A 72,089-nucleotide genomic window follows, 5' to 3' on the forward strand; every position below is an offset into this window, starting at 1 on the left:
CCCTTTTGGAAGCTTAATTTCATGTTTTGGCTGAATTGGGTGAGGGAAAAAGGACCTAATTGCCCTTGAATTTAATAAGAAAAATATGCCTAATAATGCGGTAGGCGCTGTATCAGATCGATGGTGTTGACGCGATGGTCGACGTGCCGTGTTGATGATGTCGATGCGAAAGTCAATGCAACACATCGACATCACATTGGCTTGGTATTTTGGTCATCCAAATGTGACTCAAACAATGTTCAAAAATTCTTAAACTCACCAAAGATGACCTATTGACATCCCTGATCATGAATCAACTTAAAAATTGACATTCTAAGGCCGAAAAGATTGTAAATAATGTCATTGAAATATCGAGGCCAAAAATGATACTAAGTGTCAACACTTAAAATTTTCTAAGTCTAGGACCTCTTTTAACATGTTATATAGGACTAAAATGACTAGGACTTTGTGAGGTCTTACAACGTCTCCCCTTTGGGAATATTTGTCCTCGAATGAGACTGAGTAAACTGAGGGAAACTGTACTTACACTGACATACAAAACTGAAGCATGACTGAATTCTGGAGACATGACACATGACTGAACTATTTCATGAATGCATGAATGATATGAGAATGTTATGCAGCTGTAACTTATTATAGAATGTAATAAATCTAAGGAAAGATGTTACTTTAGGCTGAGTCTGAGTTTACGGAGAAGAGATGAGGGTACTTGATTTGCATGTCTACTTTTGCTTCCTTAGTCTCCGAATCTGACGATCAATATTTTCGATTGGGACTTCCTCATAAGAGAGACTATTTTGAACATCTACACTCTCTATAGGGACTAAACGTACTGGGTCACCTATACATTTCTTTAGTAAGGAGATATGGAACACTGGATGTACTGATGTAAAGTCTGCTGGCAACTCAAGCTCATAAGCTACCTTAGCGAAATGACTCATAATCCTATAAGGACCAATATATCGGGGACTAAGCTTCCTCTTCTTACCAAATATCTTTACCCCATTCATGGGAGAGATTTTCAAATACACATAATCACCAATCTCAACTTTAAGATCTTTCCTTATCACATTTGTATAAAATTTTTGTCGGCTCTTGGGTTGTCTTAAGCCTCTCCCTAATCAACTATACTTTCTCTAAGGTATCAAATACTAAGTCAGGCTCCACTATCGTGGCCTTACCTACCTCAAACCAACCAATAAGAGATCTACGCTTCTCCCATAAAGAGCCTCAAATGAAGCCATCTGAATACTAGAATAATAGCTATTATTATATGCGAACTCAATCAAAGGTAAATGGTCATCCCAACTACCCTTATACTCAACAAAACACACTCTCAACATATCTTCTAAAGTCTAAATGGTCCCTTCTGCTTGACCATCTGTCTTAGGGTGAAAGGTTGTACTGAGGTGGACTTGGGTACCAAGACCCTTTTGGAAGGCTTCCCAAAAGTGAGAGGTAAACTGCATACCTCTACCAGAAATGATGGACAATGGGACACCGTGTAGCCTAACCATCTCTCTAATATAGATCCTAGCATAGTCCTCAGTTTAGTAAGAGGTATGAGCTGGCAAGAAATAGGCTGATTTGGTCATTCTCTCAATAATGACCCAAATTGAATCATGCTGACGATGAGTATAAGGTAAACCCATCACAAAATCTATGTTCACTTTCTCCAACTTCCAAGTGGGAATACTGAAGAATAGACCCATTAGGCTTTTAATTTTCAATGTTAACCTGCTAACACGTGGAGAACTTAGCTATAAACTCTGTAATCTCACTCTTCATCCCACTCCACCAATAGACTTTTCTCAAGTTGTGGTACATCTTAGTGGCCCCTAAATGAATAGAGTAATGCACACCATGTGCTTCTGTAAGAATTCGCTATCTTATGCCATTTACACATGGCATACATAACCTACCTTGGCAACGCAACACATCATCTCTCTCTTGGGAGAAAACCTCTACTTTCTGGTCTTTAACTAACTCTTTAAGCTTAACTAAACTAGGATCTCTATCCTTCTTTTCTTTCACCTCGGACACTAATGAAAACTCTGAACTATTCTGCTCCCATACACTACCCTTAGCCGAAATAACCAAATGGACAACTAGTCGGGCAAATTGGTGAACTTTCTAACCTAATTTCTTCTTACCATCCTCAAAGTGAGCAACACTACCCATGGACAACCTACTGAGTGCATCTGAAACTACATTGGCCTTGATCGGATAATACAAAACACTTATGTCATAGTCTTTCAGAAACTCTAACCACCTCCTCTAATACAAGTTCAAGTCTTTCTACAAAAACACTTACTGTAGGCTTTTGTGGTCTTTGAATACATACACATGCACCCCATGCAAATAGTGCCTCCAAATCTTTAAGGCAAATACAACAACTGCTAATTCAAGATAATGGGTGGGATAATTCTTTTCATGGGGCTTAAGCCATCTAGAGGCATAGGCCACAACCTACCTTTTTGCATCAAAACACACCCCAAACCAACTATAGAAGCATCACAATAAAGAATAAATCCATCTAAACCATTGGGCAAAGTCAAAACTAGGGCTGTAGTTAATCGAGTCTTTAACTCTTGAAAACTCTTCTCACAAAAATCTGACCACAGAAATCTAACTTTTTTCTGTGTCAATTAGGATATGGGGCATGTAATATGCGAAAAGCCTTTAACTAACTGTCAGTAAAAGCCAGCCAAACCCAAGAAACTCCTGATATCCAATGTACAGATAGGTCTGGGCTAATTTCTCATTGCTTTGCTCTTTTGAGGATCAACTCTAATGCCATCACCAGAAATAATATGACCAAGGAAAGCTACTGACCTTAACCAAAATTCACACTTACTTAATTTACCAAACAACTGATAGGCTCCAAGAGTCTGCAATACTATTTTGAGATGGTTTGCATGGCCATTTGCACTGTGGGAGTAGACAAGAATGTCATCAATGAATACTATGACAAACATGTCTAAGTACTGCTTAAACGAACAGTTCATCAAGTCCATGAAAGCCGTTGGGGCATTGAAAAGACCAAATGACATTACTAGAAACTTAAAGTGACCATACTGAGTTCTGAAAGCTATTATTGGAATGGTACGCTCTCTGAATCTGAGCAGATGATAGCTTGATCAAAGGTTTATCTTAGAAAAGTAGCTAGTACCCTGAAGTTGGTCAAATAAGTCATCAATTCTAGGAAGTGGGTACTCATTCTTGACTATGATTTTTTTCAATTGATGGTAGTCTATACACATTCTAAAAGAACTGTCTTTCTTTCGTACGAATAGAACTGGTGCACCCCACGGGGAGACGCTGGGCCTGATGAATCCCTTATCTAGGAGATCCTTCAATTGTTCTTTCAACTTTTAAAGTTTAGCTGAAGCCATTCTGTATGGATGAATAGAGTTGGGCTGAGTATTAGGAAGAAGGTCTATTCTGAAGTTAATTTCCCTTTCGGGAGGAACTCCGGGAGATCTTTGAGAAACACATTTGGAAATTCACTTGCAACTGGAATTAACTCAAGATTATGAGTCTCACAACTAGAGTCTTTTACTCATACTAAATGATAGACACACTTCTTGGATATCATTTTTCTCTCTCTAAGGTATGAAACAAGTTAACCCTTAAGCGCTGTAGTACTAACCCTCATTCAGGAATTGAAAATAGACAACTCTGTTTCTATAATTAACTGAGGCATACCATGAATGAAGCCAATCCATGCTGAGAATGACATCAAAACTTTTCATCTTTAACTCTACTAAATCTGCTGAAGTAACTTTCTGAGAAACCATAACCGACAATTCTTGTATACCCACCATGCTATGATAGACTTACCCACTAGGTTAGAGACTGAAAAAGGCTTTGTTAGGATTTTAGGACTGACTCCAAAGTTGACAAATATATATGGAGTTACAAAAGACAAAGAAGCTCCTAGATATTACAAAGCATAAAAATGTAAATAGTAAACTTGTAACGTAATAGTAACCACATTAGGAGAACTTTCCTGATCTTGTCTGGATTGGAGTGCATAGAGCCTGTTTGGGAATTGTCCACTAGTGGCACTAAAAGTGGCACCTTGCTAAGATGGGTGAATGGAATGAGCTGGGGGACAATTATTCTAACTCTATGAACACACCTAAGGACACTCTCTGATTCTATGACCTGGCTTACAACACCCATAACAAATGTCGCTGCCAGCCCTACAGACACCCTGATGATTTTCTGCCATATTTCTGCCAGAGAGGATTTATTTGAGCACTGCTAATACTACCCTGAGATTTAGAGCCTGGTGCCCTATCCTAATTACCATTTCTGAATTTAGGCACTGGATCACTGTTTGAGGACGGAGCTAAGACTGAAGATTTTGGGTGGAACTGAGGACGATTATAACCCTCTAACTTAGGCCAGGAAAAACTAAAGCTAAAAATTCTAGCCCTCGTGTTTTCCCTATATTTTTCCTTAGGTTTTGATCCTCAATCTGCAGAACATGGACCATCAACCTAGCCAAGTCCATCTCCTTAATTATTACTGGTCCTACACTCCTTGACCACACTGTTAGATAAACCAGACATGAATTTTCTCTTGTTAGACCTGCTATCAGCTACCACATGAGGGGCATACCTGGCGAACTAAGTAAACTTAAGGGAATACTCTTTTACACTCATATTGCCCTGCTTCAGATTAATGAACTCTAACACCTTAGCTTCCCTTAACTCCAATAGGAAGAACCTATCTAAAAAGGCAGTAGTGAACCCCTTCCATTCCATAGGCCCCACATCTATGCCCTTATCTACCTTTCACGGCTTAAACCATGTATGAGTTATATCCTACAATTGATAGGTAGCTAACTCAGCACTCTCACTAGTGGTTACCCCTATAATGTCCGTTACCTTCTGCACCATGTCAAGGAATTCCTATGGGTTCTCTTTAGGCTTAGACCCTGAAAATGATGGAGGGTTCATTCAGGTAAAGTCCTAAATTTTAGCTGAGGTAGTATTAGCCACTGGGTTGGCCTAAACAGTAGCTGGTCAATCATTCTGAGTTGCCACAGAATGGTCTAAAATAATGAATGCTTCTCTAAATTTTGCGTGGGAGACATGCTTATTAAGAGGATCTTCCTGAACTGGATGGTTCCTAGTTCTTCTTCCATTGGTCTTTTTGAGAGGCATATTCTATAAATAAAAGAAAAATTTGGATTAGACAGAGAGTTTAACTTGAGCTCATGCTCACTCATATAATATGAACACTAACAGAAGGGAACTTTATCCTAAAATTCCTCATAGCCTTTTGTCCATAAGTGTGGCGCGCTACACACCCATGCACAAGACTCTACTTAATGTGTCTTTAAGACTCCCTAGGACTCTTTAGAACCTTAAGCTCTGATACCAAGTTTGTAATGCCCCGACACTACACCTTGGGCATCACATAGTACTTACGAACCCGAAGAACCACAAGTTAACCCATGACTGGTACCTGCTGTGAGCACTGAATATAATTCTAAAATATATATGTAGAAGAAATTCAAAAATGCCATAAGGTTCTCAAAATGTTGAAATAATAATAATAACTGAGTATAATGGATAAAAACATCTAAAAACTGAATAACTAACTATACTAGGCTAAAAGTCTCTAACTATCTGAATACGGAGTTGATGGGACAAAACCCTAACTAAACTCTAACTGAACTAACTACTGAACTGCTAAAAAACTGACATAGGTAAACACTATCCTCGAAATATGAGGACTCACCACTATATCTTCTGCTGATAGCTTGTGATGCTAAGTATGGTCAGAAACCTGAGTGTTCGAACCTATGATATGAGACATCATAGCACAAAAGAGAGTATGCGTCACTACGTGAAATGTACTTATATGCTAAGTGAGGTAAGGCTGATATACATGGGTTTATATGCATGAGCTGATAACTGATTTAATGAACATCATGACGTAACCGAATGAGAGTACCTATAAAACTATAACTACTGAAAATATTGAACATGCTATACTGTACATATAGATATACATCATTTATCTGAGATTAAACTAAAACTGAGTGTTGAATTCTAATGGTTGAGTAACTGATAATTGATAGCCATAGTTCTGTAGATCTGTTTGAGTTCTTTACTGAATACTGAGACAGAAATTGTAACTGTAGGAGTGTTGATAAAACCGACATACCTCGATATAGTTTGATTTGGGGTCCAACCTGTGTCAACCCTAGTCTGGAAGGAGGACAACTTACACTATGTTGGCTATGTAGTTCTGTAATGCAGGGAATGCTACTATGAGTCAAAACCTCTGCTAGTAGGAGTTTCCCTATCCCTGGGTTCACTCAATGCTGAATCTTACTCCCAATTGAATCGACACTGAACTGAACATTAGACTATACAAGGTTTGGCTGAACTGACATTGATAATGTTGACTAGCTATATTGGACTGAGTTCACTGATTTTTATCAACTGACTAAGTACTACAGTTCTTAACCTTTACTAAGACTATTCTATAACTACTGCAACTAAGTAAACAGCTAGATTTCAGGAAATAAATACCCTCAGGACTCGATAACATCAATAATAAAACATAGCAAATCTTGAAAGCATAGCAATAGTCAATTGTTCATAATTCATTCATTGAGACATTTTTTCAAACACGAGGAGGTCATGAACTTATACATTAATAAGAACACATGCTAAAATCTCATGATTACACTATTTAATTCACATAGACATTCTATCAAACACTTAGGGAGCATAATTAATGCACATGATAATGAAAAACACATAAGCATCATAACTACAACTTAAACGTGCAATTTCAAGGGTTTTGACATGAGAATTACATCAGTCAACATACATTCTATCTTATGTTCATGAAACTTATAATTAAATCTTGAATTGAAATCCATACAACAACACAAACATGAATACAGCCCAATTTGCACATATAGATCATGAATGTGAAAACTTATAGTTTTAAAAGGGATTCTTAAACTCCAAGGGTGGAAGGAAACCTAAGGATGAACACCTAACATACCTGAGTGAAGGAATTTGTAAACATTGTTGGGGATTTCTTAGAACTTAATCTTGAGCATGATGAAGTAGGGTTTATTTCTTGAGAGGATTCTGTGAATAATGTATGTATTTAGCCTTTTTAGAAGCTTAATTTCGTGTTTTGGCTGAATTGGGTGAGGGAAAAAGAACCTAATTGCCCTTGGAAAGTTAGAATTTAATGAGCAATTTGTGCCCAACGATGCAGCAGGTGACACACCGCATTGATGGTGTCAACGCAATGGCCGACGCACTGCATCGATGCTATTGATGTGGTAGTCAATGTGACACATCGAGATCGCATGGGCTTGTATTTTTGTCTTCCAAAAGTGACTCAAACTATGTCCAAAAATTATCAAACTCACCTAAGATGACCTATTGAATTAACTTAAAAATCAACAATCTAAGGCTATAAAGATCGTAAATGATGCCATTGAAATATCGAGGCAAAAAATGGGACTAAGTGTCAATACTTCACTGTAATTTTCTAAGTTTGGGACCTCTTTAGGAATGCTATAGAGTATTGTAATGACTAGGACTTTTGGGGCCTTTCAATCCATGACTTGAACTCTGTAAAGTAGCCTTCACTATTCTATCATGGTATCTACGATAACCTCTAAAATCTCTATTTTGAGAGGTCTGACTCCAGAACTCTCAAAAATGTCTCACCTTCTTCGCGCCTCCTGAGATGCACTAAAAATTTCCTCCATCATCTTAAAATGATCCACAATACTCTAAAAAAAAACCAAACACAACCATCTGAGATGTAGCCAATCGAAGAGAAAACATTCAAACCCTTGACGAACTTCTAAACCTTCTCATAGTCAATATAAATGCTATCTTAGAAATATCTAGAAATGGTATGGAAACGTGCCTCTTACTCAACAACTGTAATGGTGCCCCGCTCCAAATGATCAAAATCATCCCGCATCCGATCCCTCAAACTATATGGCACGAATCTCTCTAGAAAGGAATTAACAAACTGGTCCCATGATAACTCAGGAGAATCAACAGGCCTACAAATGACAAACAATATCCAAAAATCTCTCATAGTATCTCTTAACTGATATGTAGTATAAGCCAGACCATCCACGCAAAAAGAGTGAAACACAACTCAAAAATAAGGTATGAAAGAACTTCGTATGATAAAGAATAAAATAAGGAAAGTTTCCTAATGACATACTATATCCTCTCAAAGATAGATATGGACGTGTACGTACCGATCCATGAGACACTATTAGACATCCCGTTCATACAAAAATGAGACCAATGAAACCTGGTTGCTCAGATACCTATTTGTCACAATCTAAAAATGAGAGTCATGATGGAACTTGTCGTAGCATACCTTTACAAGTAAGCCTATCACCCAGACTGATACAAAAGATGAAAAGACAAAAATATCCCAAGGTAAGGCTTCTAGAATAAAGCCGAACAATCTAAGAAATCATAACAATGCGAAAAGAACTTATCCAAAATCCCCATCACGCCCCAAATCAGGTGTCAATAGTGTACGAACTACTAATACAATTGAAGAGTCAAATACATCAAAAAAATAACCACAAAGGAATAATATCTGTGTCTGAATACTAATAAAGACATAACTACTGTAGAAAGACAGAGGTAAACTTCAAACGTATGAATATCCAATCGCTACATTGGAAGCTCAAAGAATCACCTGATTCAATCAAGCTAAAGTACACTAGAGATAGGACCTGCACCGAAAGGGCGTACTAGGCATGCGTATGGTCCACTTGTACTCAATAGGTATCATAGGCCGACGAAAAATAGTAGTAACTAAAGCATACAAAATATACAATAAGGGCACGTCACCTGCAATCAAAAAATATCCCACAGTGGTAGCCCACACCGCTTGCACTAACAATTATAATGTATATCACATATATTACAACCACAAATCAAGAGAGAACATGTAGAAACAAGATCATCAAATATAAGTAAAGGAAGGTAAGACAAATACATAGATGACAAATCAATATGGAAATACAACACAATATAAACAAAATAAAGTAAGTGAAATTTATATAATGATGATGATGCACGAGGTCATCACACAATCTCCGGGATCGCCGCATAATCCCCGTATATACCTACGGAGGCAAGCCTCCAAATGCAGGACCCATGGGGTGAGAGGTTCATCAACCCATGAACAATCCATATATCTCATATATCATTTCCAGGACATCCCTTGGAAAGGGTTTTATAAGGTGTTACAATATCTCCTCCCTGGCACATCCCTCAGGGAGGGATTTAAAAAGTGTTGCTAGTGTTTCTCAGATATTGCCACGGTAGTACCAATGTTTCATGAATGAGAATGATATGAGGATGTAATGCTCATAACCAATCACAATGAGTATATTCACAACCAACCACAATGATATATTTTCACAACCATGTAAGCCAATATCCACTTATTATTCTAGTTTCATCCACAAATTTCCACATGTCTCATATGCCAATAAAGTATGAATATAATCAAAATATACCAATGGTACCATATTAAGCATCTTAATAATACATTACAATTATTCACATATATTCAAAGTTATTAATATCACATAGGATCCCACACGGTCACACATATCACATAATAACTTAATTTTGACAATTATATCACATATAGACCCCCACATGGGCACAACATATAAATAACCATTTTTCATTATTAGTTCCCACCTTTAACATGCATTTCGTATCATTATTTACTACCCAACCCAGTCTAAAAGAGTCAATCCATAACCTACCTCGAAAGACGAAACTGGTCCCGCTACACTTGAACTCGCGACCTTAGTTATCATGAACAATCCCAAAATCTACTAAAACATCGAATATTAAATCTATGCATCAAAAAAAACCAACGACATCTATATTGACTACTTTTGGTTCGGGGTCAAAATATACTCCCGAAATGGGTTTTCGAAAAAGAAGGGAAAAATTGGAACTTTATTTCAAAAACTTGTTTTCCATAATTTTTAGAAACCTACAGCTGAAAACTCAAGTTAAATTGAGTGAAAAACGAGGTTCAAATAGAAGAAAAGCTATTTTTGAGCTTTACCGGGTAAAATCTTTGAAATCCAGGTTAAAATCAAGAATCGAAGTTGTTTTGAAGGTTAAATTGATAAAAAAAAAAAACTAGAAATTATAAGATAAAAGCATTATTTAAGTGAAAAGAAGTGAAATTGAAATTTAAAATCAAGCCTTAAGATTTTTGGGGTTTTGGGAAATTAATAAAGAAATTACCAAGAAAAGGTGAATTCTTACGTTAAATCCGTAGTAAAACCAAGAAATAGATGTTAATCTAGCTTACGATGCTTCCACAATCTTTACTTTTAAGCTCTCACACTATTTTAGGGTTTAACTCTTAAGAGGTAAGAGGAAAACGTGCAAAATGGGGCCAAAAATAGGTGAAAAAATTATGTTATATTGCAGTTTTTCTGCAATATTTAGTGTAGGGTTTTCACTTAAGTCGAAACAGACTTTGATGGGGTGCCCGGGATTCATTCAAAGTTCAATATACCCAAACAAACTATTCAACCATACTAAATTTGATGTTTTGGACGCGATGGATATATCAGATTTTCAAAAAAAAAAATATTATTTTGACAAAATTGACCCCCGAAATCCGAAATCATAATTTTCCAAATAGTGGGTCAAAATGAAATTTAAAATCCGTAAAATCATACCAACCATGCTAACAGCCTAAAATAAATATTCTGGATTTGTTGGAAAAGTCGTATTTTCCATCCGAGCTTGTTTCGATCAAATGCGGGTCCTACACCCATTTTTTCAATTTTTCAACTTTCCTATCAATAGGTCGAAATGAGCTCGGGTTCACCGGGACCCAAACCAAAGGTCTACCTAGACTAAAATTAATATTTCGGATTGGATGGAATAGTTCATTTGTCCATCCGTTGCACGGATCAAACGATATCCCTATAAGTCTAAAGTAAGGCTCACGAAGCCATCAAAAACTACAAATCGTATAAATCGTACCAAACTGCATCGAAAACTATGCTAATCACTCCCACACCCCAGAAATACCGTAATGTAACTATAGAGAGGGGTAAGATAGTCGAGTCACACAAAATCATAAATTTCACATATTTCATCAAATTTTTAGGTCGTTACAGCGTTAGTGGAGCCTTCACATCAACCACAAGTGGAGCGTGGATTGAAAGCCCAAACAGGAAAAGACCTGGCTTTGATACCATGTAATGATATGTCACTTGAGATTAAGTAAACCTTTAAATTTAGATTGTAAGAAAGGATTTTCCAAGTCTATATAAGAAGGCCACCGGTCTATTCTTCAATGAATGTGGGACTTTAACCTACTCAAACACAAGCCAATGCCCAAGTCCATATAAGTAGAGCATCAGTACATTCGCTAAGCAATTTGGGAATCTAACACCCCATTAATGCCCTTTCCTAACTAGAGAATGGACCCAAAACCTAAATGAGGATGGACCTGACGATGATACCATGTAAGGATATGACACTTGAGTCTAATCTAGCTCATGGGGAGAGGATTGCCTAAGTCCATATAAGCATACCACCAGTCCATTCCCAAATTAATATGAAACTTAACCTATTCTTAACACTAGCAAATACACTTCTTTAATATTTATGGGCTTCTCTCAAATAAAAAGGACGGATCTTAAATGACGTAAACATGACATTGGTTCAATACTTAAGATAGCATGTATAAATGAAATTAGTCAAGGTACGGACAAACTAACTCGGACACCACAATCAGCAAAAGAGAAAAAAAATTAATGATCTTTTAGTCCACCAACTAATTAAGTGCAAGGAACACCTCTTAAAACTCCTATTATCAATCATATGAAGAATTCCAAAGGGGGCCTACTAATAGTTTTGAAGGAAAATAAGACATTCGCTTAGGGTGCGTTCACTACGAAGGACTAATTTTCCTATATTCGGTTGGTTTAAATTTTAAAATATATTTTCTGTAGGAAAATAAGTTTCTTAAAAATGAAGAATCTAACTTCCGTAGTGGAGGTAGAGAACACATGTTCCACAATTTGCATTCAACATTAATTGTATCCTCCCCACCCTCCAATATACCTCATCTTCATTCCATAACCCTATAAGCCCTCATGCCTAGTACCCCACACTCCGATCCGTACCCTCATCTCCTATAATATTTGTCTGATTACATGCAAATATTTTTAGGATAATATTTTTTTTTACGCACCGAACATAAGAAAATAAGTAATAAACGACTTATTTTCCTAGAAAATATTTTCCTTCACACCGAACATACCCTCCATGTAGTTTAAGAATTCAAAGAATTTTTTGTTAAGGATCACAAAAATAATGTACCACTTAACTATTTGGTTGGTGAGAATGGAAGAGACTACCTAAAACAGAGAGAGACTTCAGAGATTTTTGGATAAATGTACCACTTGATTATGTATTCTGCGGCGTAGGTACTAAATCTTTTGATCATTAGTTCTTTCTTTTTTTTTTGTTCTTTCTATTATGTTACAGGGCATATGTGGAGAAGAATATTGGCCTGGTTTGCGTACATATATATATATGGGAAAATGGAAAAACAAACTCTAGAAACATGTTTTTGGGCTAAGAATAAATCCAGCAGAGGTGCAGTAGTTAGCTGCGTGTTTGTGATGGTGGTTTATGTCATCATATGGTGAAGAACAAGACCAATTTACATGCTGGTCATTTCCACTATGAATGATTCCATTGAGAAATTATAGTTCATATTTATAGAGATAGAGTTGTGGCAAAATGGCAGGTAGCCTTGCATAGCTTAAATGGAATACCTTGAAGAGGATACTGGTCTTACTTAATGTGTAGTTTCTTTACTTAATAGTAGAGTAGGATACATTAGGATTTTCGAGGTAATGATAACACTCAACTTACAGGTCAATTTAGTCCAAGGCGGTCATTGTCAATATATTTACCCAACTTTGGAGTCGAGGTCGAATCCACGGGGAACAATGTGAGTGGCAATTAAACTAATTTGAAACTATAGCTATAATTTGAATTCAAAAAATGATATGAAAACATAAAATGGGGGGGTTTTTGATGATCAAACACTAATTAAAATTTCGACTTACTTTAGAGCTCAAAACTAAAACTTCAATGGTTCAAATCAGTGATAGAGAGGAACTACGTTTGTGATCCCTATGATTATTAATCTCCATTAAATAATAACGGTAGTATTGGGTTCTCATGAATTGTGGGAAACACCAAATTATCAATTTCGACAGTCCATCTAATTGTTTCTCAACCTGCCTAGATGTTGACCTCCCTAATTCTCGAACTTAGGTAATCCTTCTATTCATACTGATTTTATCTCAAGTTGATCAATCTTGTTACAACATTAATCATTAGATGAGAGCTTAACCTTCCCAAATCCTTCTTGATAATTCACTACCTTTAGTTTATTACTCAGTTCGAGTAAATCAAATAAGGCGGGATTTATTATTTGCAACCAATAAATAACAATCATAATAAAGGAAGTATCAAGATGTACCCACAATCACTTAAACCCTAACCAACTATTAAATCCATGGGGGAATAATCATAGATCCCACAACCCTAGTTGTCGGTTTTAGTTCTACATGAGAAAGAAAGAGATAGAAACAATCATAATCAGCATTCAAAGTAATTAAACTTACAAAAGATGAAGTTTGAAGTTGATTCTCTTCTAAGTTCAAGAGAAAATTCTCACAGCCACATCAAATAGTTGAAAATGGAATTCTAAGTTTTGAGCCCCCCAAAAGAGGTGTCTTTTTACTTTTGCAATAAGTTCAAGATGTTTAGCCCTCCTTCTTCTATTAGAAAACCCTAACATATACTTTAAATACTTCATCTTAATTATGGAAAAAAATTATAGATCACAGTATTTTTTTGGATAGGCGACGACATGTGCGATGGCTTATCATGAGTTTGATGACTTATCAGGAATATCGTTAGCTTCTCTTCACTTTTGACAATCTCTGCCTTAGGTTGACAATGAGATGTAATGGCTTATTAGACATGTGATGACTTATCAGAATTGTCGTCGCTTCTTCACTTCAAATCCCATTCCCTGCCTAAGCCTAACAACGAGCCTGATGGCTTATCATACTTCTGACGGCCTATCACAGATATCATCATGAATTCTAGCTGAAGGTCATTCTCTATCTAAGGCTGACGGAAACTCTGATAGCTTATCACAAGGCTGGCGACTTATAAGACAAGTCGTCAGCTGTAATTCCCTATCAACTATTTAACTTCCATTATTGCCGGTTCTCTTGCATCTTGACTGTTACTGCAATATCAAACAGAAAACAATCAAAAATGATGAAATTTGCTTAATACTTTGCAATTATTCTTAGTTAAAAGGCTCAGATGTGTTAGCATATGCTCACACATCAACACCCTCAACTTAAAATAATTACTTGTCCTCAAGGAACTTAAACACAACCAAGAGGATACAGAGTACATTCGGCAGTCAACCATCCATATTATCTCAAAACATTTTCACCATGTCCAAGGTCAATTAATTTTAAAATAATAACTATGCATATTATTGAAGAACAATAATACGACACACAGAAATCAAGATATGGCATCAATTCAGCAACAACAACCATACATGTACCAAGATTACACTCTCCAAACAAGTTAGCAACTAGCAACGTAACTAGTGTGCCCTCACAATGAAGAGGTCCTTTCTCACTCATAGGTGAACTCAAGCATGTCAATGCGGTGATGGTCACAAGACACTCACTCTTAGAAAGAAGTTCCAGTCAATGTATGCCAAATACCATAAGATTGTCTTATTTTCATTACCAAAGCCTTCAGACAGTTAAGTTAGGCTCATTATAGGACTTTTCTTCAGCTTGTAATGTAGGCCTGAGGTTGGTATGTTACACAAGGATATTTAAGGTAACTACCTCCTTGGCACTATACTATTTTTGGGGTCTCACTTATCAACCTTTACCTTATTACTCCCTTTCTTGATTAAAGCATATTCAAGATGAGTGCAGTTTGTATTCATTAATTTTTACTTTTTCATAACTTTTCTTTTCTCATTCTTTTTCTATCACACCCAGCCTTGCATTTTTTTTATCCTTCTTCATGCTCACTTTACATCACGCACCCCTATGATAGTCACCATCAACTTAGGCTATTTGCCTAAGTCAAAGTGCACAATGTCCAAGGAAGACCTGGGCTAAAATAGATTCATTGTTATATAAATGGGAAGGTGATAGGTATAGTAAAAAGAATAAGCATTTAGGCTCAAAATCAGGATCAAGGGATATTATTTACATATGGAAAGTCATTTAGGATGAAAGTGGACTAATATCAACAAAGGCGTATGATCCTTTCCTAACCGCTATCCTACAACCAAGGCAAGACCAACTAGGCAGGTTCTGGATTTAACACACAACGGAAACTAGGTAGTATCTCACACACATATGGCACAAAGGTACATCACAAACTACTACCCATTCAATTTATCCAATTGTTTAGCAATGGTTATCATGTCACTAGTACTAATTCCATAAAAAAATGTATAGTGGTCATATATAAATGCATATCAAACAATTATAAAACAAACCATTAGAAAGGTGTTCAAAAATCAACAAAAACATGTTAATTGCCTAAGGTACTTGTATTTCTCCTAGTAAACTACAACATTTTACAATAAATCACAACACGCCTAAACATGCCAGGTCTACTAGGAACAAGACTCTGGGGAAAAGAGGCACGACAACAAAAATCCAAAGAGGACATCAACACCCACAAGTAGCCCCACCCTCAACTTAAAATCATGCAATGTCCCCAATGCGTCAAACCAAAACAAGACAGTTAGAAATATACCTGTGGTACCATGGGTGCGGAGATATGATGTCAATCACATAATATGAATATAAATAACAAAATACATTGGGTTGCCTCCCAAGCAGCGCCTGATTTAATATCGCGGCACGACCCAACTCAGCTTTTTCCTCTACCTTGAGGATTTGAATTTCACCCCCAACTTAGAGTTTATCTTTTTGCCTCTCTCATAGGTGGTGGTACAAAAATTAAGAAGTCGAGTAATAGATTGAGGGTGGTAAACCAATCATCCTTAAAGTGAGGTGTTTTTTTATGTTGTTTGACCAATGTAAAATCAAGAATATAGGATTCTTGTTCCTCATCTTCACACTCTTCTACTATTTTAAATGATTCCACAGACAAGATATCATCTAAACATAATGTAGAAAATTGCTTTGAATGAGGACCAATCAATCCTACTTTAAAATTTACACTATCTAATACACACTAACTTTTATTCACCTTCCGACATCTTTGGGTTTGAGTCTTTATTAGAGATTTTCTTTTTTTCTTCTCTTGCCTCTAGCACCATGTCCTCAATATTGGCATCATCTCTTATGGTTGGTTTGGTTTGTTGGAAAATCACTAAGGGTTGCTCAACATCAAGCTCAACATCAATATAGGGTTCTTGCTCCTCATCTTCACACGCTTCCATTATGTTAATTAATTCCACAGACAAGATATCATCTAAACATAATATAGAAGAATGCTTTGAATCATTGACCTCTATATCCATCATCTCATGAATGATTGGCTTCATGTCTTGACACATATCACAGACGATATCAGATGTCTCTTTCTAGAGATCCAACATTCATTGAAACATAGCTTCAATGCCACTCTTCCCAGTGCTTCATTCTTCCTTTTTTTGACCATAAGACCTATCGAACTCATAAGAAGAACAAGAATTTGGGTTATCACAATAGGAGGATGGGGAATTTGGGCAATCACTCCAATGTCCATCTTGACCACCACATAAAGAACAACAATACTCCCAGTAGGATGAAGATGGTGCATACATCTCTCTCCGGGGAGCATATCTACAATCTTGCCAAAAGTAAGGTCCATTACAATATAGACATGGATCATCAAGATAACATTTCCAACCACCAAACTCATGTTTATTCCACAATGCCATAGTAATAAGTAAACTAAAATAAAAATCCACCTAACACAAGAAATAAAAGAAACCTAAAAATAAATATTTACAAGTTTGAATTCAAGCAAGTAGGCTAAAATTCCAAACTAACTCAATACAAAAAATTGTTCTCCTGCAACGGCGCCATTTTTTATAACACTCAACTTACATGTCAATTTAGTGCAAGGCGATTGTCGTCAATATATTTACCCAACTTTAGAGTCGGGGTCGAATCCACGGGGAATAATGTGAGTGGCGATTAAACTAATTTAAAACTATAGCTATAAGTTGAATTCAAACAAATGATACGAAAAGATAAAAAGGAGATTTTTGATGATCAAACAATAATTAAAGTTTCGACTTGCTTCAAAGCTCAAAACTAAAATTTCAATGGTTCAAATCAGTGATAGATAGGAACTAGGGTTGTGATCACTATGATTATTAATCCCCATTAAATAATAATTGTAGTATTGGATTCTCATGACTTGTGGGAAACACCAAATTATTAGTTTCGACAGTCCATCTAAATGTTTCTCAACCTGCCTAGATGTTGAACTCCCTAATTCTCTCAAACTTAGGTAATCCTTCTATTCATACTAATTTTATCTCAATTTGATCTATCTTGTTACAACATTAATCATTAGATGAGATCTTAACCTTTCCAAATCCTTATTGATAATTCGCTACCTTTAGTTTACTACTCAATTCGAGTAAATCAACATAAGGCGGGATTTATTGTTTGCAACCAATAAATAACAATCATAACAAAGAAACTATCAAGATGTACCCAAAATCACTCAAACCCTAACCAACTATTAAATCCACAGGGGAATAATCATAGATTCCACAACCCTAGTTGTGGGTTTTAGTTCCACATGAGAAAGAAAGTGATAGAAATAATTAAAATCATCATTCAAAGTAATTAAACTTACAAAAGATGAAGTCTGAAGTTGATTCTTTTCTAAGTTCAAGAGAAAATTCCCATAACCAAATCAAAGATTTGAAAATTGAATTCTAAGTTTAGAGCCCTCAAAAAGAGGTGTCTTTTTATTTTTGCAATAAGTTCAAGATGTTCATCCCTCTTTCTTCTATTAGAAAACCCTAGCATATGCTTTAAATACTTCATCCTAATTATGGAAAAAAATCATAGATCACAGTATTTTCTTGGATAGGCGACGACGTGTGTGACGGCTTATCAGAAATCTCTGACGACTTATCAGAAATGTTGTCTGCTCTTCTTCACTTTTGACAATCTCTACCTTAGGTTGACGATGAGACGTGACTACTTATCAGACATGTGACAACTTATCCGAATTTTCATCGCTTCTTTACTTCAAATCCCATTCCCTACCTAAGCCTAACGATGAGCCTGACGGCGTATCATACTTCTGATGGCCTATCACAGATGTCATCATGAATTCTAGCAGAAGATCATTCTCTGTCTAAGGCTGACGGAAACTCTGGTAGCTTATCACAAGGATGACGACTTATCAGACAAGTTATCAGCTATACTTCCCTCTCTACTTGCTTAGAAATCAACTCTTTTACTTCTATATTTGCTAGTTCTCTTGTATCTTGACTTTTAATGCAATATCAAATAGAAAACCATCAAAAAAGACGAAAGTTGCTTAAGACTTTACAGTTATTCTTAGTTAAAAGCCTCAAATATGTTAGCATATGCTCACACATCAGGTAACACTATATTGTCTGAATGTTGTAGCGGGAGAAGTAGTGTTTTGTAGTGTTCTAGTTTTGTAACTATGAACTTGGAAAAATTAAAGAAGCATATTATAAATACAAGGCTGAGGGAATTAGATCAAATATGGACAACTTGAAGTTGGACACTATACAAAAACCACATTATAGACAGAGATGCAATCACGTAACATATACAAAATTAAGTAAAAGAAAGAGTAGATACAAGATTATGTAATTAGATCTTTTATTGAGGTCTTACTTCTTTTAAATAAAAAAGTGTTCCCTAGGTGTAATCGCTTGACGTTGAAACTATAATCTTTAGCAGTATTAAAATTCACAAAATTTTGTAAAGGACGTGATATAGAGAGTTATCTGAACACATTTCAACAACTTCCTTCAACAATTCAATTTCATAGATAAGGTTGTAGAAGTTCCTTTCATCTTAAATAGCTTGGGAATAATTTGAATTGGATAACAGTAAAATGTCCACAAACAAGAGTAACTAATAATTCTACAAACCTCTTGAAATTTGAAAGACCTTGAGAGAGGAAGACCAAATTTGAACTTTATTCTCAACCAATTCTCCTATGTTTCTTAGAGTTATAACTGAGAGGAGGAATATGGATATTTGATGATAGAAAACTTTTGAAAACTGATTGGAAAAGTGATGTTTTTTATTGTGTAAACTTGAGAAAAAGAGGACTTGTTTAATGCATAAAACTAATGGAAACAGAGGGGATTTTTCAGCATAATGCCTCTGCTATTTAAAAAGTAACACTTGGAACCTGAAGAATGAGGGTTTAATAAATTGGAATAAATTAAAACAAAAAAGACAAAATTTCCCTTAAAGGGCTTGGCAAATTAACGAGCAGTGGCTCTTTGCATGCCAACATCTTTATTTTCTGCCACTGCTGCTATGTTGTAGTAGTAAGATATAGTTTTATGCCCCTATAACATCCTAAACATATACAAGTCATTCAAATTTTATTTTTGACTAAATTTGAAGTACGACAAGCTAAATTATGCTGCCATAACACCTCATCTTACAAGTATGACTTAAAACTAACATGTGAGTTGTAACAAAGGGATTCAGGGGGTACAAAACACATTGAAATAGAAACAGAAGATCCACAAAAGATAAAAGATAAAAAAGACGTTCATTGGTAGGAATTGAAGCAAAGAACCAATCAGTCTTCAAGATATACAAACTAACATCCAAAAACTTTTTTTAAAATTGTCCAATGGTGTTAAGAGTCCCATGTATTGTGGATGAACAATAGACAAATTTCAAGCAGTGTTCTTTCCAGGGCCATGTTTCATTCTTTACAGTTCATTTAAGGACAAAAACAAAATAAAGAATCAAAATGCTCGACTTCAACTATGTGTAGTTAATTGAGCCCCAATGCACCAACCTTTTTGCCTAAGAATAGTGGCATAGCTAGTGGTTCATCTCCGACACCTATTGGGCAACAAGTTAAGAAATTTTTTGTTTCTGACAAGGAGTTTCTTGATATAATGGTAAGTTCTAAATTTAAAAATTTTACATTTCTTACTCCTATTAACACTAACAAGCAACTACAAGTTGATGGATATAGCACTTTCTCTCCAGATAGATTTTCTAACATACAAAGTAAGGATATCTTTGGGAAGATGAGAAAGAAGTTATGTTGGATCAAGATTTTCAAATGCAGCTAGGGATTAGATATTTCTCCTAGGCAGCAATGCAATAGCAAAAGGAATCATGAAAGAGTGCGAGCTACTTGGCCTGGTGGTTGAATCTTGACATTTTATGCAACAAGTCTCTGAATTGAACCTTTGTGGCAACATTGTTTTATGCTCCCATGCGTGTGGCCTAGTGGGCACCCAAGGGTGTGGCCTAGTGGTTCAATGAAGTTAGCTTGAGTGACATGAGGTCTTAGGTTCTATTCCTAACAGAGACAAACACTGGGTTATTTCTTTCCATTTGTTCTAGCATTGGTGGACAAGGTCTTAGGTTTAATTCCTAATAGAGAAAAACCACTAGGTGATTTCTTTCCATTTGTTCTAGCATTGGTGGACAAGTTCTTTGGTTCAATTCCTAATAGTGACAAACACTTGGTATTTTTTACCATTTGTTCTAGAATTGGTGGACAAAGTTACCTGGTACTTGTTGCTGGTGGGAGGTGAAAGGTATCCTGTGGATTTAGTTGAGTTACGTGCAAGCTGTCCTGGACACCACGATTCTCATAAAAAAGAGAATCAAGAAAAAAAAGTTGGGATGGTAAGGTGAGTGAGAGGTTTGTTCCAAGGCACCTACCGATGACTCACAAAGCATATTCTTATGATAGTGTCAATAACTTCAACTAGATCCAACAACATCCAAGAAGAAATGATGAACTATCAAGGGCTTTTGGATAGATCTCAAATCTCGGTAAACAATTTTAAATGAATTATTTAATACCGCTGTTGATTTTGGAATCAACAATTTCTCTGATCATGCAACTTGTTCCAAGATATTTATCATAACAATTTTATTTTAGGAATTGCAGCCACTTGTATTCATAACACATGACATTATTTGGAGGCTTACATTGACAGTAGTATTTAGGGGTTCGCTGTGAAGATAAACTGCTAGTTGTTCATTATTGTACTGACTTCTCTTAAATCTAGAGGACACTCTTGGTGGATAGAGTTACCAGAGTTGAATGGAGATAGCAGGTACACATGGAATTAGGTTGAGGTAATGTGCAAGCTAACACAAAAGATAAACTTTGTCGTTGCTTCAAGGCTCCCAATATGTATGTTTTTCTACCAAGTTGAGAAGGCAACATCCTCTCTCTAGGAATAGCATCCAGTATTACACACTATATACTTCCTGGATTTCCTTACAATTGATACTATAGTGAAGCATTTCTTTAAAATTATGGTATGCGATAGTCGACTATCATCATTTCCAACATTTTTTTCCTGCTGTCTTGTTGCACTGTTTTACAAGTTTTAGCTAAAGTACGTAACAAACACTGGACATATTTGAAACTGAGTACTATTAATGCCCTGAAATCTGATCTTGAGATGTCACACAGTGCCCAAGACTATGAGTAGCCTTAAGATAACCCTATCTATATACTTTTGAGCCTAATTCTTGTAATAATGGAGATATAAACATAAAAGTCATATTGAATGGGGAAATTGTCTATAATATTTGAGAATAATCTGAACGAAATATTTGAAAACATCAAAACTGAATAATCTGTGTCAACACTAGTAGTCTGACAAGCCTCTACTACTAATAACTAAAGAGTTACTGTGACAAACCCCCAGCTAACTTAAACTGTCTGAAAGGAAATGCTAAAAGCTTATAAATTGATAAACTGCAAAATCTAAATGGATAGAATAAGCCCCCGAACTATAAGGACTCACCAACTGGAATGTAGATGGAGATGCTAGAATTACTTAAGCTATTGATACTGAGCACCTGTACCTATATTATGAGACAATGTAGCACATAGATGTATATGTAGATCAGTACTTTGAGGATGTACTGAGTATACAGGGGTGATATGCATAAGTAAAACATTATCTCATAGTCATCATTTATAAAACAATGCATGCTAAATGTAAATGACTCACATAAGCTGGAATGTCTGAAATACTGAAAATAATAATCATGAATAACAAATCATAATTTATGAATCTAGTGATCCATAACATTTAGTTCTAAAATTTGTACTCGTATTCTCCCTTTAAACCATTCCGCCTAAGTGTAGAAGGACTCACTACTGAATCTGAAATCTGAAGGCTGAAATCTGAAGCTATTATCTTTTTGGTAAGGTATAATCTGAGTAAAACTTGTGAACCTTTACACTTAGTTTTCTAAAAGCTTTTTATGTTCTAAAATCCATAGTTTGTAAACTTTAAAACTTAAGGGAAAATACTTTATCTGAAAATCTGTATATCTTTTACTAGTAGGGAGGTTCTCTTAACCGACATAAACATGCGAGCTACATAGATTCCAACATCTCATCCTCCTAAGGAAGATACCTCAAGTTGGGGAGAGGCGTCATACTCTTTCGAGGGAGTATAACCTACCCATATGATCGATCACAAGCTAAATCTATCATCCATATAGAAATGGAAATAATCTAATAATTTGTACCTATGTTGGCTATTTAGTTCTGTGGAAGTAGGATGCGCTAAACCCATAATTACCGCTTGGTGCTAAATACTACTCCTTTTTTATTTGCTACGCTCATTTTATTGGAAATCCACTTTAAAACTAGCGTAAGGGTTTATCTAGAATCAATTATGTATTTATCTAATTAAATTTGTAAATAAAGTTGATCTAAATTCTGTAATATGTAATAATCTGTAAAGTGGATTGCATAGCTAAATTGAGGATTAAAAGATTAAAGTTTTTTCTAAAAATCTATAATAATGTGCTCATAAAATGCTAAAAGCATCATCTTTCTTGAATTAACAATATTAAATCTTGGGCTAATAACCCATGCTTTAAATCTCATGTCAAAACATCATAATAACCATTTTCGATAATAAAATCAATGATAATTCATCTCAAAATCTGAAAATTTCTGCCACAAGCATGAAAATATGAAAATAAACATGTAATTCAAATTATAATTCACTTGAAATCTCATAATCTTGTAAATGGCAACATTGGGTGTGAACCCTAATTTCGATTTCATGGAAAATCATAAAAAATTAAATTAAATCCCTTTGAGTCTTCTTTCCAACACCACTGACCATTCATCAATTCGAATTCAAAGTCAAAAGTTGTAAGTGTTTGAGTGGATCCTGTCTAGGGTCCACGTTAGGCCCGCACCGCAAAGGAATCACCAAACGCTACTGGAATGGGTTTGCTTTGGTTGTGCGCCATCAACCCTGAGGTTGGCTTTGGACATGTGCCACCAAGCCTTTTTTGAGTATAAAAAATTATTCTATTTTGTGTTATTTTAAGGGCAATAAGTTCTTTTATCATCCTACAACCATTCATAATCATATATGGTCAAAATAAGGGCTTAAAATGCGTTATATCACTTCTCAAATAACCAAACCATCTCTCCAAAAGCAATACACAAGAAACCACTTAGGGTTTGAAGATTTTAATCTCTAAGGGCCAATTTCTCTATGTTCTCTCCGATTTTTCTCCGTCAAAAGGTATGCGAGACTATCCTAAATATCATGGACATGGGTTTCATATTTTTACAAGCTTTAAAGTATATAAGTATGTACGTATTATGGGTTTTGAAATCATTTGAAAATCATGCATTATGAACCCCGTTTTATGATGAAATTTGGTATTTTCTACGGAGGTTTTGATTAACTTGAGAATTGATTTGTGTATATACATTATGGGTTTTGAAGTGTTTGAAGTGATTGAACTATGAACCCCATTTTTATGATAACGATTATGAAATTGAGAATTATTGTGTTTTTCAAATAGATACAGAAAGGTTGATATTTCCAATGCTCTTCTAATAAATTATGGGCTGATTCCTTATACATGATTTTTCAGAGAGCACTTAATGTATTTCAAAGAAATGCTTTTGTTTCTCATGAACTTATATAAATTATGAAAGATACGACCACCTAAAAGATATTTCTTTAATGGAGAGTGTTTTACATGAGTTTTCATGCTTCTTTGAAATAAGGACTCTCGTGTGATGTTTAAATTAGTTTGGTGGTCAAATAACATGCTTTTAAATAGAGGGCTATAGACATGATATGGCATGATATGACATGATATGATATGGATTATACGGCTTGCAAGTCTTGGTATGACGACACCAAATCAGACGGATGCCATAACAGACTCAGACTACAGATTTTACAAATTTTAGGCCATGTTTTAAGAAAGATACAAGATTTAAAAGGGCTAAAAGAGGGCTTAAAGAGAGTTAGATGGTTATCCGAAGAAGTCACGAGTTTAGATAACTCATTTTCCAAAATAGTGTTTTGCCAATACGGGATTTATCTTGTCCTAAAATGCGGACAATCATAGTATACTTTCTTCATGCAGTTATATACCCAAAACAAACACTCCTATCCTTGCGGCAAACACAGATAGAGGTCTTGGCTAGTGAGTTAATGTGGATCCTATATAGCCCGTTGTATAACAGACTTGTAGGGTATACAGACTTGTAAGGTATGCCATCTAGTTTAGAACTAAGACATAAAGTTGAGTCAATGTTTTGCAACAATGGTTGAAGCTTTTCATATTACGTCAATGGTTTTCCCTTACCTTATGGTAACTTGCTTTATGAAATGCTCTCACTTATATTGTATAAAAATATATTATATTTTTGGATTATTCTACATACCAGTACTTTCGAGTACTGACCCCCTCTCTACAGGTTCAGAGGCTCAGTCCCATGGTCTATCATGTTAGTAGAACATTTAGGACAAGATGGAATTGGTGAGCTATCTATATTTCGGAAGGCATTTACTCATATGTTGAGTTTTGCATTTTATAGTCCAGTCGAGGGCCATGTCTCGGCCTAGAGAGTTAGTAGTTAGTAGAGGCTTCGTAGAAGGAATATAAGTTTTGTATTGTCATATTTTGTCATGACCCAAAAAAATTAGGGTTGTGATGGCATTTGTTGCGGCGTACCTTGACAAGTAAGCCTATCACCCAAACTGAAATAAAAAGAGGAAAAAATAGTAATATCCTAAGGTAAGGCTTCTAGAACAAAGCCAAACCATACAAGTAATCATAAAAATGTGGAAAGGACTTATCCAAAATACCGATCGTTCCCAAAACTAGGTGTCAATAGTGTAAGAATTACTAATACAATCCAAGAGTCAAATACATTAGAAAAATCACCACAAATGAATAATATATGTCCCTGAATACTAATAAATATATAACTACTATAGAAAGATAGAGGTGAACTTCGGACGCATGAATGCCCAACTGCTACCTTGGAAGCTCCAATAACCACTCGAGTCAAACAAGCTGAGGCGCACTCGAGCTAGTACCTGCACTGAAAGGGCATAGTAGGCATGAGTACGGTCCACTTGTACTTAGTAGGTATCATAGGCCGACCGAACAAAGTAGAAAATAAAACATACAAAATATATACTTAGGGCACGTCACTTGCAATCAGAAAATATCCTACAGTGTTAGCCCGCACTATTTGCACTAATAGTTCAATAATATTCATATATAATACAACAACACACAAGATAGGGATACAAATACACACAATATCATATACAAGTAGAACAAAAGAGGAAAACGTATAATCAAGATCATCAAGTATAATAAAAGGAAGATAGAATAATTAGACGTTAACAAGTCAAGATATAAAACAAATAGGCAGATGACAAATCAAAATGGCAATTCAAACACAACATAATAACAATAAAGTGTGTACAATGTATATGATGGTGATAATGATGATGATGATGATGATGATGATAATGCATGGTATTGGCACACAACCTCGAGTTTGGCATAGCCTTAAGTTTGGCACACAACCTTAAGTTTGGAACACAACCTCAAGTTTGGCACACAACCTTAAGTTTGGCACACAACCTCAAGATCACCAATATCGGCAACTCTTCTCCAACACGACTTTTTGAAGATAGTCCATAAAATCTATATCTGATACCAATATCTAGTATTCTAGTGTTTTTAGTATTTTCAAGACACATCCATAACATAAGAAATAAATCAAGTACACATACATGAAAACAAGTATATATAAAGTAGTAAAACTAACAAGTGAAAAGATGTGTATGATGACATGAGAATGGTGATACAATATTCACAACCATTCAAAATGATTATTTCCACAATCAATCCATGTGATGTATTTCCACAACCATGTGTGTCAACATCCACTTATTATTTCTGATTCATTCATGAATTTTCACATGTCTCATGTACCAACAAGTATGAATATATCAGAATACAACAATGGTACCATATTAGGTATTTCAACAATACAGTACAATTATTCACATGTTGTTAGGGATATTAACATCACATAGGACTCTGCATAATCACACACATCATATCATATCTTAATTTTAATAATTATATCAAATTAAAGAAAAATCATTTTTGAGCTTTATCGGGTAAAATCTTTGAAATCTGGGTTAAAATAAAAAATTGAAGTTATTTTGAAGGTTAAATTAATGAAAATGTAGTAATTATAAGATAAGAACATTATTCAAGCAAAAATAATTGAAATTGGGATTTAAAATCAAGCCCTAAGATTTTTGGTGTTTTGAAAAATTAATCAAGAAATTACTAAGAAAAGAGTGAATTCTTACCTTAAATAATAAAATCAAGAAATAGATGTTCATCTAGCTTCTCAATATCCTACAAACTTTACTTTTAAGCTCCCACACTATTGTAGGGTTTAACTCCTAAGAGGTAAGATGAAAAATGACCCAAAAAAGGTTTAAAAAAAACTGTTATATTGCAAATTTTCTGCAGTATTTAGTCTAGATTTTTCCCTTAAGTTGAAACGGACTTCTATGGGGTACCCGGGATTCATTTAGAGTCTGATATATACAAATAAACTATGCAACTATACTAAATTCGATTTTTCAAATGCATTGGCGAAGTCCTATTTTCAAAAAAGCATTATTTTCACAAAGTTGACCCCCGAAATTATAATTTTCCAAATCGAGGATCGAAATGAGATTTAAAAGTTGTAAAATCACACCAAACATGCTAACATCCTAAATTCAACATTTTGGATCTGATGGTTAAGATAGATTTTCCATCCAAGATTGTTTCGATCAAATGTGGGTCCCACACCTATTTTCAATTTTTTCAACTTTCCGGTCAATAGGTCGAAATGAGCTCGGGTGCACCGGAATCTAAACCAGAGGTCTATCCAGCCTGAACGAGATATTCCAGAGCTGCTGGCACAGTCCGTTAAGCGATCCATCACACGGATCAAAAGATATTCCAATAAGTCTAAAATAAGACTCTCGAAGCCATCAAAAACCATAATATCGCATAAATGGCACCAAAATGCAGCGAAAATTATGTCATCGGTCCCACACCTCAGAAATACCATAATACAACTATGGAGAGAGGTAAAATAGTCAAATCACACAAAATCATAAATTTCACATATTTCATCAAATTTTTAGATCGTTACATATTTTGTTGACACAATTGTATTATAAGTTTCCCTTGAATTTAAATATATCTTCCACACTTTGGTCTATGTATGAATTATGCTTATAGTAGTATGCTAAGGGCTATCTAGGGCCTTCATGGTTTGGGATACCAATTACAGCCAAGGCCTCGGCTCAGGTCTTGACAGTAAGTTACGCGGACAAGTTCAGGGGTGATTTGGTGACTTTTCTCTAATTAATATATAATATTGTACACAATGAAATTTGGGCGTATTTTATTGTCTACACTTATCTAATCAAATTGTCTACCATGTATAAATATTTTCCTGATAATTTTTATCAATACTATGCTAATTTGTTTTTCATTTTTTTAAATTTGTAGATCCTTTACCTTTTTTTTGTTTATTTGTAGGTGTAACACCCCACAGTTTCGGATTTGAATTTGAACTGTCCTTCTTATGTGTATAGAACTAAACTCAATAAACTTTATTTAGATATAAATGTAAATATCAATTCCTTACCAATTCTTTAGGGTGGAAATATCTTTGGAGATGAATTGAGGTCATAGGAATCTCTTAGCTCAAAGTTGAGTTGAGAACTTTCCTACAGATTGAGTTTTCGTAGATGTTCTTAATTGGGTCAACTTTCAACAACTATTACTCCTAGAATATAAGGAGTTAGGTGCTATACCAAATTAAATGTCTTTGAGTTTTCTTTCCAACTCAACTGACCATTCACCAATCCAAGTTTTGAGTAGAAAGTTATAGGCGTTTTAGTGAGACATTGTCCAAGGTGCGGCCGCACGATTGGGGGCGTGAGGCACGACGGGGTGGTGCGATTGGGCCCTCGAAGTGATCCCACCTTTTGAGATGTACAAATATAGTCTTTTCTTATTAAATCAAGGGCAAAATGATCCTTTCACCTCATATAACTCCCTCAATCCAATTTTAAATCCTAAAATCGTCTTAAACTAGTATAAATCTCTCAAATCCTTCACTCTCTTCCTCCGAAGAACATCAAGAAGAAGATCTCAATTCTAAAGTGTGTAGGCTCTAAGCTCAAGGTTCTTCTTTAATTTTTCTCCATCAAAAGGTATGTAGAACAATCCTAATACTCATGGGCTAAACTATGGTGTTTCTATAAACTTTAAATTGTATTTAAGTGAATATATTATAAATTTTGAAATTTATTTAGGAGCATAAATTATGAATTCCCTTTCTACGATGAAATCTATTTATCAACTTGTTACAGAATGAAAGATACAAGAAAGAAAATTAAACAAAGACTGAATGATAACTCTTGCTATTGATTATGTTTCATTGATTCAAATAGAAGCGTATATCTCTATTTATAAGAAACTAAATAAAATAAATAAGTAGAATATGATATTTACCTTATAGCTATTAGATTAAATATTCTGCAATTAATAAATCATTGACTTAAAAGGAAGTAAATAATGTAAAATATTCTTAGACTAAAAGAGAAAATAAAAATATTCCACCACTAATAATAATCATAAAATAAAAGGAAATTAAATCTCCACATTCACCCTCAAACTCAAGCTGGTGTATCCAACTTGAGTTTGAACACTTAATTATTCTTGAAAAAATACATTTTTTTTATTTTGTTGCAACAATAAAAAAAGTTTGTCTTCCTCATGTTCATGTTCTTCTTCCACAAGTAGTGCTTTTGAATTATCTTGAGTTTCTTTGAACTGACATACTTTTGTGACATGAACTTTTTATTTGCAACTTCAACATAATGCATCAGATCTCCACTAGCAATAAGTGTGTTTTCTTTTTGCAATATTTGCAAGGTGGATAATCAATTTTTCTTTTATGATGGTTCACATAAAAAATACCTTCAACAACTTTTTCTTTCCTGTAAGATCTTCTTTGATTTTGTGCTTGAAGAGCACTTGTCAATTCAACAAGAGAGATGACAAAGATATCTTTAGACTCTTCCAAAGCAGTTTTGGACTCAAATCTCTCAGGAACAGTCACTAGAATTTTTTCAACTATTCTATTGTCTTTAAGATCTTCGTCAAGCAACCTAATTCTATTGACAATCAAAGAAATTCTGTCAGAATACTTAGAAATTGTCTCACCTTCTTGCATCCTAAGAGATTCAAAATCTCTTTTCAAATTAAGAATTTGATTTTGTCTGTCTCGTTCACTTTCTTGGTACTCCATTTCAAGATTTTCCCAAGCTTCTTTTGTTGTTTCACATACAATGATTATAAAAAAGATTGAATCAGCAAGTAAATTTTGAATTACAATTTTTGCTTTATACTTTTTTTTTTTGATTTCTCTTCTAAGTGAAGTTTGATTTCAGCAGTAGAAGGATTTACATGGAGTGACAGTATAGGTTTGTCTTTCTTTAAACCTTCCCACAAATCATAAGTTTCAAGATAAGATTTCATCTTAACTGCCCAAATTTGATAATTTCACCAGTGAAGGTTTGTGGGGTATTGAAAGAGAGAGTATTGCTTGTCATGGTTTGAAAAATATGATTTAAAATAATATGGGTTAAAAATCAATTCAAAATAGCCCTACATTAAAAATAAAAGTAAGAGTTAAAAATAGTCCTACGTTAAAAATAAAAGTATGGATTAAAAGCAGGTTGAAAATAGGTATGGATTAAAAGCGGTTGAAAGTTTTTTTTTCCTTCAATAAATTCATAGATCCATGAGGATCGATGAAGGCTCTTGTTACCACTGTTAAGGAATGAAAACGAAAATTTAATCAAGACTAAATGATAACTCTTGCTATTGATTCTTTTTTATTGATTCAAATGGAAGAGTACATCTCTATTTATAAGAAACTACATAAAATAAATAAGGAGAATATGATATTTTTCTTATAGCTATTAGACTAAATATTCGATAATTAATAAACCCTTGACTTAAAATAAAGTAAATAATATAAAATATTCTTAGACTAAAAGAGAAAATAAAAATATTCTACCACTGATGAAAATTATAAAATAAAAGAAAAGTAAATCTCAATATAACTAATGTTGTGTATTATTTAAAAGAATGATTAAAAGCTTGAGTTTCAAATGTCTCTTTATCAAATTATGCATTGTCATTTTTATGTATTTCAAGGGTGTGTTCTTGTACTAAATGCTCTTTTTTCTCATGAAAATTATATCGGATTATGAAAGGAATGACCACCTTAAATTTAAATCTTGAAAACAAAATGTTTTGCTTAAATTTGTATGTCTATTTCGAATATAAGAATTCTTATTTGATATTGAATAACATTGGTGGTCAATAATACATTTTGAATAAAAGGATACGGAGATGATATGATATGATATAGCTTGCAAGTCTAGGTATGATGATACCTTTTTATAGAATGCCCTTAAAAGAAAAAGAGATGAACTTTTATAAGAATGAAGAGTGATTTTTTAGGCTAAAAATGGGCTTCAAGAGTGATAGATGGTTAACCGAGAAGGCACAAGTTAAAGACTCATTGCTTGAAATTTTGTTTTGCTGATGGGGGATTTATGTTATCCTAAAATAGGGATGGTCATAGTATACCTGGTTTGTGATCTTGTTTACTATCATGCAGAGACCCCAATCCTTGCGGCCAACTGGTATGGGGGGCTTGGCTAACGTAATGCCGGACCCATACAGCTCGTGGATAACATGTATGTTGGGATACTATCTATCTCAGAATTAAATCAAAGAGTTGAGTCTATGTTTTTACAGGATTGATTGAATTTTTTTAATTATGCCCATGTGTTTTAATTTCTATTTTGTTAAATGGTTTTCATAATGCTCTTGTTTATTTTATATAAAATATATGTTGTTTTTGTGTTATTCTACATGCCAATACATTTCAAGTATTAACCATCTTCAGACGGCTACATTGTCTCATAATGTAGGTTCTGATGTTGATGAACCGTGGTCCATTACAGCAGTAGAACCTTCGAAAACGTTAGAGTTGGTGAGCCTTTCATTTTTTGGAAGGCGTTTTATTCATATGCTCATTTCTGTCAGTTATGGTCCGGTCGAGGGTTTTGTCCCGGTCTAGACAATTTATTCACTAGTAGAGGCTTCCTAGACTGGATTTGGTCAATGTTTTGTTATGATATTATTGAAAGAGTTTACTTAAGAGATTTCTTGAACTTTATTTCATCTTCCGCATTTCGTATTAATTATGTTTATGATAGTATGCTAAAGGATCTATCGAGCCTTGGTGGTTCGAGATGTCCCATCACGGCCAGGGCCTAGACTTGGATCATGACAGTAGGATTTTATGGGTGACAATGATATGGTATTAGAATTCCCACAAAATTACTCAGAAGTGTTTAAAATCACTTGGTCGTCTGGGATATTGAATGAAACTGACCTTTTTACTAACGCCGAGGGTCTTAAAAAAACATGTTACCATGTATAGACCGCACTTATTACACTGAACATATTATTTGGATTGTTCTACTAATGCCTGGATTCCTGAAATTATTGGATTATATTTCAAGTTTTTATTTATATTTTGATTGAAATTATACCAAGTAAACATATAGAATATGAAATAAAAAATACAATCAACATACAATTTTTGATGTTCCACTATTCTGCTAGTTTTCCAGGGTCCTCCTTTCTTTGGCTTTATTACTTGTATATTCCGTGCTCACAAGTAAAGGGTTGGTGCATAAAAGCATCCTGCATTAGCAGGGTTCTGGGGAAAGCCGCACTCCAAGAGATGTGATGTACACAACTTATCGTAATACAACTATTAGTGGCTGCTTACACAGCTCGATTGTATGACCTATAGATCACGTGCATGGAGATAAACTTCACCGTTGCTCCAAGGCTCCCAATATGTATTTTCCTAGAGTATTTGATGACTTTCTGCCAAGTTGAGAAGGCAATATCCTCCCCCTAGGAAGAGCATCAAGGATTACACACTATATACTTCTTGGATTTCATTACAGTTGATACGTGATAGTCAACTGTCATCATTTCCAGCACTTTTTCCTGCTGTTTTGTTACACTGTAACACTGGTTGTAGCTAAAGTCCATAACAAACCCCGAACATATTTGTAACTTAGAGATAATCTCAAGACTTGCAATAAAACAAGACTGAGAAAGCGATGAAGGTTTCAGAATATAAGCGTAAAACAGTAATCCACCATACAAAAAAAAGCTATATAGCTAGTTCAAACAGTGAGCTTCATATACAGGGATTGTACATCAAACAACAACCATTGACAATGAGTTTGAAAGAGCTATTGATCAATAAAAAGTTTTTTACGGCAAACTTATAAAGCTCACTCGTGCACTGTTACTAGTTGGTAAGTGAGAGAAGATCTGCATGAAAAAGTGATCTGTCAACCAGTTCAACAACCAACCAAAAGAGGAACGGAGAATAAGACATGTTAGGCTGTAGAAAATGGATTGAAACTGCAAAGGCCGATCCACCAAAGAGCAAAGATGTGCATTGGCATGACTTAAATCCAATAACCAATCTGGCTGATCCACTAAAGAGCAATGTTGTTAAGAGTCTCACGTGTTGCAAATCAATGGCCAAGTCTTAGAAAAGGGCCACACAATGGTCTTTCACCAACTGACTATGCCAAAGACAATCAACATCTGGGATTCTCAGTTAATTCCTTGGCAGCAAAGCCTAGAAAGGGAAAAGGGGTGGGAATGCAAACAATTCCCTGATAGAAAAGTATGTTGTGAAGACGTCTCAGTTGCACAAATTATAATTCAGAACTCAAACAGCTCCCAATGATAAAAATCAACTTTTGGTGCCCCTTTTTTTCTTTTTTGTAATTAAAAGATTTTATTAATTACCAAGGTAAACACTACAAAGCATAGGGTAGAGTCATACCAGACTCATCCCATCTCATTATCATCCAACAGAGGCCACTTACATTTCGGGACCTAGAAAAAAACAGCCAGCATAATCATAAGAGTACATATCAACTCAGACAACCTATTACTCCCTAACACACATGCATATACAAGTAATGATTTGCAGAAGCGCATCCTCCATGGATCTGCATTTGTTTTGGAAGGCTCGTGCATTACGTTCTATCCAGATGTTGTATAACACAGCAGCAAATCGTTCTTTGAAAATGACCCCATTGATTTGCTATGCCCATCTCACTTATATGATTCACAATTCTTCAGGTGATATTTGGTATGCCATGCAGCTGACTCAGTAGCGACCAATGTGGAGATCATTCCGAAATATTAAAACGTGGTTAGTTACTGCAACACATTTTCACTATCAAAATATGAAAGAACGAAAGCAACATGATCTAATTCATCGCACAGGCATTTGACATGCCAAAATAGAGGAACTTTCAACAAATTTAAAAGTAGCTTGCAAGTTTGAAGTCTCTCTTATTTAGCAATGGGTACAACTGTTTATCAGTTCGCACAACTTAGAGCGCAACACGACAACAATAATCAATAAACAACATTACGACAATTGGTAACCAAAGGTTGGCTTTCCATAGTTTGTTTCCCTTATATATTGGAATAGAATCACCATTCTAAACAAATGAACAGTAAACCAGAATTATTGGACTTATATCTTGGCAAAAGTAAAATTCCTTTGAGGTAGACTTCACCGGCTCATTTCCTGCGATGCTTTCTTGACCCTCGAGTTTGCCTGTCAAATTCTTCATTCCCATCATCATGAAATTTGATAGGCAAAGGCTTAGTTCCATGATAGAGTAAAACCAGGCTCTCCTTGTATGCAAACAGTTCTTTATTATCAGGATTACCTTGGAAGTGAAGATCTTGAAATTCCTGGTTCCTAGGGTCATAAAGATAAAGATCCCCCTCAGTCTATTAGAATATCACCTCGCCATTCTGCATAAAGCATTGAGGCCAACAAATATTGAATGAGCAATCAATTTTAAACTGATGGCACCAAATCTTTCCTGAACAACCTTCACCCATCATCCATATATGCCACCACTCCAGTGAATCATTTGCAAATAAGTAAAGTGAATCACGAAAGACTACTAATGATCCAGTTAATGCACCATCATTAGATCTAAAGATTGGCAGTGATATTTCTTCAAAAAGATAGTCAGTCATATTGAAAGATACAATGAAGTCATCATACTCAATTTCATTAGCCCTTCGTGCAAGCCAATATGCAGATCCATCAAGAAATGCCTTTGCCATATGACTGGTAATAAAGTATTTAGAGTTCAATCTCAATTTTTGTCCAAGAATTTGTTTTCAATGAGTAAATTTCAACAACAGGCGGAAGTATTGGGGTGTCTGTGAGCATCCTTTCCTCATGATACAAAATTCTGACCACCTTACATTCATCCAATTGAGGAACGTAGCCAAACTCAAATACCAGGTGATTAGAAACATCTAGACGGGGGGAACTACAAAGATTCTTGATTATTTTTGTGGCTGGGTTCCAAAAATACATGTTGCAACTAGATCTAGGGTTACAGGGTAAAGAAGAAAGAGAACACAATTGCAACAACCAAAAACTTCGAAACTTTAGTCGGTTCACACAAAGGAAATTCTAATTTCCTGTGCTCGACAAATGTTTCATCAGAGTACAAAGTGCAACCTTCATTTTCCATGACATCCACGATATCTTTAGCAATAAAATAGCTTTCCTTATATAATAAACGTCGATTCATATGCATGTTAATAAAATGAGGATCTCTAATGACATTACACCAAGATTTATAAACAAAACCTAAATTTCATGAGATCGTCGATAGGAAGTCTTGACAAAATGTTTGTCATTTCATAACTAGGTGGATTGTCATGACCCAAATCGAGGCCTTAGCCACGACAGACAAATCGAACCTTCAAGGACCGAGAGCCCTTTTAACTTGCGATCATATGCATAATTCACCAACAAATCAAATGCGGAAGTAAACTGGAATCATGGTCATCTTATTATTTCAACCAAAATGATATGGTTATGAATTCATAAAGACCCAAAACCATCTAACATAAATCTGCGAAATCTCTAATAAACTGAAAACAACATCTGTCTGAAACCGAGACAAGTCCCCCGGTCGGACCATGAACTAAAACCCCAATGAAAGAATCATATGAAATAATGCCTACCGAAATAAGGGAGGTTCACCAACTTCAAACATCTGACAATGATTTACTGCTTAGCGGGACCCCGTTATTGAGCCTCAGATCCTGAAATATAGGGGGTCAATACAATTGTACTGGTATGTGAAACAATCCAAAATAACATGTTTTAATACAACATAATGAGAGCATTTCATAAAACAATAAGCATAATGCATAAGTGAAAACACATGGGCATACTTAAATGAACTTTAACCAACTCATGGAAATCGTGACTGATTCTTTATTTATTTTTGAGCTAGATGGTATACCCTATAATCCTGATCATTCCACGGGCTACATGGGATCCATCCTTGACTCGGCGGCCAAGCCCCCAATCTAAGTTTGTAGCAAGGATTGGTGTATCAATATAGAAGACACGCAAGACCACAAAGCAGGGTGCCATAATCCTCAAATCAAATCAATATGGCATGGTAGTGCACAAGACCACAAAGCAGACTCCTAACCATAGTCCTAAAAGGGGACGACATGAATCAAGGTACACAAGATCACAAAATAGGGTACCATAGTCTCGTGTTAGAAAATCACGGTTTCCATCATTGAGTTTTCTAACTAGTGCTTTTTTTGTTAACCATCGAACTCCCTTTAAACCCAATTTTTAGTTCTTTAAAACCATGATTCGTACCTTCAAAACATTCAACACTTATTCTATTAAGGGCATGCTATCAGCAGGTATCGTCATACCCAAAATTGTAAGTCACTCATATTATTTCTACACCCCTTCTCATTTAAAACATGCAAATGACCACCCAAAAGATTTATTACATCACAAGAGAGTCCTCATTTTGAAATTTCATGAAATCTTATGCAAATATCCTCTTTTCGCTGGACTTAAACATGCGGTGGCCTTGTCAATTATTCAATATCATGCAATTCTTTTTAATGCAAAGAGTATGGTTATGGCAAGAAGACTCCCTCTCATCAATTCACAATAAACGTTAACCCATGTTTGGGTAACAACCATTTGATATCGCAATTCAAAACATGCAAGTGAATACCACATATCATATAAATCAAGTAAAATCCACACTGAGAGGGAGGTCTCATAAATCATGCTCTCAATTAAACTTTTCAAAAAGATACCCAAAAGCTCATGTATATATAGTTATTATTCATTTCTATAAAAAGGAGTTCAAGACAACATATGATTTCATCAAAACAATTCCATGATACATACTATTAAAAATGATGTCAAAACCCTTTCTAGTAAACATAATTATGAATCTTTATAACTTGATAAAAGGATAAAATTTATGCCCATGGAGTTTGGGATAGTCCCACACACCTTAATGACGAAGAAATCATAAAGAAATCAACCCTTTAAGCTTGAATGCCCAAATCCTAGGTTGTTTTTCTCATCTTGTATTTTTGGAAGATGAACTAGGGATTTGATAGTGTTAAAACATATTTAGGGACATTAATTTTGTGTAAAGATATTTAGGGATGGTTATTGGATGTAAAAAGACTTTGTTACCATTGAATTAACTAAAAAATGGAGCGTTACACCGCTAAACCTCGGCTGGGCAAAGCCTGCCCCATCGCTTGAGGCAAGGCTAGGCGATGCATGATCCATCTCCTAAGGCAAAGCTGGATGCCTCATGCCCCATCGCACAGCTTGGATAGTGCCTCATTCAAACACTCATAACTTTTTACTTCAGATTCAGATCGATGAACGGTCGGTGGCGTTGGAAAGAAGACTCGAGGAGCTTTGATTTAATATATATTAGGCCACATGGATCCTTATATTCTAAGAGAAATAGTCACTGGAAGTTGACCCAAGTAAAATTGTCAGCTAAAAGTCCATCGATAGGAAAGTGCTTAACTTAACTTTTGAGCTAGGAGATTCTTATGGTGTATATTCATCTCCAAGAATGTTACCACACTAAGGAAATATTTATAACACTTATTTTTAACTAGAAAACATTGGATTCAGGTCTATATACATCGGAAAGACGGTTCAACTTTAGTCCAAAAGTGCGGGGTGTTACATTATCTCCCTCTTGGAATCATTTGTCCCTGAATGATGGGTAGGGACTTGTTGAAGTTCTAAAAGTATGGAATAAGGAACGTAATCTCGCATTGAATATTTTTCCTGAACAAAATATGCAAAGGCATCACAGAGCTTTATGATAACCCCTAATGAAAAGTGTAAGCACGAAACGTGAGATAATAAGAATTAACATAGAGATGACCTTGCACATGAGTTCTAGGGGTCATAATCTTCACAACATATGATATGAGTTTCTTTGGTGATTAAAGGATTGATTTACATTGGTAAAAATCATGAAATAAGGTTTCATGGTAGATAAGAAACAGAAGCATTCTCTACCTTGCAAGATACAACAAATAGACCTAAAATATATAGACACTACTCAATTATTCCCCAAATAACAAATAACATACTATATCATTTCCAACTTACAATTCTCCCATAACACACCTAACCACAAGAATTTGAGTCCCACTACATAGTACTTCTTTGTTGAAGCTTAACTCGAAGAAAAAAAAGTTCTAGCTTAAGTTATGGGACCCTGAACTCTACATCCCATTGAGAAAATTACTTCACCTTATCAGTACCATCAAACACACTCGAGTTTTAAAATCAAGGCCTACCAATCATATAACACATTGGTTTGCATTTTCATCACTAACAACTTTCAAGCCTATCCTTACTACACCCACTTCATGGATCTTCCCACTAAGACCAACAAATTCAGTCTTTGGATCTTCCCACTAAGACCAACAAATTCAGTCACCCTCACAAAGATTTTTGTCAGAGATCTCCTTCCTAACTATCTCACGTAACAAATGTTCATATCCTTCTTCCCCCCTTATCCTATAACCTTAGCTCAATAAATCACATAAAAATTTTTGCCTCCACAAACATCTACTTCTTTACCTAAAACATTACTATGCTTTCACAACCACCATCATACTAACATAAGGAGGGTCATTGAGGGACCCGAGCATAAGCATCATGAAATGGAGTAACACTATTCGATTATAACATATGCCTATTGCACTACTCAAGGCGGTATACGAGATGAAGATACTATATAATAGACTCGAAGTGCTTCATACATTAGATGTCTAGACAATAAATAGAGAGTATTTCAGGCATAACATAACACAACATGAGTTCTTAGGATAAACCACAATGACAAACATGAGAGCTTACATTATGAGTGGTATAACATAAGGTCAGAATTCATGAAGTCAATGATGGAGACAAGGATTGATACTTGAAGCTATTGTTTCTCATTTTCAAAGATGAGATATTTATGAGTTTGCATGAACCTTATCACTTTGACTAATTCCGACGTAAAATGTATCCGTAACATATAGAAATCATAGTTTCTTAGAACCAAGCATTATGTGAGACATGGATTTTTATGGATCATGAACAACATAACATAGATCTTGGATACTTAGAATATTTGATCATTGAGGGACATTATTTCTTCTAGCTTGGAGGTCGGAACATGACATGATTTATATAGAGAGCTCAAACCTTAGACATAGGCAGGACTTGAATGCATAATACATTGGTAGATATCCATTCAAATTGAAGTAGGAGGATCTTGCTTGCATAGGAATTGATTTATCATGATTCTTACTTCAAACTTGACACCGCAAAAAGATTCGGGAACTACCTTAATTCATCATCTCCCCCTTAGATCAAAGTCACAATCCTAGACTTAAGGACATAACCTCACATCAAATCTATAGCCACAACTCTTAATACAAAAGGGATATCACCATATACATAAACATTAAACTCTCTCTAATGAACTATACTCTGAACACCTTGCTTTTCAGAAATGCAACTCTTAACTTTCACTAGCCTCTATAGCCATCGCCCTACAACTCACACTCTCATGAGTATACATATCCACACCATTTTATTATATAACAATTTATTCTCCATCACTTAACATAGTTGTATTAAACCTCTAATTGCATAACTTACAACTTAAAAAAATTTGTAGAACTATACCAAAGACACATGCTGCCTACCTATATTTCCTTAATTCAACTCTAAAGAATATCACACAATAACTCCTTAGTCTTCCGCATACTACGAAATTTAAGAACATGAACTAGCTACACATGACACTTATACCATAAAACCTTACGTAACAACATACTACCTCGAGGTTCAACTTATTCTTTAGATACCCATTCTCTTATCCGCTTAATGACTCGGCCATAATTCATCGTTTTAACACTTGTCTCATGTATATATATATATATATATATATCATAATTATTCACTCCTTTCTTCATAATTTGCCATCCTAGGCTATTGTAAACATCAAATCAAGCCTACTACTTGCTCCCATAAAATATGCATCATTAATCTTAAACTACTATTCTTACCACCATAATCCATATCTAAAGTTCAAGCCTATAATCTAGCATCAATCATATACCACCGATAAAGCATGCCACATTTTATACTAGTCCATCAAATAGGGAAAGCAACCAAACTACCACATTTCAGTTAACTACGACAAACAATCACATCCCTTCCATGACATTAATACTACACCCCAAAATCTACTAAATACCTTCTCACGTGAGTACTAGTTTACAAATACTAGAGAAAAGACAATCAAGGGGATAAAGTCACATAATAAGGATAGTCGATCTTAATCTTATATCATAATCCATTGCGATCTTATCTACAAATTCCACTTTCTCACATCATTTTTAATACCAATGCATACATTTAGACTACCTTCAAATTCCATTTACACCAATAAGTTTCTACCCTTAACATATTGACTAATCTACCCCTTTCCATTCATAGCCTATAAATGATTTCTACAACTACCATAACTATTCATTCTGAGATCCTTCCCTATTTTGAATAAATAACATTCATAGCCAGTCATTTCCTTCATAAACTACCATACAATCTACAAATATTATTCCCCATTAGTCTATTGCTATAAAATGGCAACCCATCCCTCATTCAACGGTTATACAATTAAACTAGCTTCTTTATGCAAAAGTCACCTTCATTCTGACTTCTAAGCTTGTGACTTCATATCACTAACTTCTGGACTATCTTACAGCTTATAGGTGATAACACTTCATCACATACTACTATTCGGGTGGAAATAATATTCCAACGCTCTACCATACACCATTACCCTTAAGTATGACATCTACAACAAGGGTCTTATAAGAGGGATCTGAATACACTTCATACCTCAGGCTCGAACGCATGATTGATGTAGATAGGGGTAAAATCTTAAATCAATACACTTTAAAGCACTTATGGACTCCTCTCAAGTCCTTGTGCAATTTTATAAGCTTTTATGACTCAATTAGAAGGTACCACATCATTTAGACTCTAAGCTTCTTCACTTGAATTGACTCGACAATGAGACATAGTTGATAAAAATTAAAGTAATGAAGAAATTTGGATTACTTCCAACTGGACAACACAATGGCACTATCTAGAACATGGAAAAAAGTGAAGCATTCCTAAATGCCTAGTAGCTTCCTCCTTATAAGTGTGGCATGCTACACACCCATAAAAAGGACTTTACCCGATGCAACTTCGCAGACATCCTAAGACCATGAATCATGCTCTAATACCAAGATTTTCATGACCCAAAATGAGGTCCTGGCAACGACGGACATCCCGAACCTTCAAGGCCCAAGAGCTCTCTTAACTTGCGATCATATTCATAATTCACCAAAAAATCAAAATGCGAAAGTAAACTAGAATCATGGTTATCTTATTATTTCAACTAAATCATATGGTTATGAATTAATAAAGACCCAAAACCATTTACCATAAGTCTACAAAATCTCTAATAAACTAAAAACTGGGACATGGCCCCTGATCAGACCATGAACTAAAACCCCAATGAAAGCATCATATGAAGTAAGTCCTTCTAAAATAAAGAAGGCTCACCAAATTCAAACATCTAACAATGATCTACTGCTTAGCGAGACCGCGGGACTGAGCCTTAGATCCTGAAATATAAGGGGTTAATACAATTGTACTGGTATGTGAAACAATCTAAAATAACATGTGTTTATACAACATAATGAGAGCATTTCATAAAACAATAAGCATTATGCATAAGTGAAAATACATGGGCATATTGAAATTAACTTCAAACAACTCTTGGAAATTGTGACTTATTCTTTATTTACTTTTGAGCTAGATGGTACACCCTACAATCTTGGTCATCCCACGGGCTATATGGAAGCCTCCCTTAACTTGGTGGACATGCCCCCAATCCAAGTTTTCCATAAGGATTGGTGAATCAGTAAGGGAGATACACAAGACCACAAAGAAGGGTGTCATAATCCCCAAATCAAATCAACATGTCATGGTAGTGCACAAGACCACAAAGCATAGCTCCTAACCATAGTCCCAAAAGGGGATGACTTGAATTAAGGTACACAAGATTACAAAGCAGGGTACCGAAATCCCATGTCAGCAAATCACGATTTCCAGCATTGAATCTTCAAATTCATACTTTTTTTGGGTAACATCTAACTCCATTTAAGCCCAATTTTTAGTTCTTTAAAACCATGCTTCATACCTTCAAAACATTTAACACTTATTTTATTAAGGGCATGCTATCACCGAGTATCGTCATACCCAGACCTGAAAGTCATTCATATCAATTCCACAACCTTTCTCATTCAAAATATGTAAATGACCTCCCAAAAGATTTATAACCTCACAAAGAGTCCTTATTTTGAAATCTTATGCAAATACCCTCTGTTTGCAAACCTTAAACATGCGGTGGCCATGTTGATTATTCAATCTCATGCAATTTTTCTTTTTAATGCAAAAAGTATGGTTATGGCAAGAAGACTCCCTCTCATCAATTCTTAATCAACGTTAAATCAAGTTTGGGTAACAACCATTTAACATCGGAACTCAAAACATGCAAGTGAATACCACGTATCGTATAAATCAAGTAAAATCCACACTGAGAGGAAGATCTCATAAATCATGCTCTCAATTAAGCTTTTAATAAGACAACTAAAAGTGCATGTACACATAGTTATAATTCAATTCTATAAAATAGAGTTCAAGACAACATATGCTTTCATCAAAACAATTCCATGATATATACAATTCAAAACAATGTCAAAACACTTTCTAGTAAACGTAATTATGAATCTTTTTAAATTTGAAAAAATGATAAAACTTATGCCCATGGAGTTTAGTATAGTCCCATAAAACTCAATGACGAAGAAATTATGAAGAAATCGATCCCTTAAGCTTGAATATCTAATCCCTAGGTTGTTTTTCTTCTCCTGTGTTTTTGGAAGATGAACTACGGATTTGATAGTGTTAAAACGTATTTAGGGACTTTAATTTCATGTAAAGATATTTAGAGATGGTTATTGGGTGTAAAAAGACTTTGTTTCCCTTGAATTATTAAAAAATAGAGACTTACACCGCTAAACCTCAGCATGGTAATGCCTGCCTCATCACCTAACACAAGGATGGGAGATGTATGCCCCATCACCTAAGGCAAGGCTGGGCGCGGTTTACCCCATAGCCTGGAATATACCTTATTCAAATACTCATAACATTTTACTCTGGACTCGCATTGATGAACGGTCGGTGGCGTTGGAAAGAAGACTCGAAGGGCTTTAATTTGATATATTATAGGGCACATGAATCTTTATATGCTAGGAAAAGCAGTCACTGGAAGTTGACCAAAGTAAAATTGTTGACTAAAAGTCCATCAATAGGAAAGTGCTCAATTTAACTTTTGAGCTAGGAGTTTCTTAAGGTGTATATTCATGTCCAAGGATGTTCCCACACTAAGAAAATATTAACCACACTTATTTTTTACAAGAAAGCATTAGATTTGGGTCTATATACATTGAAAAGACGGTTCAACTTTAGCCCCAAAGTGCGGGGTGTTACATGGATCAATGGAGAAAATCATTGTGCTAATTAAGATAATAATAGCAAAAAAGTACCAAAAAATAGTTTGATGACTAGCTAATCTGGAAATTATTTACAAGATCTAATGATAAGGAAAATTTCCATGAATTGGAGCACTAAAATCCTACTTGTTAGTCAAGATCATGAGAGAAAGAGAGAGAGAGAGAGAGAGAGAAAACATTTAAAGCAAGGATGTGAACTATCACAGATATCACCGAGACAAAGATAAACAAGGATTCATCAATGATGATAATGTTGGTTGACGAAAAAGAGGAAGAGGGGTAAACAAAGGAAGTTGTACATTGATGGGAAAGATCATAACAATGATTGGGAGATCGGTGGTGAGTAGAGATATTGGCTGAGTAAACAAGAAGGAGAAAAAATCATTCATAACAATGTGAACTGAGTAAATATAGATTGATATGGAGCAAATCAAAAGGACAAAAGAGGAAATACAGGTTGGACAATAAATCATTCAAAACAATGTATCTATCTATGAAATATAGCTTAAAGGACAAGTGGAGATTGGTTCTCGATATAAACCTTCTTGAGTAGTTAATATTAGTTACAAAGTTAAGATGATAGAAAAGTTAGAAATTTGATAAAATCATAAATGTTAGCCTCTGAAAATTTTGTTTCCACAAGATTGGACAAGGCTAAAATTTTAGAGAAGTTCTCAGTTAGAACTCTGAAATAGTAAAGCATGAAAAAAACTGAAGAAGTCCTAATAATGACAACTGACAACATAGAAAGATGTATTAATGAATGATAACATATCCACAGAAGTAAAAAACAAGATTTTTTGTTTTCCATCCATACAAACTTTAATCAGACGGTCCACATCTCATCTATTAATAAACTTCTATGGACATGTGGATGTCTAAGATGTAATCCATGAGGATCTTTTAGAGACTTCTTTGAATACTCTGAAGTCAAAACTAGGGATTCTCTTTAATAATTTTATGATTTTATCTGCGATGATTAACAATAAAAAGAGTAGAAGGAGCTAAAATAGAAAGAGGGGAGGGGTGTTACTTATGTTATGGTCTTCTGCAGGCAAGCTGCACTCTAGGCGGCTAGGAAGACTCGCTAGATCAGTAGCCAGACCAATAATGAATGGGTAATGATGGATATTCTACATTAGGCTCAATAAATAATTGAATGTAGAAGGGGGATTCTCTTCAACAATTTATGATTTTATCAAGTTCCAAAATTAGCAAAATATGGCATCATCATAACTTGGTAACTAATATTAACTTTTAGAGAACATTTATATTGACAAAAAAGCTCTACTTCTCCTTCAATCTATATTTTAATGAAGATACATTGATAAGAAAAAATTTATTGTCTAATTTGCATATCTTCTTTCTATTCCAATCTATGTTATCTCTTTTCATATTATTCTGAATGATTTTTTCTCCTTCTTGTTTGCTTCATCAGTCTCTCTACTCATCACCGATCTCCTATTCCCTGTTGTCTATCTTTGCAATGTACACCTTCTTTTGTTTACCTCTCTTTGTCTTTTTCGTCAACCAATATTATCAGCTTAGATGAAGCCTTATTTTTCTTTGTCTCGATGATATCACTGATAGTTCACATCCTTGTTTTAAATATTTTCTCTTTGTCATTCTCTCTCTCTCTTGATCTTGCCTAACTAGTAGAATTTTGCTGCTCTATTTCATTGAAATTTCTCTTTACGTTTGATCTTGTAAAGAATTTTAACATTTGATAGGGATCAAAATATTTTTTGGTACTTCTTTTCTATTACTATCTCAATTAGCACAATAATTTTCTTTATTGATCAACCTGGTGGTGAAATAACAAACATCTTGTCAAAACTTCCTATCGAAAATCTAATGCAATTCAGGTCTGTTTGCAAAGATTAGTGTAATCTCATTAGAGATCCTCATTTTATTAAAATGCATATAAATAAATGTTCATTATATAAGGAAAGTTATTTTATCGGTAAAGATATCTTAGTTTTCACAAAAAATGTGTGTTGCACTTTGTACACTGATGAAACATTTGTCCCGTACAAGAAAATTGCAATGGTGGGAATCAACTAAAAGAATTGAAGTCTTTGGTTGTTGCAATGGTGGCCTCTTTCTTATTTACCCTCTAACTCCTCAATTTGGCTGCAAAATATATTTTTTGAACCGAGCCACAAAATTGATCAAGAATCTTGGTAGGTCCTAGTCACCTAGAGGTTGGGTTTGATTGTGTTCCTCAATTGGATGAATATAAGGTGGTTAGAATTTTGTATTATGAGGAAATGAATCTAACAGGCCCCTAAAACTTACATTTTTTTAACCCAACCACAAAATTTATCAAGAATCTTGGTAGTTCCTAGTCACCTAGAGTTTGGGTTTGATTGTATTCCTCAATTGGATAAATCTAAGGTGGTCAAAATTTTGTATTTTGAGGAAATAAATCTAGCAGGCCCCTAAAACTTTTGCATGTTGTTAGATTTACTCATTGAAAATAGACTCTTAGACAAATATTTAAATTGGACTTCCATACTTTATTTCCAACGTTATTGTCATGACCCGAACTGGGGTCCTAGCCGTGACGAGCATCTCAAACCATGAAGGACCGGACGCCCTTCTGTATCTGGTAATCATGCACAATATTCACAATAATACAAGAGAAATGTGGAAATAAACAAACGGAATCATGGTCATGCCCTGAGTTCAACTTAATAATACGGAATGAAATTCATAAGTATCTAGACAACATCCATCTCAGTCTGCAAAATCTCTAATATATTAGAATATGATAACTTGTCTAAAACCGGGACAAGGCCCCCAGTCGGACCCAAAACCAGAATGAAATAATAATGTTCTAAACACAATCCTTCAAAAATAAAGAAGGCTCACCGACTGCATATTTCTGTCAGATAGATCACGGCTTAGCGGGACCTCTGGCTGAAATATAGGGGATCAATACAAACGTACTGGTACGCAGAGCAATCCAAAATAATGTAGTTATATATAACATAAGTGAGAGCAATTCATAAAATAATTTACATATAATATATGAAAACACATGGGCACACTTTAAACACCTTGAAACATTTCTTTGAAAACATAAACCACTCTTTATGTTACTTCTAAGCTAGATGGTACACCCTACAATCTGTAATTCGTTAGGCTATATGGAATCCACCCTTGACTAGGCGGCCAAGCCTCCAATAAAAGTTTACCACATGGATTAGAGTATCAGTATGGGGAGACACGCAACACCAAACAACATGGTGCCATGATCTCCAATCAAATCAACATGTCATGGTAGGGCACAAGACCACAAAGCATGGCTCCTAACTATAGTTCCAAATTGAGATGAAATAAATCAAGGGACACAAGACCACACATTATAGTACCATAACTCCGTGTCGGCAAATCATGATTTCTAGTATTGAGTCTTTCAACTTGTACTTTCTTTGGGTAGCCATCTAACTCTCATTAAGCCCATTTTTAACCTTTTATAAACATGCATCTTTCTGAATTCAAAATCTGAAAATTTGAATGAAAATCTGTATTCTATTCTGTTCTGTGTTACCATAGTATTATTTGTATTGGTATCGTCATACCAAAACTAACAAGTAATATTTCTAAGACATACAATATCATACTACAGTATTTTCTTTCAAAACATTATTTTCGTACCACCAAACTAGTCAAACAATATAAGAGGATAAGTAGAGTGAAACTCATGAAAACAGAGTCAAGGATCCTTAATTCAATTCACAAACACATGGTGGTCAAGTATCTTGTAACAAATCATTCACTTCTCTTTAAAATCATCACTTTCATTTATGAAATTAGGAAAGACACCTCTCTTTAAGTCATCATCAAAACAAAGTCAACAAATAATAGTAAAGACATTTATGTCATGCTTCTCAATATGCAATCGAATAATTCATAACAAGAGAGGGAGTATAAATCTTCGTGCTCTGAAATCAAGTTTCAAAAATTCAACCCACATTTGAAAATATATGAACAAAAATCAAATTTAAGGGGGAAAGGCCTCAAGACCAAAACTTTATCATCAATATGATTTCATAATACATAATTGAAATTATAAATCCAAAGCTCTTTTTAAAATCATGATTTCTAAACATTTATTAATCATTAAAACAATTTCACCATGCCCATGTAGTTTTAGGAAAACCACGTACCTTAGTTGCGAAGAATTCACAATAAATTTCAAATTGGACTTTTAAGTGTGATTGTCCAAACTCTAGTTTTCTTCTCCTCTTCTGTTCTTAGATGATGAACTTATGATTTAAGAGAGTTAAAACATTAATAATGACCCTAATTTCTTCTTTAGATGTTTAATTAAGGACGGGTTGGAACATAAAAAGACTTATACCCTTGAAATAACTCAAAACGGAGCTTCTACACCATAAACCATAGGGTTTGTGGCGCAAACCACATGGAAAACCTTATGGTTTGCGTCGTACAACCTATGGAAAGCATTAAATCTTGTGGCTCCTAAGCCATCTCCAAGCCTAGGCAATGTCTCATTCAAATACTCGTAACTTTTAACTTCGGATACAAATTAACAAACGGTTGAAGGTGTTAGAAAGAGGACTCAAAAACCTTTCATTTGATATATAATAGCCCTTCTAGTTCATTATATACAAGAAGTTATGGTTGATGGAAATTGACCCAAGTTGAAACGTCCACTAAAACTTAATCGATAGAAATGTTTTCAACTCGTCTTAGAGTTAGTGGATTTTTTGACCTCACTTCATATTCAAAGGTATTCCCATACTATAATTAGCCCAAAAGTATGTTATGTTACATTATCTCCCCCTTGGGATCATTCAGCCCTGAATGATGGGTAGTGACTTGATGAAGCTCTAAAGGTATGGAATAAGGAACTTAACCTCGCATGAACATTTTTCCTCAGCAAAATATGCAAAGGTTCAAAAGAACTTTATGACAACCCCTAGTGAAACGCTTAAGCACGAAACATGAGGTAATGACACTTGACATCGACATGATTTTGACACGTGTTTTATGGCATATGATCAAAATATTGTAAGACATGAATTTTTTCTAAGAGTCCTCTTGGTACAAGACATGAGATAAGATTCTCGTTGGACATAAGAATATTAGCATTCTCCATCTTACAAGATACAAAGAAAAGACTTAAACTTAGAGACACCACTTTACTATACCCCAACATTAATCAACATACTTCATCATTTCCAACATACAATTCTCCGGTAACACATCTAATCACAATAATTTATGTTCCGCCGTATAATACTTCTATGTTCAAGCCTAAATCAGATGAAAGAGGTGCTAATTTAAACTACAGGACCCGGCACTCTACATTACATTAAGAAATCACCTCACCTCATCACTATAATTCAACAACCTCAAGTCTTAATTCAAAGAATACTAACCTCAGCATATAGGTTTGTGTTTTCATCAATCAGAACATTAAAGCCTAATCATTACTACACCCACTACATAGATATCCCTACTAAGACCAACAATTTTAATCACTCTCGAAAATACTTTCGCCATATTTCTCCTTCTTAGCTATTTCACACAACAAAAGTTCATCTCCTTCTTTTCCCTTTCACCTATAACCTTAGTTCTAGAATCACATCAAAACTTTCACCTTCAACTACATCTACTCCCCTACCTAACACACTACCACGTTTCCACAACAACCATTATACTAACATACGGAGGGTAATCGGGTGACCCAAGCATAAACATTATGAATGGAAGTAACACTATTAGATCATAAATTATACTTATTGCACTACTCAAGGAGGGACATGAAATGAAGATACGATAGAATACATATGAAGTGCTTCATATTTCAAGTGTCTGGATCATAATTAAAGAGTCGTTCAATATAAACACGAAGCAACATGATTTCTTAGGACAGACTATAGTGAGAAACATGGGTGCTTATATCATGAGTTGTATAACTTAAGTTTGGAATTCATAAACTCAATGATTGAGACAAGGACTCCTACTTGAATCTATCACTTCTCATTTCCAGGGCTGAAATAGTCATGAGTTCAGACAACTTTATCATTTTTGACTAATCCTGACAGAAAATGAATTTGTAACATATAGAAATATAGTTCTTTAGAACCAAGAATGATTTGGGATACATATTTATGGTTTATGAGCAACATAACATAGATCTTGGATACTTGGAATATTGGATCACTAAGGGAAATTATTGCTTCTAGTTTGGAAGTCGGGACATGACATGAGTTACATGGAGATCTCAAACCTAAGATGGAGGCCGGGTTGAGTACATAAGACATTGGTAGAATGAACTCTTAAACTGAAGTAGAAGGGTCATGCTTAAATAGGAATAGGTTTATCATGACTCTTCCCTAACTTGCCACAATGAGAAAATTCTAAAACTACCTTAACAAACCATTCCCCTTTAGATCAAAGTCATAATCCTAGACTTGAGAACATAAACTCTCATCAACCTACAACTCGCAGTCTCATGAGCATGCATATCCTTACTCCTTATCACATAAAAATCTACTCTCCACTACTGAAACTTCTAACATTAGACCGTTAATCGCATAACTTATAGCATAAAATCATACCTAACGCCATACTACCATAGGGTGCGACTTATTCTTATAAACTCACGCCATTATCTACTTAATGACTCACTCATAATTCATCATTTTAGCACTAGTCGTCATATACATATATACCTCACAATTACCACTTAAACTTTTCATAAATTATCAACCTAGGCTTTATACAATTCACATTAAGGCTACTAATTCATTCCTACAAAAGATACATCATTAATCTTAAGCTACTATTCTTACCACCACATTCTACATCTAAAATTCAAGCTTATAGTCTAGCATCAATCATCTTCCACCAATGAAGCATGCAACATAATATACTAGTCCATCAAATTAGGAAATTCAACCCAAATTCCTCATTTCACCTAGATACTACCTACAACCAAATCACCTCCATGACATTACTACTACACCTCAAAATCGACTAGATACCTTCTCACAAGTAGTACTAGTTTACAACCACTAAAGAAAAGAAGGTCAAAGGGTTAAAGTCACATAATAGACATGGTCAACCTTAATCTTATATTATAACCCAATACGATCTTATCTACATATTCTAATTTCTAACATCATACTTACTTACCCAAGCAAACATTTAGACTACCTTTAAATTTCACAAACAACAATGAGTCTATAATTATAACTTATTGGCTAATCAAACCATTTCCATTCACAACCTATAAGGGATTTCTATAACCACCATAACTATCTGCTTTAGGCTCCTTCCATATTTTGAATAGATAATAATCACAGCTAAACACTTCCTTCATAATTACCGTAAAATCTACAAGTATTTCTACCACATCAGTCTATCTCTATAAAATGGAAACCTACCCCTCAATCAACAATTATACAACTAAACTAGCTTCTTTATGCAAAAGTCACCCTCACTCTGACTTCTAACTTTGTGACTTCATGTCACCAACTTTTTTGCCCATCTCAATACCAATGGGTCATGACACTTTAACATATACTACTACTCAGGTGGAAATATAATTCCAATATTCTATCACACATTATTACCCTTAATCATGACATCTGCAACATGGGTCTTAGAAAAGAGACTGGATACACTTCGTAACTCAGGCTGAATAGCATGATTTCATCAGGATAAAAGTTTACACTAGAATCAATACACTTTGAAGCACTAACAGACTCCTCTCAAGTCCTTGCACAATCTTATAGTCCTTTATGACTCAATCAAAAAAGGACCACATCATTTAGATTCTAAGTTTCTGTACTTGAATCACCTCAATAATGAGACATATCTAAGAATATCAGAGTAAGAAAAGAATTGGAATACCTTTACTTTCATATGGACAACACCATAGCACGAACTAGAGTATAAAAGGGGAACATTCTGACTCCATCGCATGAACTAGAACACAAAAAAAGAGAAACATTCCTAAATATCTTGTAGCATCCTACTTATAATTGTGGAGCCCTACACACTTATAAATAAGACTCTACCCAACATAATTTCGCAAATATCCTGGGACCATAAACCATGCTTTTATACCAAGTTTGTCATGACCCGAACCAGGGTCCTGGCCGTAACGAGCATCCCAAACCATGAAGGCCCGGACACCCTTCTGTATCTAGTAGTCATGTACAATATTCACAATAATATTAGAGAAATGCAGAAATAAACAAACAAAATCATGGTCATGCGCTGAGTTCAACTTAATAATATGGAATAAAATCAATAAGTATCTAGACAACATCCATCTCAATTTGCAAAATCTCTAATATATCAGAATATGATAACTTGTCTAAAAATGGGACAAGGCCCCCCAGTCGGATCCAAAACTAAAATGAAATGATAATATTCTAAACATAGGCCTTCCAAAATAAAGAAGGCTCACTGACTGGACACGTCTATCTGATAGATCTATGGATTAGAGGGACTTCTGGACTGAGCCTCAGACCGTAAAATATAGGGGATCAATACAAACATACTGGTACGTAGAGCAATCCAAAATAATGTATTTATATATAAAATAAATGAGATAAATTTATAAAACATTTTACATATAATATACGAAAACACATGGGCATACTTGAAAGACCTTGAAATATTTCTTTGAAATCATAAACCACTCTTTATGTTACTTTTGAGCTAGATGGTACACCCTACAATCTGTAATTCCATGGGCTATATGGAATCTGCCCTTAACTCGGTGGCCAAGCCTCTAATCTAAGTTTGCCGCAAGAATTAGAGTATCAATATAGAGAGATACGCAAGACCATAAACATGGTTTCATGATCCCCAACCAAATCAACATGTCATGGTAGTGCACAAGATCACAAAGAATGGCTCCTAACCATAGTCCTAAAGTGGGACAACATAAATCAAGGTACATAAAACCACACAGCTTAGTACCAAAACCTCGTGTCAGCAAATCACAATTTCTCGCATTGAGTCTTTCAACTCATACTTTCTTTGGGTAACTATCTAACTCTCTTTAAGCCCATTTTTAACCTTTTATAAACATGCATCTTTCTGAATTCAGAATCTGGAAATCTGATTGAAAATCTGTATTCTATTCTATGTTACCATGGCATTTTCTGTATTGATATCGTCATACCAAAACTTAGAAGTCATATTTATAAGCCATACAATATCATGTTACAGTCTTCTCTTCCAAAACATTATTTTCGGACCACCAAACTTGTCAAACAATATAAGAGGATAAGTATAGTGAAATTCATGAAAACAAAGTAAAGGATCCTCAATTCAATTCACAAACACATAGTGGTCATGTATCTTGTAACAAATCATTCACTTCTCTTTAAAATCATCACTTTCACTTATGAAATTAAGAAAGACACCTCTCTTCAAGTCATCATCTAAACCAAGTCAACAAATAATAGTAAAGACATTTATGTCATGCTTCTCAATATGCAATCGAATAATTCATAACGAGATAGGGAGTATAAATATTTGTGATCCCAAATCAATTTTTAAACATTCAACCCACATATGAACATATATGAATAAAAATCGAATTTAAGGGGGAAAGCCTCAAAACCAAAACTTTATCATCAATATGATTTCATAATAAATAATTGAAATTGTAAATCCAAACCCTTTTGTAAATTCATGATTTCTAAATATTTATTCATCATTAAAACAATTTCACCATGCCCATATAGTTTTCGGAAAACCCCACGTACCTTAGTTGCAAAGAATTCATGAAGAAATTTTGAAAAGATTGGACCTTTAAGCTTGATTGTCCAAACCCTAGTTATCTTCTCCTCTTGTGTTCTTAGATGATGAACTTATGATTTAAGAGAGTTAAAACGTTAATAATGACTCTAATTTCACCTATTGATGTTTAGGGATGGTTTTGGAACGAAAGAAAAACTTATTTGCCCTTGAAATAACTCAAAATGGAGTTCTACACCGTAAAACATAGCATTTGTGGAGCAAACCCCATGTCAAACCTTAAGGTTTGCATCGCACAACCTATGGTAAACATTAAAGTTTGCGGCGCCTAAGCCATCGCCAAGCCTGGACAGTATCTCATTCAAACACTCTTAACTTTTGACTTCGGACCCGGATTAACAAACGGCTGAAGGTGTTAGAAAGAAGACTCAAAGACCTTTCATTTGATATATAGTAGGCCCTATAATTAATTATATACAAGATGCTATGGTCAATTAAAGTTGACCTAAGTTGAAACGTTCACTAAAACTTAATCGATAGAAATATTTTCAATTCGTCTTAGAGTTAGGGGATTTTTTTTACTTCAATTCATATTCAAAGGTATTTCCACACTATAGAATTGATCACCACACATATATTAACAAGGAATCATTTAGTTCAGGTCTACACGCGTAGGAACGACGGTATAAATTCTAGCTTGAAAGTACGGCGTGTTACACTTATAACAAAGACATTTCTAGATGAATCTACATATTAATTTGCATGAGTTGCTAATGAAACTGAATATGATAACTTTATTGTATTTTTCAATATACCTAACCACATTTTTGAAGAAATAATGCTACCAAAGTCTTACCTCGATGATGGTGCCTTAACTAGATCATTATTAGTCTTTCGTGATTCACTTTAACTACTCGTCATGTCCCATAAATCACCTAGAGTGGTGGCATATATGGATGACGCGAAAAGGTTGTTCCAAATTTTTTTGGACCCATCGGTTTAAAAGTGATTGCCCATTGAAAACTTATTAGCAAAACAATGTCCATCATGAATGATTAATACTCCATAATTGATTGCACTAATTCAAAAATTATAAAAGCTTAATTAAGATCTTAAGTTTAATTAAGAAGGAGATAGGAGAACCTAAATATGGGAGAAATCGAATAATTTTAAAAAGGATCTCGTTGTCAATTTGGGTGTCTTAATTTTCTTTTGCTTAACGCAATTTGCAGTTTTGAGATAATTTCGATAGAATCTATGTGTTGGGATATCTTAATTATAGTCAAAAGTTTTTTTATATAGATGGTATTTTTCTAAAGTTTCATTATTATTATAGTGAAGCGTGTTATACATGTAAATGATATTTGATATTTATATTATATTAAATTATTATAAAATAAAAGTTAAGGATAAAAAAATGGCTAAAGATACACTCCTAGTTTTTTGAGTTTTGTATGTGAACTATTGAGAGTGTGAGTTTTACATTCGAACTATTAAAAGTGTGAGTTTCCTATCTAAATGTTAACCAATAGTTAGGGAAACACATCTAGACAGAGACTAGACCAAATTTTGTCAGCAGGCACTTCTAGGAGCAGGAGCATTCGATCATAAAATCTTCGTCCGTATATATCCACTCTAGTATTTGAAAAATACCTCTAAAAATACTTTTAAAAAGCTTGGCCTAACAATAATTGCTACTCAAAAGTACTTGTTAAATTTATTGGTACAATATAAATTGCTTCTCACCAAAAGTATTTTTTTGAAAAGCACTTCTGAAAAAAGCTTCACATAAGTCCTAGCATGAGCAACACAATATTATAATGATACTCCAAAGATGATAAATTTTCCAACCCATGTCATACTTCATATAAATGGTTAACTACTCAATCCGGTCTGAAGAAAATTATATCATAACCTATCTTGAAAAGCTAAAACTCGAGCATGGAGTTAAAGGTGAATCAATTATTCTGTGAATAGTGAACATAATGAGGTAAATTAATACTCTTTAATTGAATATATATTGTATATCCCAAGATGTCATATATGTTTGATCAAAAAATAATTAATTTCCTATTAAAGTTGAAAAACGATAACTAAATTATGATATTGTGCCGTAGTATATACTCAAAGGAGAATTATAATATACTTTTATTGTTTTGTTGAATCCAAAATATCTTCAATTCTTTTAGAATTACGATATCAGCAAACGTTGATTTTGGTGCAAGGCTACCAAGCCCCAAACAGATCCTCAAGATTTGATTGGGACCCCACAGAGACAAATCATATATGTTACTCGGCAATTTTTGAAGTTCCGGACTTAATGGAGACGTCAAAATTTTGAGAAAAAGATTATTTTCAATAAATTAACCCTAGAACCCCCTTTACACTATTTTCGAAATGAAGGACCGAAATACAAAACAAAGGTTCTATACTCGAACCAACTACTCTAATAACCAAATTCGACATTCTGAACATAGTGAAACTATCGAAATCATCATCCAATACTCCAAACATCAAATGCTGGCCGAAGTCAACTACATGACCTTTAAAGCCTCTAAAAACCATAAACTCGCCTAAATAATTTTTGCATTGAGAATCATACCAACCATACCCCCAAAATTAATATGTAGCAACTACAGGGAAGGGCTAATTAAATTCAAAATGTATAAAAAATAAGTTTTCACAAATCAAGTCACTATAATAAATTATTCGATAACCGTACTGTCAGTCCCAACAAGTCAGCGATGACTTGTGGCAGCTATAAAAAAGGCTCTAAATGCATAATAAGCACGAAAATGCAGAGAATGATATTGAGGGTCATTTTGTCATGGCAAAGACATAAATAGGTTCGACTATTAAGGGTGGCATGGATAAGCCATTTATGATAGTTCTATGATATATTTGAGTTTTTGTCTTAAATAAAATGAACCGACGTTGGTCAATTTTCTATTTCTGTAAAAACAAGTTTTCAATATTTTTTAACGAATAAGCTTGGTCAATTTTACTCCTTTTCAATTTTTGGGGCTTAAAAAATCAATTTTACTCAATTAATATCATTAAATTTTCTATAAGTATAAAGTAGGTAAAAGTTAAACAATGTCGGTCGATTTTCACCTTTTTTAATAGTGATATATTATAAATTTAATATCTTTATGGATTTATATCTAGATAATTTGTATGAATTATGTGATGGGGGAGGATTAAGGAGACCTGTCCACTCATCAACTAGGACAGAGGAATAATACATGTTTCCTCGATCTATAAACCATCATCATACATCAACCAAAATAACAAGTATCATATTATATAACTTACTATAGTGCAAGTTAACTTTCCCAACTATGGCAAGGAAAGTTGAATTGGTGTTGTTCCTTGCAATGCTTTTGTTTACAGCGAAAATTGGAGACGCTGAATCACGTTAGTCGAAATGTTGGGACTAGTGCTCAGCGGATCCCTTCTGCTATGGTACCTGTATGGTCACACGCGCTATAGGTGAAACACTTGACACTCCTGATGAGGTTGGAACTCAAAAACAAGTTTGTAATGTTGGTTGTTCCCTTGGCCATTGTTACAAATTTCTCATCAAAAATGGTAGCTACCACTCCTTCATGTTTTGCTATACATTTTTATTTTCTCTGTAGAATTTTACTTCATCCATAGTACTTATTCATGTTACTAAAACTAGATGTTCCGTAATACCTGTCTACAAGGTTTGGATCCATATTTTGTGAAACAAATAGAACTTTCACGCAATTAATATCAATTGTATTAGTTATAAATTAAAAATTATCATGTAATTAATAATACATAATACATTCAATCTTGCTTTACAGAATTATGCTTTTTGATTAATTTTGCAAATAAGGAAAAGTATGGAAGTTACATGACAAGCTGCAGTCAGAACTATTGCATTGTCTATATTCCTCTAAAGAAAGCTTACCAAGAAGCATTTAAGAATTAAGTAAAATTATTGCCACAAAAGTATGTGTCTATGACGCTACAAAATTAATTTGTGGTTATAATTTTCTAAATTATGTAATTGTTATGTATGTGTTGAATAAAACTCTAGTTCTCTAGTATCCATATTAAAGCACAAGAGGAGATCGTTGTAACGTATAGTTTTTCATAATGTATTGTTGCATTGTATTGTACTATATTATTTTAATGAATATAATGTTTAAATAAATAGTATGTTTTCCTCCAATTTAAAAGACAAGTCTACAAGAAAAGTATAGCGCGAAAAATGGCAGAACAACAAAATTTAATTATAAGGATGTTAAAAATTTGATAAAATAAATATTACTAAAAATTTCGGATGAGTGAGTTCACTGTCATATACTTGAGGCCTAAGCGGCCAAGAGATCCAAATTCAACTTATAAAAAAATTTGACTTGTCATACCTAGGCCTAATACTTGGTGTTGCATTTTGTCTAATTGGTAGAAGCAGGGGCGGCTCAACGGGATCCATATCCTTAAACCAACTTTAAGAAGAGGTTCTTCAATTTAATTGATAAAATTACAAATATGTCTGCTTGATTTCTTTTCTTTTTTGTTTTATAGTGAAGGGATACACGCCAACTTTAACGTATATTGACTATTTACGTGACTACATGTTAGTACTTATTATATAGTTTTTAAACTGGATGTAAGTTTTGGAACATCTAAGTTTTAAAATATTGTATTGATCTAATCTTATTTAAATTAAAGAATTAATTAAATTAACTGTTGGAGCAAAAAAATCCACATAAATTGAGATGAAAGAAATATTTATATGAATAATATCTTCTTGTTTCTAAATAAACTCTATAAAATACCCAAAAGTTAAGCATAAATCTTGTCCTTTTTTAAAAATAATAATACTAGTTCTATAATATAAACTATATAATATTAAATATTAAGGAAAATATGGGGCCTTTAATTTGTAGGGTGGGGGTTGGGGTGAGGGGGCTAAAGCCATGAATTTAGTTGCTTCCTCCTTCAGCCGGCAATGGGTTGATATTTCCACCATATCACAAACAGCAGATCCCAATGCCAACTCAATTTCCACCAAATATGATTTTGCATAGTTCATCATACTTGCAGGCACCATATGTTTCCTGATTTCCCAGAAGGTTAGGATAGGAAGGATGTGAAGAATCATTTTGTCGATTCCATTCTTTGGTTTGATATTCCACCAACTTTTGAGATGGTTAATTGAAAAATAGAAATTCATACTGATGCTCAAAGGGGCACCAAAACTATTTCATAACTTTACTGCTATATCACCTTCCAAATATACGTGGTTGATAGTTTCATCCTTGCCGATTCTGCAACAAAAACAAGTAGATACAATGTTGTTAATTGTAACAATCCATCATGTCCTTACTAAAATCACCGCGTCCTAAGAGCACGGGGTATAGGTGTTAGGATATACTATTACCTTGTGTTTCTTTTTATAGTATTATATTTTTATCCCATGTAAAGGCAATTTATTACTCCTTTCGTTTCGGAATAAGTGACTTGTTGGGGTATTTATTGGTATTTCAAAATAAGTGAATCATTGAATTTTATTCCAAATTTACCCTTATGATTTGACAACCAATTAACTTTTGAAAAGGTATTACAAAGTCAGATTTTTCGTTTTTTGGGTAAAAATAGAAAACTGTGTTAAATTTATATCTTTAATGCTTTTTTTTTAATCTATGTGCAAAAAGCCAACAATTCATTTATTATGAAACGGAGGGAGTATAATAATAAAATCTTTATTTGAATAGATCATTGTATTAACATGTGTGTCCTTTACTTATATAGTAGACAACTTTGTGTATGGAGTATTTTAACTCATGCACGAAAGATTAAAATTGTAGGTTCTTAGAAGTTATAAATTAATGCTCAAATCAAAGATGAGGTTGGACGAACATCTTGATGATTGTAGCACAAGATTAAACTTCTTGTGCTAGTACATTTCGTATGTATTGAATAGACCAATTAGAGATGTTCGTTTATATTCTGAATATTAATAAACGACTTCTCTAGTCCATTACATGTACTTATATTCTTAATCTTGATATAATTATTATGATCTATGTTGTTTAGTTTATTGTTTTAATCTATTAAAACAACACACTCTTTTATGAGTCAATATATTACTAATAGGTTGAATGATGAAAAATTACTCAGTGAAATGTTAATTAGTTGATAGAATTATATCTCATACTTGAGATAAAAGGCACCCCTCTATGGTTGCTTATAAGTTTTCATGTGAAAAACTTGCAACTAAATTTTATATTCGTCTTGTGAAATAAGTTGAACATTATAAAAAAGAATTAAGTTAATCAATGAGTTAAATTATTCAAAGAATTAAATTTAATTGACTGGTGTTGATACTTCTAACATGGGGAGTTAAATAAGATGTAATGGTAGATTTTAAAAATAAATCGAGTGCAATTATGAATTTTTAGTGGAATAATCTATAATTTATTAAGATGTGATAATTCATTTATCACCGAATTAATATTATAACTGAAAGTCTCAGTTCATAATCTACGGTCTCTACTATGCCTAATTAGCTAATAAAAATTTGAAAAAGAGAAGGAGTTATAGAAGAGGAAATATTATTTCATTTATTAGTCTTCTATAAAAGGAATAAAAGGATTAAATTTTAAAATAAATTTTGACATTATGACAACTTTAAAGGGCCAAAAACGCTTTTGGCATTAAGAGGGAATTAAGGACAAAATGTTTTTGACATTAAGAATGTAATAAAAGGCCAAAATGGTTTTCCTCTTTCCCTTCCCTTTTATAGTTGAATTGGGAGTAAACAGAGGTTGGATTTTTAAAAAAAATTAGGCTTATTTCAGAATATTAATCCTTCTTCCATCCAAAATCAACTTGCCCACACAAGTTTGATTACTAATTTTAGTCAGAGAACAGTAGAAAGTTGTAGACTTGGATCCAACGCAGAAAACGAACATTGTGAAAGCTTATTTTTATTTGCTAATTTATGTTAGCTAGATTCTATGTAAGTTGTCGATTCTGGTTAATTATTGCTTTCGTTGTGCATGTTGTAACAATTAGTATCAGTTGTCTTCTTAAATATACTAGATAATGTAAAAGAAATTACATGATTTGTTGAACATGTTTAGAAGAATTGTTGTTTAAATTATGTTGTGATGGTTGTTTATCATGATTTTGATGATAAAAATGATTTCCAAAATCTAAGTTTATCATCAAGAAAACATAAACTAAATTTTACATGTTTTTCTTAGTTTTGTGAAAATATTTTTTGTGAATTAAGGGTAAAAATATGATGAGTTTCGACTAAGCACAACTATAGTCATTACTCACATGCTCTAACAAACACTGAGGTGGCAGCGCCAAACTGCCTGGGTAGTTAGTTTCACCCTCATAAATTGTTTTCCCAGAAAATACCAAAATTATGCCTAGAATATTTTTTGAATTGAGGTCAAATTTGTAATGTTTTTGAAATTGTCAGAACTGCCTCAGTCGTCTATATACCTTAACAAGTGGTGTAGTGGTAAGGCAAAGCACTGCAGGAAACCCTGCTGACCTTCCCAATAGACCAACTAATAATTATCAATTTGATCAATTTTGAAGTTTTTTAATTTTTGACGAACTTCAAATAATCTGAAATTTGGTCGGATCATTGAAAATGACCCACTAAGAGATACTCACCACTATGCCATGAACTAGGCTTTTTTTTGACCATTTGGGGTCATTTTGATGGATTTTGGACATTTTTGTGGTCAAATTTAAAATTTTTAAAAAAAAATTCTTTGCAAATAAGTGGTGATAGGGGTCATTCCTTATGATTTTCAGTGGTTGATAACAATAGATAATATGAGTTTACATATTGATATAGTCATCTTCTCCATCAGATAAACTTGTACATTATAGTACTGTATTGTAGTCTCTTATTTTTGATAACTTTTATTAACTTTCCGATTAAGTTACATGTTATTTCAATGGTAGAGAGACTTATGAAATGCAATATTTATCTAACTTAAATCAAAAGTTTACTCTCTAACTTAGTTGGTTCTGTTTTATTTAAGAGATAAAATATTTGACATTACATGTATATTTGCTTGAATGATTAAGTTTCACTAATGATTCTAACTGTTTATGTGCATGGTTATATGTGTGATGTATTTTTTAAGAATTTATTATTCTGCAGCATGTCTAGTGATCTATTTTTAATTTGATTATATAAAAGATTAATCATGTGTTCATTCAATCCCTTAATTTCTATGCTGAATCAAAATAAACATAAAGGCCCTAACTATGTGGACTTAAAAACGTAATTTGAATATTGTTCTTACTGCAGAGGGCTTTAAATTTAGGTTGGTTGAGGAATTTCTAGTTAAGTTGGTTGAACCCACTATGATGAGACTAAAACCGATAAGTTGGTTAAGGATGATAAAATGGCAAGATGCTACATTCTGGCCTCCATGGCAAATATGTTGCAGCATCAACATTATTCCATGACTACTGCTTACGATATGCTCGAATATCTCAAAGAGATGTTCGGTGAGAAAAATCATGCAGGAAAGAAAGCGTCCATGAAAGGACTCTTGGCCACAAAAATAGATGAAGAAACTTTGGTGAGGGAACATGTTCTTAAAATGATGAGTTTGTTGAACGAACTGGAAATTCTTGGTGCAGTTATTGATAAGGAATCTCAGGTTGAGATGATCTAGCAGACTCTGTCGAAAAATTTTCAGCAATTTCTTTTGAATTATAACATGAATAAGATGGAATTATCTCTTGCAAAAACTATTGAATGAGCTACAAACAGCAGAATCTATATTAAGCAACAAGCTCATCCTACAACATTGATGGTTGACAAAACTTCGTCTTCAACTTTTAAGTCGAAAGGCAAAAAAAAAATAGCCCCGTAAAATTGCAGGTGCTAATGGTAGTTTGGCTAAGCCTATGGAAAAGTGTTATTATTTCAAGCAATCTGGTCATCATAAGAAATAGTGCCCCAGCTGCATAGCTAAGATGCTGAAACAAGGTACATCTTTTTCATATGTTGTTAAAATATTTTAGCGGTTCTTTCTACCAAATTTTGGACTATATATTCGGGAGCCACTAATCATATCTGCAATTCTTTGAAGGGGTTTTAGGCAACACAACAACTAAGTGAAAATGAACTGAACGTGTTTCAAGCTGAAGGGGAACTAGCACCAGCCTTAACTATAGGAAAATTTTTATTTCGTTCAGTAGTTCTAGGTTTTAACTTTGAATAATATTCTCTACGTACCTTATATAAGAAGGAATAATTCCAGTTTCAAGAATAATGGATCCTGGTTACATTGTTTATTTTACTAATAATTGTGCAATTATTAAGTTTAATAAACATTTTGTTATTTTTGCTCCTAGAATACATGATTTGTTTGTATTTGATATTTCCCATAACATGCTTTAAATAATGGAACTTTATAATGTTGATCAATCACATAAAAGAAAGAGTATTTCGGAATTGAGTGAAACATACTTATGAAACTTACATTTAGGTCATATTAACATAAATAAGATAGCATAGTTGGTTTTTGATGGACTTTGTGTTCATTGAAAGTGGAGGCACTTCCAACTTGTGAATCCTGTTTAAAAGGTAAAATGATCACGAAACTTTTTTCTTCCAAAGAAAATAGAGCCGGTAATAAGTTAGAATTAATTCGTACTGATTTGTGTGGTCCTATGAATATAGAAGCAAGAGGTAGTTTTGAGTATTTTGTGACTTTCGCAGATGATTATCAAAATATGGATACAATACCCATTTTTGTAAGTCTTAAATTCATGTCTAAAAATTATGAGGAGGGTTAAAATAAGATAAATTTATAAAATAATTCGTAGGACCATTATAGGAAATAACTCTATATCACTGGGACAATTTATTAGTGAGTGGTTAACTTGAAACTTTTCAACACGAATTCGAATTTAATTGCACAATGTATCTCTAATGTGAGGAATTCGAACGTATCTTCCTAACATAAAATGCATAATGTTGGTCACGTGGTCTTTAAATGGCTTATCATATACAAATTTTGTAAAAGAAAATTTTCTATACATTACACAATTGATTAGGATGAACACATTCTAAAAGAAATTAAATGAAAAAAACAAAATTCACCCACCTTTTTGTTATTCTATTCTATCAGTATTCCACATCAAAACAGGTTGTACTGCAAAAATCACTTCATAATGTAATGTAAATATAAAAGAAAAAGGAAAAAAAAAGAAAGAGAAGGTATATATTACCAATACAAAAACAGAGAAAGATGGAGATGAATAAACATGTTTGTTCTTTTATTTTTCTTTACATTCTAAAGAAACAAAACAATTAAAAGAAAATTAACCCGTGTTATGGCTTAGCTATGCACATAGATAATTTTATATATGTGTTTTTTCATTTTAATTAGGATAGCATTTTTCTCATTATTACAAATAGGAGTGTTTTTCAAACCTATTTTATTTGATTTTTGGGACGCAGGTAACCCACCCCTCCCAGCCCTCGTGTGGGTGTTTTTTTTCGTGTTGAGGTTGTGGCATGTTGGTTAATATCTATTCATGGAGAAAATTTGGAACCATTACCATAAATTTTGGAAGTTTTAATAATGAAATATATATATTTTTCTTTTCTTATATATTTTATAACTCCTTAACTATTAATTCTCTTGACATGTATGTCACGGCCTAAGGTGAGGCCCTTGCCACGACGGGCATCCCGAACAACAAAGGCCTTGAGAGACTCCTTAGCACATCATCATGCACATAACTTCAACAAAAACAAAGTGTGGAAGATAAATTGAAGCATAGCAATCCCATAATCAAATTTAATAAATTCAGGACATCACTCCATAAGTAAACACAAATTCATTATACACCAGTCTACGAAGCCCCTACTGAACTGAAAAAAACTAGTTTGACTAAACTGGGACAAAGCCCTCGGCTGGACCATAAAACTGACTGAGGTTACATATAGATAGAATGTCTTCCGGTGTAAGGGGGGCTCATCAAATTCTAGAAGTTTTGGAACAATCTACTATTTAGTTGGACCTCGGGACTTAGCCTCTGAACCTATAGAGAGCGGGTCAATACTCAAAATTACTGATTGTTAAATAATCCAAAAATAACACACACTTCATGTAATTAAGGGAAAAAGGAAATCCAAGAGTGAGAGAGTAGGGGAAGCCAATGGGTCCCTAAATTCTAAGGGACACGGGAGCATGGTGATGATGGCTAGGAGGAAGGATCTATTTGTGGATCATGACAAGGACACTCCGATGCTCTTCTTTGCTCATTGTTTTAATACTAACCCCGCTAACATTTCTATTTCTCCTCTTATTTCTCATGTTTTGCAAGATTACGAGGATGTCTTCCTAAAGGAATTGCCAAAAGGATTTCCTCCACTTCAGGGAATCGAGCACCAAATTGATTTTGTGCCTGGCTCCCAATTTTCCAACAACCTGGCTTATAGAAGCAACCCGATGGATACCAAGGAATTGCAATGCCAAGTTGAGGAACTACTTAATAAATGGTATATCAAGAAGAGTATGAACCCTTATACGGTCCCGGTCCTACTAGTTCCCAAGAAAGATGGGACTTGGTGTATGTGCATTGATTGCCGAGCCATTAACAAGATAACTACGAAATATTATCACCCTATTCCTAGGCTAGATGATATGCTTGATAAATTGAGTGGTTTGTGTTTGTTTTCTATAATTGATTTAAGGAGTGGCTATCACAAACTCTGTATGCAACCGGGTGATGAATGATAAACCGCCTTCAAGACAAAATTTGGTCTCTATGAATGAATGGTTATTCCATTCATCCTAACAAATGCTTCAAGTACTTTCATGAGGCTAATGAATCATGTGATGAGGCCATTCATTGGAAAGTTTATTGTTGTTTACTTTAATAATGCCATTTATCGAAAAGTTTGTTGTTGTTTACTTTGATGATGTGTTGGTGTATAGTAAGTCCTTAGATGAGCATGTCAAACATTTACAATGTTTGTTTGACTTCCTCCGAAAAGAGAATTTATATGATAATCTAGAAAAGTCCTCTTTTGGTGTCCATAAGGTTGTATTTCTTGGTTTTGTGGTGAGCTCAAGAGGGGTCGAAATGGATGAATCTAAGATTGACGCCATTAAAAATTGACCAACTCCTAAAACCATGGGTGAAGTGATAAGCTTCCACGGGTTGGCTAGTTTTTATAGATATTTTGTCAAAGGATTTAGTACCATTGCTGCCCCTTTGACCGAAGTGATTAAAAAGGATTGGCCTTTCAAGTTGGGAGATGAACAAGCTAAGGTCTTTGAGGACTTGAAAGCTATGCTCATAGTCCCCTTTGCTATAGTTACCGAATTTTCACAAAACTTTTGAGGTCAAATGTGATGCTAGCAAAGTCGGCATAGGTGCAGTTTTAATGCAAGAATTGAAGCCTATGGCCTACTTTAGCGAAAATATCTAAGGAGCAACTCTAAACTACTCTATATACGGTTTAGAGTTGTATTCCTTGATTAGATCCTTTTCCACTTGGAAACATTATTTGTGGCCTAAAGAATTCGTGATCCAAACAGATCATGAATCCTTGAAGCATCTACGGGCATAATACAAGCTTAACCGGCGGCATGTCAAATGGATCGAATCTCTTGAAACTTTCCTGTATGTTATCACTATAAGAAAGGTAAAGACAATGTGGTTGTCAATGCTTTGTATTGAAAACATATGCTTGTGTCTACGTTATTGTCTAAGTTGATGGGGTTTAAAAGCCTCAAGTCTTTATATCCCAAGGACCCTTACTTTGCTCCCATCTAGAGGGAAAGTGAAGAGTTGGATAGGGATAGGTGGGTTACGGATAGGGGTTCCCATACCTATACTAAATTTAATGGATACTTGTTTAAGTATAGATGATTATGTGTTCCCTCAAGTTTGTGGAGAGAATTATTTGTGACGAAAGAACACAATGACGGTCTAATGGGGCCATTTTAGGGTTAAGAAGACCCTCAGAATTTTGGAAGAATAATTTAATTGGCCTAGAATGCACAAGGATGTGGCCTGGATTTGCAGCCAATGTGTTGAGAAAAAAGGATCCAAGTCACGGCTCCAACCCCACGGGTTGTACACCCCATTTTCCACCTCTTTGCGTCCTTGGATTGACATATCAATGGACTTTATGTTGGGATTTCCTACGACTAGAAGGGGGCGGGATAGTATTTTTGTTGTGGTAGATCGGTTTTCCAAGATGGCTCACTTTATCCTTGTTCTAAATATGATGATGCGCCTAGTGTAGCCTCTTTGTTTGTTGATAATATTGTGAAACTTCATGGTGTTTTGAGGACCATAGTGAGTGATAGCGATTCTAAATTCCTAAGCCACTTTTGGAAGTCCATGTGGGGTAGGCTCGGTACTAAGTTGTTTTTTTCGACTTCATGCCACCCATAAACCGATGGACAAACAGAAGCAGTAAATAGGACCTTAGGGTCTATGCTACAGTCCATGGTTAAGGAAAAAAGAATTTTTGGGAGGAGCAGTTACCATTGATTGAGTTTTCTTATAATCGTGTTATACACTCAAGCACGGGGATGACACTCTTTGAGTATGTAGATGACATCAACCCCCTCACCCCTTTGGATTTAACCTCTTTTCCAAGTGATCTTATGATAAGTTTAAATGGTAGCAAATGGGTCGAGGCCATAAAGAAGCTACATGAGAAGGTGAGGTCATGGTTTGTGAAGAAAAACCAAGAAGTTGAAAGGCGAGACAATAAAGGACAAAGAAAGCCCATTCTTGAACCGGGAGATTGGGTGTGGGTGCACCTAAGGAAGGATCGATTCCTATCTCAAAGGAATGCTAAGTTGATGTCGCGGGGTGATAGCCCATTCCAAGTATTAGAAAGGATCAATGACAATGCCTACAAGATTGATCTATCATTGCAATATCAAGTGCATAACACTTTCAACATGTGTGACCGCTCTCGAGTGGAAATGGTGGAGGATGGCAACGATTCAAATTTGAGGAAAAATTCCTTTTATGATGGACAGGATGATAGGGAATTCCTAGCTCGAGACCTTTCACACGAAGCCAAGCATGTGAGCTGCAACGAATCCAAGACTTGTTCACATCCTTGGCCATGTATGAGGCCCTTATGAGCCCATCTAAAGGCCTATAATTATTAAAGTATGAAGAGGCCCACCAAAGCACCCCAAACCCACCCACTTAATGCCAAGGGTGTCTTTTCACTTAATGCCAAGGGCGTCTTAGTCTTTTGTCCCTCCTTTGTAATAGACTATATAAGCCATGTGTTAGGGCTAGTCCTCTTTAATTTATTCATATTATTGAAGACAACAAACACTTGTAATATTTTGTGACTTATCTTTCTTATTTGGAGAGGCCAAAATCGAAAATCACTAGTACAGTAATACTAGTATTGTATCTTTGCTAGAAACTAGGATCTTGGGGGTTCTTTGAGTTCCTCTTGGTCCAAATAAGAACTTGGTGTTGATATTCTTTAGTCTTACGGTCCTTTCTCATTATTAGGGTTCTTAGATCATTGAATATTGTATGTGTCACGATCCGAACTGGGCCCTGTCCGTGACGAGTATTTCGAACCATGAGGCCCGAAACACCCCTATCTATCTGGTAATCACGCACACAATTCATATGATAAAAGAAATGCAGAAGATACACAATATAACGAAAACATGGTCAAGAATCATGCAAAAGTAATAATGGAGAATAATGTCCCACAATCTCAACACAACATCTCTATAACGTCTGCGAAATCTCTACTACATGAATAAAATAAATGTCTATCTGAAAACTGGGACAAGGTCCCCAGTAGACCCAAAACTAATAAATGATAAATTAAACTGCAGACATCAGGCCTTCTGAAATATAGAAGGCTCACCACTTGATTCTGCGATCTGTCCGAAGGAATCCACTGGTTTTCTGGACCCCTAGACTGTGTCTTCGAACTTAAGAGGAGAAGGGGTCAATACAAAAGTACTGTTACGCAGAGAAATCAAAACAGAAATATAATATTTTTAAGCAATATAGGTGAGAGCCATTATAAAGCAGTTTCATATCAAATTATTTGAAAACACATGGGCATAATGTAATAGTTTTCAATACCAATGTAATGTGATTGAGATAGGTGGAATACCCAACAAGTGTAATTCTACGGTTATGTGGAATCCGTCTCTGGTGCTCGGCGGCCAAGCCTCTAATCCAAGTAGCCGCTAGGATTTGAAGCCGGTATACCCCCAATGTGAGTACACCACAGGGATTACCCTCATGTGAGATGTCCCAATTATTTTATTATCCTCCCATGTAGGATACAATATCATATGACCCGCATTGACAACTACAGTTTCCAGTGATGAGCCCTTTCACTCAAACGTCTTCTTCAGGCATCCACCTTTCTCATGAAAATCAATGCATTCAAGCTTTGTTTAAATTAATCACATGTCATACTCTGTAGGGTATCATCATACCCGACTTGCAAGTCATCAGTATCATATCATTCTCTTCATTCAATCATCATATGCAACATATTTCAACATGAACAAAACAACCCTCTCTTTGAAAGTCGAAAACCATATCCAAATTATGACATTTTAAAGACATTTTATGACATGCATTTCAAGATGATTTCAAACGATTCATATCATGTGAAAACTTAAAACAATATCACGCCAAGAGAGGGGTTCCGTGTAAATTATGCTCTCAATTTATCATCATTATGAAACACATGCATATCCATATATAATATATCAAATCACTTTGAAATTAGGCCTAAAGATCAAATTAATATCATAAAATGTTTAAAACATAATCATATTCTTATATTCAAAACCCCCATTTTGAAAACATGAATTTTTAAAGCCCATGAGATTTTTGAGATAACCCCACGTACCTCGATTACTACGAATATTAGATGCTACTCGAAGCCTACGTTGAGAGGATTCTAAATATGCAATTAGTTCTTAAAACCCCCGGTTGAATCTTGAGTTGCTTGGGTTTTTATTTTGAAACCCTAAGGAGAATCCTTGAGCACTTTTGATGGATGAAGGTGTATTTTGGGGTCCTTGGAACTTAATTTGGTGTTTTAGGGATAAGTAAGGGTGGAAAAGGACCATTTTGCCCCAAAAAATGGAGTGTTTAAGTCACTTGAAATATTTACATAGGCGCCGCCCATTCCATTGCCTATGTTTACAAAGGCGCCGCCTAGGCTATCGTCTATGCTTTCCAATGGCCATGGGCGATTGTTTAGGCGATGCATATCACTTTGAAAGGCCATAACTTCTTGCTCGGGTGTCGGATTTTAGGAAAATTGGTATCGTTGGATAGATAACTGGAAGACCTATCATTTGGAGCATAGTAGGCTCCATAATTCGACATATACAGAGAGTTATGGTTGATGGAAGCTGACATAATTTACAACGTCCACTAAAACTTAGTCGATCGAAATAGTTTCAACTAGTCCTTGTGTTGAAGGACCTCTATGGTCTAAATTCAAGATTGAATGGATTCATATGCTACACAAATAATTAACATGCCATATTGGCATAGGATTTTATGGCTTTGGGATTTATCAACACATCGGAATCATGGTCAATATTGTAGCTCGGAATGCAGAGTGTTACATTATCCCCCCCCCCTAAGGATCATTCGCCCTCAAATGATGATGCGGGATACAGACCGACACGATTTCAAGCATAATAAAAGACTAGGAAAGATAAGATAGGAATAGTACCTTCTGTCTCATCCTTCATCGAAGCAAACAAATTGGGATATCTAATTCTCATGTCGTCTTTTGACTTCCAAGTTGCTTCTTTGACTTTCTGATTCCTCCACAGTACCTTTACTGAGGCTTTCTCTTTGCTCCTCAGTTTTTGAACTTGGCAATGAAAAATTTCAACGGGCTCTTCTTCGTAAGATAAAGAATTTGTCAGTTTGACACCCTCTACTGGCAATACCAAGGAATGACCTCCAATGCATTTCTTCAACATGGATACATGGAATACCGGATGAACAGAACCCAAACTTGCAGGCAATTCTAGCTCATAAGCAACTACACCAATCTTTCTCAGAATCTGATATGGCCCTATATAGCGAGGGCTCAATTTACCCCTTTTTCCAAACCGCATAACTCCTTTCATAGGAGAAACCTTAAGAAACACCCAATCACCAACTTCAAACTCTAGTTCTCTTCTCCGAACATCGGCATAGGACTTCTGATGACTCTGAGCAATCTTGAGTCGCTCTCTAATGATCTTCACTTTCTCCATTTCTTGATGAACAAGATCAGACCCATATAAATGGGTCTTTCCCTCTTCATACCATCCTATCGGAGACCTACATCTCCTCCCACACAAAGCCTCAAAAGGAGCCATCTTGATGCTGGCACTATTACTGTAAGAAAATTCAACCAGTGGTAGGTGATCTACCCAACTACCTTTGAAATCAATGATGCATTCCCTCAACATATCCTCGAGATTCTAAATGGTACGCTTAGCTTGCCTGTCCGTCTGAGGGTGGAAAGCTGTGCTCAAATTCACTTGTGTTCCTAAACCCTTCTGAAAAGATTTCCAGAACTGAGATGAAAATTGCGTACCTCTATCGGATATAATGGATACTTGTGCCCCATGCAAATGAACTATCTCCTCAATGTAAATCTTAGCATAACCCTCTCCCGAATAATTAGTCCTTATAGGCAAAAATTGGGTTGACTTTGTCAATCGATCTACAATAACCCTTATAGAATTATACTGGTTTCGGGATCTCAGAAGTCCTGTAATGAAGTCCATGTTTATCATCTCCCACTTCCATAAAGGCAGGACTATCTCTTGGGAAGTACCACTTGGCCTCATGTGTTCTACCTTCACTTGTTGATAGTTCAAACACTTGGACACAATATCAGCTACATCACATTTCATGTTATTCCACCAATATAAGGTTTCAGATCATGGTACATCTTAGTACAGCCTGGGTGAACGAGATACGTCAAAGTGTGTGACTCATTAAGGATTTTTCCTGTAGCCCATCAACATTCGGAACACACAACCTACTCTAAAATCTCAGAATACCATCACCACCAATTTCAAATGACATAACCTTTTGTTGACCCATATCTTTCTTGATTTGCATCAAGATAGGATCTTCAACCTGCTTCTCCTTAACTTCAGTACAAAGGGATGACTTAGCTAACTCATAAACAATCACCCCTCCATCTTTGGAATCTAAGAGTTGCACTCCCAGATTTGTAAGGCGGTGAATATCCATTACCATCTCTTTCTTTCCTTCTTCTACATAAGAAAGACTACCCATAGACAGCCTGCTTAGGGCGTCGGCTATAACATTTCCCTTGCTCGGATGGTAATACAGACTTATATCATAGTATTTC

This window comes from Capsicum annuum, chromosome 10 (assembly GCF_002878395.1).
Source record: "Capsicum annuum cultivar UCD-10X-F1 chromosome 10, UCD10Xv1.1, whole genome shotgun sequence".
Taxonomy (NCBI): Eukaryota; Viridiplantae; Streptophyta; class Magnoliopsida; order Solanales; family Solanaceae; genus Capsicum; species Capsicum annuum.